At 42.9% G+C, this 57,777-nt stretch overlaps 3 protein-coding genes across 5 annotated transcripts; 2 read left to right on the forward strand and 1 right to left on the reverse strand.

The window, feature by feature from the left end:
• Positions 1 to 909: 909 nt before the first annotated feature.
• tmem164 (transmembrane protein 164) lies at positions 910 to 14,166 on the forward strand. The gene is made up of 6 exons (XM_079284004.1): positions 910 to 1,630; positions 6,873 to 6,922; positions 10,080 to 10,146; positions 11,055 to 11,133; positions 11,853 to 11,953; positions 12,934 to 14,166. The coding sequence occupies exons 1-6, from the start codon at positions 1,193 to 1,195 to the stop codon at positions 13,138 to 13,140; spliced, it is 942 nt and encodes a 313-aa protein (XP_079140130.1). The 5' UTR covers positions 910 to 1,192; the 3' UTR covers positions 13,141 to 14,166.
• A 2,166-nt stretch (positions 14,167 to 16,332) lies between these two features.
• ammecr1 (AMMECR nuclear protein 1) lies at positions 16,333 to 30,672 on the reverse strand. 3 transcript variants are annotated; one of them, XM_079283433.1, is made up of 6 exons: positions 29,156 to 30,672; positions 23,938 to 24,048; positions 22,594 to 22,708; positions 22,225 to 22,315; positions 22,004 to 22,076; positions 16,333 to 21,333 (listed from the first exon to the last, which is right to left on the reverse strand). In XM_079283433.1, the coding sequence occupies exons 1-6, from the start codon at positions 29,650 to 29,652 to the stop codon at positions 21,219 to 21,221; spliced, it is 1,002 nt and encodes a 333-aa protein (XP_079139559.1). In that variant the 5' UTR covers positions 29,653 to 30,672; the 3' UTR covers positions 16,333 to 21,218. The 3 variants fall into 3 exon arrangements, with proteins under 3 accessions (XP_079139559.1, XP_079139561.1, XP_079139560.1); XM_079283435.1 differs by having other exon boundaries at positions 22,004 to 22,100; positions 29,156 to 29,628; XM_079283434.1 differs by lacking the exon at positions 23,938 to 24,048 and having other exon boundaries at positions 22,004 to 22,100.
• A 7,196-nt stretch (positions 30,673 to 37,868) lies between these two features.
• On the forward strand, positions 37,869 to 48,964 carry kif4 (kinesin family member 4). The gene is made up of 31 exons (XM_079283780.1): positions 37,869 to 38,038; positions 38,990 to 39,128; positions 39,302 to 39,416; positions 39,667 to 39,857; positions 39,982 to 40,071; positions 40,259 to 40,425; positions 40,520 to 40,614; positions 40,758 to 40,877; positions 41,016 to 41,191; positions 41,394 to 41,455; positions 41,969 to 42,101; positions 42,302 to 42,360; positions 42,519 to 42,624; positions 42,719 to 42,817; positions 43,005 to 43,163; positions 43,536 to 43,639; positions 43,778 to 43,922; positions 44,050 to 44,160; positions 44,287 to 44,370; positions 44,601 to 44,702; positions 44,820 to 44,975; positions 45,098 to 45,195; positions 45,389 to 45,518; positions 45,641 to 45,811; positions 45,922 to 46,041; positions 46,152 to 46,229; positions 46,477 to 46,578; positions 46,874 to 47,041; positions 47,336 to 47,461; positions 47,800 to 47,916; positions 48,041 to 48,964. The coding sequence occupies exons 2-31, from the start codon at positions 39,006 to 39,008 to the stop codon at positions 48,248 to 48,250; spliced, it is 3,717 nt and encodes a 1,238-aa protein (XP_079139906.1). The 5' UTR covers positions 37,869 to 38,038; positions 38,990 to 39,005; the 3' UTR covers positions 48,251 to 48,964.
• The last annotated feature ends 8,813 nt before the right edge of the window (positions 48,965 to 57,777 follow it).

A 57,777-nucleotide genomic window follows, 5' to 3' on the forward strand; every position in this document is an offset into this window, starting at 1 on the left:
TGGTCATTAAATACTGCTCTGAAATAAGTGTAATTGGCTCACGTTAGTTAACTTTATATATGCAGGTAGGAGTGATGATAGGTTTTTGATGCATAACATAGAATGAATTGCTGTGCTTATCATAGATGTTTCCCCGTGGAGAAGGAATCCCATTAACACAATAATGAATATTATACAGTTTCTCATTACCCAAACGTGGTTGAAAGTAATACTCAGTCGGCTGAGGAGCCGTTATGCTGATGACGCAATGGAGGTTTAGAATATAAACGTTACCACACATCTGCATTTAACGGCAATTTACTTCTCAAGAATTTTTAGAAGTTTCCGGATATTTCATGAACACACCATCTCAAGTATCACGTGTGTTGGGAGTCCACCGTGGGTTGAGGATGTTGCGTGCCCTCAGATTTGGCTCTCAGGCAGAGTACCCTGTCTGTTGGTTGGGATGATCCCTGAAGTTAAAAAAAATAGTTTACTATCATAAATGTGCAATTCAATATACAATAAAAGTCGTAAATACCAGCTGCGAATATCACTGGTGTTAATAAACTCAACTTTACGAATGTTTTATTCAATTAAATTGCTTAATTGTACAGTTAACATCAATGTCTCAATTGTAATGTGTGCAAGTGATTGTAACAGTATGCATTCAGCGAATAACTAGCGATGGCAATCAGCGAGCAAGAAAACTGGCCTCCTATTTTGGTCTCTGGATGAAGCACGGTGAAGCACGGTGCAATCAGATTTGAGCTAAGCCTGAGAGGCTAAACTCGGGGTATTAAAAACTCCAGCAACGTAGGATTGGTATCTAAGCTAGCGCCTAGCCGGTGTCCGCGCTGTTGTTAACCACACGCTAACTCAACCTCCAGCAAGCCGCTATCCCGCTTGGTATGACTAAGAGCACATAGCCGGCATGACTGCTTGTTCCGCATGATGCCGGTGCCAATCTGACTGTCAACGTTAAGCTAGCAACTGTGTGAGGGGCGCGAAAGAAGACAGTGCCGGTACCAGCAGCAGCTACCCGGTAGTGTTGACTACAGCCCTGCCTCCAGCTGTTAGCCGAAGTTCCTCATCTGCCCGTCGATACGGTAGTTTTGGCGAATTAGCGAGCTTAAAAACACGCCGAGGCGGTGTGGATACATGTCTGCCTCTCAACCGCGAGACGAGCTACGAAAGGGAAATCTTGCAGTTCATGTTTCGCCAAGAAGTTGGTGCGACGTCTTTTATTCCATCTCGTTCGTCTCTTTTCCAACACGAGAAGAGGAATATGTCCAGATATAACGTATACAGCCTGCTGGACTGGATCTACGGCGGGGTGGACCCGAAGTTCGAGGGCAACGGGGGGCCCGCGTGCGCCGCCTTCCTCGCGCCCCAACAGCGCGTCAGCGAGAGTCTGGTCATCGTCCTCGTCTCCCTGGTGGAGGTATGCGTGGCGCTCAAGAAGATCAACCTCTCCAAAGAGCTCAAAGTGGTGGGGAAGGACTGCGCGCGGTTGAAGGAGGACAGTCTGGGCAAGAACCTGTTGCTGGTGGCCCTTTGCATGACTTTCGGAGTGGAAGTTGGCTTCAAATTTGCGACCAAGACTGTGATATATCTGCTGAACCCCTGCCATCTCATGACAATGGTTCAGGTAAGGATGAGGTGTGCGCGAGCGCGCGCGCGCACTCCCAGGATGGGTTGCACACGTGAAAGCGAAACTAATGAAATGTGTCTGAAGACTTTACTTTACTTATCTCCTTGTGTTCCAAACAGAGAGAGAGATTTATATTGCAATGTGTGATTTGACTTTGGCACTAATCAGCTGCTTGTTTTGGCTGACCCCGCTCATCTCAGTGTGGCACAACACTGATTGGTATTTTACAATCCGTGTTACCTCAGTACTGTTTTACTTCCTCGAGATGCTTAACATGCTTTTTTTTTTTTAGTTGAACCTTACAGATCTTGAAAACAAAACAGTGAAGTAGCAGACATACTGTTTTTTTTTACATTATCTGGCAAAACTTTGCTCAGTGTTTACACTGGGTTTGAATGAGTAATAATCAACAATAAACAGCGTGATGAGTGACACTGATGAGTAACTCGCTGTGATGAGGAATTGACAGATGATAGCCAAATGGCCTTTGCATATGAGGACCAAGGTTAAGATAATCCACTGTGGGTATTCCTCATGCTTGTTGACAGGTGAGTGTATCCGAGGAGGAAATAACATAGAGGACGCGGTGCACTGAAAGGAAGGTGGAAGTTGCCATTTTGTTGTCAGAGGACAAGTCGGGGAGTTTATTTGTGAGGGAATAAGGCCGGGGGGGCGAGCTGGAGATTGACTTTTTAGTATCAGGAAAACAGGTGGAACATGAAGTGTGTTCTGCTTTATTGAAGGTGATGTGTGTTGATGGTGCTCTGTTTGTGCAGATGAGTTCTCAATGAGAGGGCTGGACAGGCGTTTTCACATTTGTTGACTATTTGAGATCTTAGTCGAGGTGATTGTTTGTTCCCAGGATGCTACTTTTGTTACGTGTGCTTTTATTGACTCATTTTATAATCTGACTCCACCCACTCGGTCTTCATCACAGTCTGGGATCAGCAGTACATGGGTTTGGTACATTTATAATCCCTAAAATCAAAATGTCTCACGAGGAGTGAAAACATCCTCAGTCGACCATTTGTCCATGTCTCCTTTTTAGCGTGTTAATCCAGCAAAAGTGCATAAATGCCACGTGTAGACATGAGAGAGAGAAGTCCAGAGTTGTGTGTACACACTTTACAGGCTGAAAACTTTAGGCTCTTGTAAAGTTCTCATGTTGCCCGGGGAGAAGCGCTGAGTGGAGTGCTGCTGTAATCTGAAGTTGCCTCAGCTCTTGACTAATCAAGGCGTCTACTCCACCCGAGTGTTGACGATACAACCACTTGTCTGTGTCGCTGTGCTGCAGCAGGTTACACAGCAGCCATGTCTGCCTGAACGCCTCATCAGCATTGGCTAAATTCTACATATTCAGTCGTGTCAATATTATTACTAAATACTTAACACAGTATACTGCTACTAAGAATATAAATACTGAAGGGGAAGGAGTCTCACACTTTTTAAATCAACACTGCTGCCCAAATAATGCTTTGTCATGCATAGAGAGGCTGTCAGTTGCCATTTGAGATCATCATATATATATATATATATATATATATATATATATATATATATATATATATAGCAAGCGTCTCTCAGATGTGAGAGAGAGCGCCGCCACTTCGGGTTGAAGAGTTCAGTGTCTGATGCCTGATGCGTCGATGCCTCACATCTGACAACACCGATGTCTGTTATGTTTTCCTCCGCACCGGGAGCAGTCATGCTGCCACGCCGACAGACGTCGGACTGGATGTGACGGGGCCTCCGTGAACAAACAAATCAAAGCATCCTACAAGGAATCCTCCCTTGTAGATCTTGCCAGGGCTCCGGTGTGACGGATCATTTGAACCCATGATAGATTCGAGGCAGGCTGATGATGAATACTGCTTCAGGCTCCAGCTCCTGGCATTCCAGCAGCAACTCAGACTTGAGTTAGGGACGAGTTTAAACTGCTGCTAGTTAGCACACGGCAGCAATGAGCATAAAGACTCTGTGCTTTGTCTTTGAAGCAGCATACTGCTAACACACACTCTGTATCAACATAACGTATACACAGTTACAGTATCAGCATTATCTTTCAATGCAGACACATTTATCAGCTGTAGAGATAACACCTCGCAGAGCACATTGTTGACTCAGTCATTCAGACCATGCTGAACGCACACTATACTGTATTACTTATTGACTAGACTTGTAAAGAGGAAGTGTGGCTTATCAGTAATGACTTCTGTCAATCTGTAAGTAAGACATTGATCTTTGTTTTTTCAGTGTTTTTCTTTAAATGGTTTTTATATCTGAAGTTCTGTGAGATTTCTTGCGTTGGAGTCTGCCAACGTCTGGCTTTATGCCTCAGCCTGCTGAACCTCCGGATGCATTTATAATTCAGTTGTGAAATGAATTGAGAGAATCGACCATCGTCTTCAATGCTGCGACAACACCATCAAGCCTGGTTTGATAATCGATGCAGATATAGAATCTGGGCCGGAATGTTTATTGGAGCTGCAGAAGCTCGCTGCAAAAATACTGAAGAATTTGTCTCACCGTTGAAACGGTGACTCCTCTTGAGTCGTTTACTTATTGCAATATATATATATATATATATATATATATACACTTTACTGATGAGGAGAGCTGATGGCAAGACCACAAACCTAATTACCACATAACTGTCTCATTGCATTTGACAATGGTGACACTAGAAGCACACAACAGGAAGTGGCTGCACTTTGTGCCAACGCATCTTGTAAAGTTGTGATGAAATAACATTGGTAGTTAAACTGTAAACTGCTGGTGCTTCTCACCTATAAATAAGATCATGATTGTTGGGACAGATTAACCCGACTTCTAGACTGAGGTGGTCTTTTGACTCGCACTAAGTTAGTCAGGGACAGCAGTATGTCAACAGTGTTGCATTGTCAGGACAGTTTAACTCTGTGGGCTAATGAGCACCACCAGCCGGACCAGTCTTTATTGACAGAAACTCAGTAGAACTTGCTCACTAATTTGCATGCCAACCATTTTCTTGTGAGCAGGGAAGCTGCAGTAGAGGTGATGTCACTGCTGTCATATACAGAGAAGTGTTGTACCCACAACTAAGAGCTGTGTTCTCATGCAACTGTTTCCATCGGCAGCAGGTGTTTCACATGTTGCCTAACTTCCCCTTTAACACCTTATCGTTGGCTTTGTTGACGCTAGCTAACGGGTGCTAAAATTGATAGCAGTTGTTGAGCTCGTTGGCTTGAAAGCAGTGTGGGGGGAGGGGGCGATTGGTTGACAGGAGGGGTCGTTGACATTAACCCATTACATAAAAAGTGACGACATGAAATAAAAAAGCAACAGTATGTAATATCAGATTTTGGGATGAGGGTGTTTCTGTACTGCAGTAAAACGTTCCTGTTCAGCAGTGTTCTTATCATTCGCCTCACTGTCTGGTTGTCAGGTCGATCATTGGGGCCTTTTTGGTAACTCCTGGTCCCGGAGCTCCCAGCTTCTAAACCTCAGGCTCTGTTACTCCCTCCCTCCCTTCCTCGCTCCCTCGCTCTCTCGCTCTCTCGCTCTCTCGCTCTCTCGCTCTCCCTTTAGTCACTGGTTACGTGACGCATTAGTTCCTCTTCTCTTCCCTTTTGTGTATTGTACTTTGAAACTGACACACAAACAACCACACCGCTCTCTCCCCCGACACCACTGACACGAACATCTAACATGCTGTTAGATGTTCTGCTATGTACATCATTTGAAACTGTGCGTCTCCCACTTTGTCATATTTTTAAAATCTATTTCATGTTAAACACTTTGGGGCTCTATGTAAGGGAGCGGTTTGAAATTGGTTTGATGGCTCTGACATGAGACGAAGGATCAGTCTGTTACCGCTTTACCACAGGCAGCATAAACACACACACACACACACACACACACGGTAAACAATATGATGGCCCGACAATAACCGTCCTCTTCAGGAATTTGCAAGGACCCAGCGTGCACACCTGTCAGCTTAAAAAAAAAAGCTTTATCTCTGGAAAATGTCTCCATGTATTTTTAAGTGGCGGGTTGTTCATCTAATGAATCCTGCGGTGTTTGTTACAGATGTTGTGTTCACAGTGCAGGTTAATATGAGTTGATGCGCGGGCTGCAGATCAATCACTGAGACATATGTTCCCCTGGCCGGTGGGTGGTTGTACAACAGATCTCAACTAAATTGCTTTCTTGTAATTCTGTTTCCAGCCTTTGCCTTCCAGGCAGACCAACTTTTATTTCTCTCGTGTCAGATGGTGTTTCGAACCAATCCATGTGTGCGGTATCCTCCAGACCCCCCCAACGGCACAGCCACAGAGCATGGATGAGATGTTAACTATGATGACAATGCACACTGTAGCCCGTGTTCTCATTGGATCAGGAAGCCGACATGTTGATGTGAATGCTTTTCGAAGGAATTAGAAACCGATTTTAAACAATATAACATGTTAAATGAAGTATCGGCAGCCTTCACGTGGAGCTGTGAATATGTTGTTGTTCTGGTAAACTGTTTGTGGTTCCGCTGTAGATTTAACCTGGACTCAAAAGGTTTGAATCTGTCAGTCGTTATCATAATAAAACTTGACCAAAGTGCATCAGTCCTTTCCTGATATCGCAGAGAATTGTCAACATGAACTCGGTGGAGTGGGCTAATTCAAAGCAGCAACAGTCCAGGATTTATACACGTCCATGGTCATGCCATTCTCGTAACAGAAATTGATTAATTTCCTCCTCCCGGTTCCACGGGCAGTGAGTTGTAGAATGTTTCAATCGACAGCATTAATAAAATACATTAACGGGATTGTTTGCGTTGTTGGTATGAGGTGCTTATCGGTAGTCGGTGTATTAGATGCCACAGACTCGACAAAAACAGGAGTTTCTGGTCTACAGCTGCCTCCATGGGTCAGTTAGTCAGTGTAATTGTGTGACTGGTGTTTTTAAAGGGTTTAGTTGGGATTCGTCAACACCTGCCAGTTATTTGAATACATTCAAATCCGCTGTTTGACCAACTTCCTGGGTCCCGTCTGGACTTTTTTTCTCATTCGCAGCAAGAAGCCCTGTGCGGCTCTGTTCAAGGCTCCCTCCTCTTACTATATCAATAAAGACTTGTTCAAGCAATCTGTCCATTTTCTTTACTCACAGCAACGAACGCTAGACGCTCTTGGAGCATCCAAGCTGTTCCACAATGAGTGAGTTTAATGTGACGGTGTGGTTTCTCACCTCTCTGTGCTCTCCTCTACAGATCTTCCTGCTGGCCTGCCCGCCATGTAAAACAGCAATGGTTGTATTTAGGTGAGTACATTTCCCCCCGGCTCTTTGATGTTTTTTTGGCCGTGTAGATTTGTTCAGTGCTCATTATAAAAAAAGGGGCCACGACTCTCAATCATCCACCCTCCATGTCAGCCGATCAGGTCCCCGTGTGTACTGAATGTAAAATAAATGTCGGGCAGACGGACTCAAATTACACCCGGGTTTTACGGTCGATGATTGTAATTACTCGTGGCGTTTTATTGTAATGGATTTGTCGGGGTTTATCGTCTTTCTCTTCTCCACAACAGCTCCGGTCTGGACAAGTTAATTATTCAGGGGTAATGAGAACACAACACAACGTTGGATTTACTCCGAAATAAAGACAAGCCGGGTCACTTTGTGTTGCATGTCGCTCATGGGAGCCACATAGCGAGCAGCTGCAGTGAGCCGCGTTTCAGCTGAAAGGACCACAGAGCAGTGACTCATAATGAAACTGGGGGTTTGAGCAGCTTTATGGGAACAATTTCCAACGAGACAACAAAAATATCAGGTCAAGATGTTCTCTATTTCTATCCTGGTTCAGGAGATAACGTTTTATCTGCACCTGGATAAGAAAAGTGCAAAGTCTTTGAAGCATAAACCTAAAAAAAACATCAACGCCTGTGGTTACCTCAGCAACAGCAAGGGTGGTTTAATACAAGGGCAAACAGTCGTTGAGCAGAAGTACAACAGAAGAGTGTCTGTCGACAAACACACAAACTCTGGTGGTACTAGAGAAGTCGGTGAATAAACTGCCTTTCTATCGTGGCGGTAACAATGAAAACTACTTGACAGAGAGGCACATACATAAAGGAAATACATTCAACGGCAATGGGAGAATAAATACAGATTTTCAGGATAAAGCAGTTTGACTTTAAGAACAAATGTTTCCATCAAAAGCAGAGGCATCACATCACCGGGATTGTGCGTGGGAGACGTTTCCTGCTGCCTTTTTATTTTTTTCTGGTGATCAAAGCTCAGTGAAAACGTCTGACTGTGAGAGAGGATGAAACAACATTTAAATTTGTTGCTATCTGTGCCTCCTCTTCTTGCATACGTGCAGCTCCCGTTTTTGTGTGAGCGTGAGCGTGTCGAAGTGGCCTTCCCTTCTGCTTGGTTCCAGCTCCTTGTGTTCACCACTGCAGGACAAAGCAAAACGTATATAATTACCGTGTGACAGCAGAATAACAATGCATGTCGTGTCATAGTGTAATTATTAATATGTAGTGATCAAGATAAACGCCTATTTTCCACATGACAGTATAGCGACAGACTTGACTTCCACATAACTGACGCGTCTTTATAGATAAGTCATGAAATACAACAGACACCGGGCAAAGGTGGCTCCTGATCAATAATTGTCTTTCCTAAAAGGTCCGGTTGCAGATTCAGCTTGAGCAAAACATTTGACTATTGTGTTCAAATCAGGCCCATAAGAGTTCCATTCTATTAGCATGTAAAGAAGTTACAGTGTATTAGAATGTAAAGAAGCTACAGTGTATAGAATGATTCTATTGAAGTTATTCCTTTTTTAAATGTTTTAGACGAGTCACTAATCACTTTAAGAGTGATTATAGCTGATTTAACTTACAGACATGAGATTGATCTTCTCATGTCACTCTCTTTATACAATGATATCAATTCATCCCCGTTTTATTGATATCTAACGAAAAGTTACTCCTCATTTTTCGTGCGTTTTTCCTGCAAAAGTCCAGCAACATGAGTCTGTTTTGGCTTGTTACATGCATACTGTCTTTTCAAAATAAACTTCCATCTTCACAGGAAACAACTCAGGTTTAGGCGATGAAACTACTTAGTTAGGTTTAGGAAAAGATCGTGGTTTACGTTAAGATATCTACGGAAGTGGCGTTGCTTAAGTACGGAAGTGACGTCACAAATAAATCAACGTTGGCTTCTCGTTTCACACACGGCACAAACTGCGGCCTCCTGGAGGAAACACCAGTGTTTGTTTGACCCATCCACCTCTTCCCACCCGTCCTGTGTGGAGTTCTACTCATAGTCGCCCGCTAGCTTATAGCATGTAGCATCCTGGGCATCACTGGGAATCAAAACGCCGCGGCTTTGAGAGCACTTGTTTGCGCATTAACGCGATTAACCAATGATTTAACTTGCTGCTAGGACCACTGATTCACCAAACCTGCTTGCGTGCAGTCTGTGTTCCACCACAGTCCCCGACGCTGCTCTCATCATTCATTTTGTTTCTAAAGATAGATTTGATTTTGTAGCGAGTAACGAAGGTTTCAGGGGAAATGTATCGGAGTCAAAGTATCAGTTTTCTTTGCAAAATGTAGTGAAGTAAAAGTCAACATAAATATAAATAGTCAAGTGAAGTACAGATATAAAAAACAACAACTTAAGTACAGTAATGAAGTATTTCTACTTCGTTACTATACACCACTGCTAATTTCCCAATGACCTCCCGCGGGCCGGACGGCAACAGCTCGCGGGCCGGATGTGGCCCGCGGGCCGTACAATGCCCAGGTCTGCTCTAGAGTGACAGCCGGGCTCACTTGAACCGACGTTCCGGCAGCACTGCTGTTTTCCCAGTGACCTTGGCTGTCACAACAGTTACTCTGGCTCATCTGACGAAAAACGAGCAGTCACGGGCTTCTGCGAGCGGTGGCTCCTGGAATAACTGTTGGTTAAAAGGAAATGTGCAGAGGTTAACAAAACGTGCGTGCGTGCGTGCTAACTTAAAGACTAGATAGTATCTGAATGTCTGCTAATGGTGAATGAGTAGCTAGAGGGGCTGGTTTGTCAGAATCGTCACAGCTTTGTGTGATTTCTCCATGGATCATGTGACATGTGGAGTCTCTGCAACATACTGTCCACATAGGATTGCCTGCACCGTCAGTGACCCGGCTTCTCACCATCGATACTCCCCACTAGGCCCCGCCAAAGACAGCTGCTGCTAACGGCATCAGGGAGCACTCCGATTGGCTTTCAGCAACGCCCGAACCGAATCCACGCCGTCCTCCAGCTGTCCGTCCGCGCTCCCATCGGCTCCAATTCAAACTAATATGTCGATAATGCACCGATGCGTGCGGTGTGGAAATTATTGTGAAAATGTTCCTCCGGCAGATGTGATGGAGGACGTGAGGTTTATCGGAGCTCTTGGTTATTCTGTGTGTGTTTTCAGGCTGCAGGTCCATATGCTGAACGGTGCGTTACTGGCTTTAATGTTCCCAGTAGTCAACACTAGACTGGTAAGTCCTCCGCTCGCATCTTCTGTCTCTGGAGTCAGGACGCATACGTGTCTTGTTCATAATTCATATATTTAAAAAAAGAAAAAAACTTTTCATGACAGCCCCAACAGGAGAGCAAGTTGTAGCTCGATATGTTCTGTGAAATCGTCTCTCTTCCTTCTCAAAAATGTGACGTTTATATGAATGTAGTTCCTCTACTGGAGCCTGAATCTGAACAATACAGTCCAGCATGGAGAAGACAAAATGTTGAGCACAAAGTATGAACTTTATTGATGATGGAACAGAGCTTTCATTTTCATTTTTTGTGAAGGAAATCTGAGGCAATCGGTTAAAATCAGCACTGCCTCCTTGAAAAGCTCTCGCTAACGGCTGCAGACGAGGACCAGATGCAGCAGATGACGCTCCGACTTTAAAGTCTACGCATTTGCTGAGATTAAATCAAAGTTCTGACAGTTTGAACTTCGTCCACTTCTAACGAGACCGCTGTGAAGTTCAACAGCTCCCACTACAGAACAGCTTTCACTGCACATCGACCAACCGAAAGTGTGAGGAATGACCAGGAATCCATTTTAACACCAATAGACTCAAAAGGAGTCCATCGCCTTCCTGTTCATATTGTTCACGTTCTAATCATTTTCTGATGCTGAGGTGCTGATCCCAGGTCTACTGTAAGCTCGCTGCTGTCACGTTGTCACACCCCCTAATGACTCCATTTCACGAGCAGTAGAATAATCATCCCCGAGCTTCGCTTCCTCCATCTTTCTTCTGTCGGAGTATCGCTTTCAAGCAGCGCTAGCGTTCGACCGCAGCCGGCTCCGGTTATTAACGCTGGCCTGGGGTCAGTCCGTCGGGTGCACTGCTATCAGCAGATGTTCAGATGCTTTTTCTCTATCGCCTTCTCTCCTCAGCTTCCGTTTGAGAAGGAGATCTACTACATCCAGCACTCCATGCTGTACCTGGTGCCTCTCTACCTTTTCAGGAAAGGAGGTAGGTGTCGACACCCAGGGGTGAAACGTCTCTCACCTGCCGACTGACACCATGACGTGACTGATATCCTCAGATGTTGGCGATCTTTGAAGTAGTAGAAACCCCGCTTTGTGTTTGTCCGCTCAACCGTGTGGGACATCGCTGCCGACGTCGGCCACACGGTTGGCTGTTGACCAGCAGGAACTGCCCTTAGAGTCCCTCGGTGGACAGAAGTTGTGCTGTGCAGCTGCCGGAGTAAAGTTAGCTGGAAACAAGACGAACTACAAACAAACTTAAGGGCAGGCAGGTCAGATTTCAAAAACTGGCCCACAGGGTTTGGAGCTTTAATCGATAAAAGATTCACCGAGGGTGTTGCACCGTGATCAAACCTCTGCATGTGCTGCCTCCTATTCTTCATTGTTCTAGTTGAGCTGACATGATCGGTGCACATTAAGTGTCTTAACTCTTTTAGTGCTCTTAGCAAATGCCAGCAGGAACACAGGACACAAGAAAAGCCAGTTTGTCTGCACATCCTGTTACTGGCTGCGCTACAGGCTGCAGGTTGTTCCACCTGCTGACTCTACTGACTTGTTGCTAATGCACCAGCACAGGGGAGTGAGGGGTTTCAGGTGGCTGGCGTTTGCACGAGAAGATGCAATTCTATGCGCTCGCTGTGTGTTGAACCCGGAAACCGGATCACGTGTTTTTAATGCTCTCTCTCTCTCTCTCTCTCTCTCTAGGGGTGTACAAGCCTGAGCCTCTGGGGGACATGTGGTGGGCGCTGCTCTCCACCGGCATCCTGTTCCTCTACCACTTCCTCTTCCTGCAGGTCCTCGGCTTGGTGAGACGGAGCCCTCTGCTGGCCGCTACGTGATACTTCACTGTGCAAAGCACACGAGAGCAGCCATAAATATAATGAATATATTGAAATATAATGCAATACAGTTGTGCTTCGGTAAATGATATAAGCTTCTTATTAAAAAAGGTGATATTATTACACACCCATCTGACAATATCAAATAAGAAACTTCATGAACGAGCACCACAGTCTAGACAATAAGTAAATATTGTATATGCATACTCATGCTTACAGACATCAATACATGCATGTGCACACAAACACACAGATGCTTGTTCATGTAAGACTTTATTTAAACAGATGGTGTCATTTAGACCTCTGTATACAAGAATAAACAGTTTAAAAGGAAGACTTCAACCACAAAATGACCATTTGTATATAAGTAATGGCTCAAAACACTTTGTTTTTCCTCTCATACCTCCACTGACAACAGAGAAACACTTTTATTTTATTTTTTTAGAACTCCTTCCTGCAGCTGGTTACGTCAAAATGAATAAGCTGTTCTGTGACACTTGCAATTATTGTGTCCACTCGCTGTACGCTGAAATTCGAGGGAGCAGCACGAGTGACTCGTATTGAGTTGAATACCAATTAGAAGTATAAATCCACTGAAGTTCAAAAGTGATTTTCTAAGCTTAACTTTCTAAATCAGGAAAGCGTCACCACTTCAGTATTTACTGCAGTGTTCCCCCCCGCTGCAGATATCACACTATAATTAAAATCTATAAACGTCCAGATCAATTTGAGATCAGCAGTCAAAGCAAACTATGCAGTCAGATAATGAGCTGTGGCGGCTTCACAGGCCGTGAACTCATCCTTCAGTAAATGTAATGATTGGAGCACAAATCAACGATAAAGTCCATGATGCCATTTGCCAAAAACCTCATTATCCGACTGAGTAGTTCTTATTGTTCCAACTTCTATCAGCGTCACATTAATGCTCAAGCTTTCTCCCCCTCCAGGCGATTGAGGTCAACCTGAACAACATGCTGTGCCCGGCCGTGTCCGACCCCTTCTACGGGCCTTGGTACCGGGTGTGGGCGACGGGCCACCAGACCCTGCTGACCCTGGTCCACGGGAAGGTCCTCACGCTCCTCTCGCAGCACACGGGCTCGGCCTGCCGCTGCCTGCTGGACACGCTCCGACTGCGCAGCAAGAAAGTCGACTGAATGTCCGCGAGGACGCGCACAGAACTAGCCTTTCATTCTAAATGCCTGCTCTCATGGAGAATTGCTCTTCATGCACAAACACGAGGTGGCGTTTTAAGGCTGGTAGTTAGCGTTGTGCAGTTGGGTGGATTTAGCCTCTTTTCTTTCTTTTTCTTTCTTTTTTATGGGAATACAATTTCCAGAAACAACGTAAGTGAATTCGGGGGAAACTTCTCAAGCTGCCTTTTTGTAAATGTGAAGTTTTACAGACAAGGGAAATGTGAGTCACCCGAAATGTCGATACTGACCTGCAGTTGTGACACTTTTTTTAGTTCTGTACGTAGTTGTTATGCCCGGTCACATGTTAGTGGGTAAAGCTGCCATTTCTTGTCTCAAGTGCGTTTTGAAACTGATTTTGAATGTGCGAGCCGTTGTCAAACGTCGCCTGTTTAAAATCGTCGAAGGATTTTTATTTGTCATGACTGAAAATACAAAGTTATTTATGTTCCTCCGGTCCCCTTCTACTCCACACATGTACAGGGTATGAAAGCAATTTCTAGTGGCCTCCTGTGCGGTTCCGTCTCCAGCCTGTTCAGATCATTCCAGTCGAGATAATCAGGGGACACGTGGATGGTGCACGTGCTGAGAGTAAGTGATGAATGCGGGTTCATGGATCTACACTGGGGAGTATTTTTTATGTTCTTGTGTTATTTTATAAAACATATTGGACCATATTCAGTTGGGTATAAAGTTCAGTTGTTGGGATGAATGTGACGTTTGCCAAGGGGGATCTTGACAAACTATGTATCTGAGCTGGAGTCGTGCATCATGACACTTGACTTGAATTTGTCGCTTCATCTTACAAGGCATCCTGAATTCTCCCCACCGCTACAACTGTGTGACAGCGAGTCACGGGCTCAGTTTAGTAAGAAAAATTAAATAAAATACAAAAAAAAGAATGCATCGGATGATCTGCATGAGGTCACTCTGGGTCACTAGTTGACGACCCAGTCGAAAGAAAGTATGAACCAGCATTGGAATATTGAAGTCATGGTATATATCATTTCAAGTGTGGGGGGGGGGGGAGGTTACTGTAGCATATACTGTATTTCACTGTAAAAAACAAATGGACAACTTTTGTATTTCTATTGGTTCCAGTGTATGTGCTGTATTGACAATAAAAGTGGTTTAATTTAACCAAAGTTCTCATTGTGTATGTTTTAGATTTTTTTTATTCTAACCATGTCCAGGATGTATTTTTTTAACACTTATCTGTCCTCTGAGCACATCACATAGCTATACTGAAGCGTAGTTGCTGCCAGACTCAAACTCCAGCTGTTGTAACGGGTGTTTGGGCACACCGTCCTCTGTGAGGCCACACGGGTTACAAAGCAGCGCGTTGACTGACGGGAGTTTCCACTGGCCTGTAGCCTCACGTCAATACACTTAAGGGAGGAGAGGTCGATCTAAAACCACCCGTGGCTGCAAAGAGGTCTCAAGTTGAGAGAGGATGAAGGATTGAACATGTGTTCATGTATGCTGCTCCTCTCCTAAAGCGGTCGTGACGGATGCAGACACGCACACAGCACAGGGACATCTGAGGGATGAAATGAGCTTGATTCACACGGTTCCACTGTTATTTGAGAGCAGATGGAAGGAAGCGGAGAAGCATCGTCACTTACTCGGTCAACACAACCACTGCTTCAGGTAATGGAATTGATAAAGTTGACTCATGTCTCAACACAAATGGAAAGGCCTGGTGAAATGAAAGTGGACTTTAAAACAGCAGTTCGAAGTCCACTCGGTATTGTTTATTCAGACAGATGGACGTCCATCTGACTCAGCAGAGCAAGTAAAGCGCTGGTTGGAGTTGATCTCAGGCCAGCACCGGTTGTGCTTTCCATACAGGCAGCAGCAGACTGAACCAGTCGACTATCTCCGAGCGCTTGGGCCTGAATATCATGTAACCTGCAGCAATGTATTTTCAGACTTCTCCTGACTTGGTGCCGAGTACTTTGGGTGGAGGAACTGGCAGAGAGTCGGGCCGAGCATGTGCTGTAACCAGCACCAGAGTATGGAACGTTAAAAATGGCAATGGTCGGAGAAACAGTGTTCAAAATCTAAAAGCGAGAATGACGAAGAGAGATGATGCACTCACAAAATGGACTCGACACATTGTAATTCATAACAAGATTGCACAAACACCCAACTACTGGCCTGTACCCATTTTTGTTGCTGGTTATTTTCTATAATTTGCCAACAGTTGTCTATTCAGTAGTGCAGGAATAAATCTAAATTGACATGAAGGCAGTGTCATTTCCACATATATTTTAAAACAAAGAATGAGTCTACATCCCGGTGAGCTGGTCTTTGAGCTAAATGCTAATGTCATACCATATTAGTTTAGCGAGTTAGCAATTTGCTAATTAGCACTAAACACAATAAGCAGCTGGGGCTGATGGGATTGGGATTTTCTGTTTCCACCGAACCACACAATCTCACCTCAAGCTCCATTTAGTAGCAGAGCTTTCGATCAGATCACATGATCTTCATCAGCAGATGTTTGCCCAGATAATGTTCTGTATCTGCCGACACATGAAGAACTTTTTCAGTGACTGAGAGCGTCCTTGTTCCGTTTAAACCACGGGTTTGTAAAAGAAATGTTGCACAGCTTGTTGTGGTGCCCTCAATGGCAACTTTATGTTACTGGAACAAGAAAATCCTCATTTAGCCGACAGCACGCTCTATTGGTATCTGCCCCCAAACCCACGACTGTAGTGCGAATGAAATATACAGCAAGCATTATCCACAGACTTCACTGTGGACCAGTTTTCATTGGAACTATTTCCTACGAAAGAAACTTGAAAACTGGTGACAGCAAGTTTAGCATTCGAAAAAGGCGACCAGTACACGAGGTCAGACTTTATGACGGCTCCTATCGAGCATCGTCCTGTTGCTTCATTTGAGGCCATTCGGCATCAACTGCACACTGACCAGCATGGATCAAGCTGAATACGAGCATGAATGAAGTGTGAACTGTAAATGACCAAATGGCATAATCCAATAATCACTCATCAACTAAACACATTGATTTGGTGTTGAAAGTTGTCTGGATCTAACTCACATTTTCTAATTTTGAAATACCAAAACCCTGTAGTTATCTGTAGGCGTGTGTGCTGAAAGAAAACAGAATGACACGTCTTCTCTTTTCAGTTGATTTTGTATTTTTTTATTGAATAAATGATTTTAAAAGGTAATAACAATGTTTAAAACTACATTATCTCCACAGCCATTGCTTACTCAGATAACCCATCTATATATATATTCTTTCAACCCTCCAAACACTTTTGTTTTGCTTTCATCTTTTTATTTATTTTTTTGCTTTTTTTGTTTGTGTTTATTTTTCTTTTGGAGCGATATCATCTTAATAAATGCCCATTTCAAATATTGTCACACCAACAGCAATTCAATAGGAAAGGAGAAAGGGTCTAGCTCTACAGGGGATGGATTTGAAGTTCCCAGTTCATATTATTCCATCAACATTTTCCCAAGTTACTAAAGAAAAAAAAAGATCCAAATATCAAAAGGAAAAGAAATTAAAATTGGTACGAGGAGTTACACCAGGCAACCCTCCCAGCCCATCAGGCCAGCAACATGTCTTAGAAGTCAGTCTCAAAATTTCAGAACATAGAAAACCACTAAAATCATTTTCAAACTAGATCCAAAATATTCTTTTGAAAAGAATTTATTTTTGATGTACAAAAACAGTCATTGTCTTTTTTTTGCTTTTTAGTTTGTTTTTTTTAAATAAAAGCTTCAAACACAAGTTTATTGTAGTTCTTATTTCATTTGTTATTATTAATTCATTTATTCTTTTTTTTATTCATCTATCAGTGCGATTGTATCCCAGTGCAGCTACTGGGTCCAGAGTAACGAAAACAGGCTTTTTCATCTTTAATGGCATAAAAAATAAGGAATCCATCTTTTATACAAATTATAACTGCTGGTCTTTAGGGAAAAAACATTTATGAACCCATAAAGCTAGGAGGCACACCATGGGATTTTCATTTTTGTAAATTATAGTAATAATAATACTAATAATTCTACTACTACTAATAATAATAATAAACAAAACAAGTACTGTAACCACAATTTGCAACCATTTTATTTAACCATCATTGATGCCATGTACGGCTTCAGAGATGGACTCAATGAAAATTCATTGAAAAATTGGGTCGCTCAATAAGTCAAGACAGTTGAGAAAGAAAGGACAAAAAAAACAAAAACATTGTCAATTGCAGGAGTTTCTTTTGGAAGGACAGGAAGCCAGGCCTGAAGAGCAGCATTTGGGCATGGCCGCTGGCATCTTTGGTTCAGTCAATCATCCGAAGGTAACATGAGCTTGAGCATTCAACGAAATATGAGAATGACCACACAAGGAATGCTGAGGCTGAACTCTATAACCCTGGTATGGAACCAAATCTCAATCTGCTACAACAAACTACACATGTCGCTCCACAGTATCCCATGAGGTATCAATGCTTTAAACAGTTAAAATCAGTACAGAAAGCAGGACTATTTTCTGCGTTCTACGTAAAACATTAGCTCTGCGTCCCGTTACAGGAGACGCTCACCTTCGACATATAGTTCGAGGGGGGGTCTGCGACTGCCTCGGCAACGGGGCCTCGTCGACGAACCAAAACCGTGCCTTTACAGAGGTCATAAGGATGGAGCAGCTAAAAGGAAAGCGGAGGATGCGCTCTGAAAAAAAAAAAGCAGCATCCCATCTTCCCGGAGGAGGCTGACGGTCACTACTGCTGCCGCTTGTCTACCGGACGACACACCTTGACAAACCCGGCCGTGAGGTTGGGCCACAGTGTAGGGTGTAATCGAGGGGAGGGGGAGGCTACGTGTGACTTCGTGTCCTTTCAAACCTGCAGGGGTGTTGACTTGCACTGGTAGGAATTTTAAAAATAAAAATAAAACACCTGTTGAACAGATCTGCATATATCAAGGATAGTAAAAGGTAACACATGTAGGACTTTCTCTAAATATGTCGCTGTGAAATCGCAATGGCGGCCATTAATTAACGGTTCATTGCGCAGCCCCTATGAGGTGTTTGCTGCCGGGACCTTTTCCTTCTTCATTACCATGTGTTAGAATAGCAGTCTTGTTTTTCCCATAGGGAATTGATCCCAAAGTTGTTGCCCGCATTGGTGAATGAAAGCCCAGAGGCTTTGGGGCTACCGTTTGCATCGGTCACATCCTTCAGTTTTAAGAATGTGCCGTCACAAACTGGATTCACAGCGACACACTCGGGAGAAAATCTTACATGCAGCATCTTTAAGTATGATATGATCAATGAGTCCGCATGACCAGTCACGAGCTGTGACCACCCCAATATGAGGTCCGATAGCACCATATTTGTCTTTTAAATCTCTTAATGGTTAAATAAGAGCGTCTAAGCATATCATGGATAAAACCATAGGTCTCATACTCATACATGCAACTAAATACATTGCATGTGTATACAACGACGTATATGTAAAAGAGCATGGTCAATTTGGTTTTGCAGCAGAAGAAATTCAGGTTGTGCTGTGTTGAATGGACCGGGAAACGTTCAACGGCCGACTGCTCCTCTTTCCCAGCTTTTGATGTAGCGTGTGCATCGTGTGAAAGCGTACATTTGTCGAGGCGTGAAGCCGTCCTCCCGTGGGTTTCAAACATTGAAGGGGTAACGACACCACAGTGCCCGACATTGTTTTTAAGAGAATGTGTTTATGTGGGGCTTTCAAAAAACGAAAGAATTGAGGACCAGCAGCTGGGTAAGACGTGAGCAGACAGGAGACTGCCGGCAGACAGGAGACTGCAGGCATACAGGAGCCCCCCTATGCACGAGAAGCTATTAGCATTCAAGTGAGGAGCACAACATCTGAGGCCCTTTCCTACACTGTGGTGTGAATATGGGGAGGCGGGAGTGAGCGAAACCCCAGGGACAGAGGAGCAGTCGGAGCGTCATCCGTCAGTCCATCATTTACTAGATCATTCGTTTAAGGCAACACAACTTAAATCGGGGTCATTTCGGGTTACTGTGGATGGAGTTCCAAAAGCCCTTGACATTTTTATTTTTTTTTTGCATAAAGAAAAATAACCTGTCAGTTAGTAAAGGATGTTACCAAGAAAGACGTCGCGCAACGAGAACCTCTCAAAATCATTCCAGTCAGCAGAACTAAAGCCGAACCCAAAGCAGGCGGATCGCGGTGATCCTCGACAGTTCAAACACTCTGGAACGTGAACTAGCCTAGTGTGTGTTTGTGTGCGTGTGAGTGCGTGGATGTGAACAAGTAATCGTTGGATGAGAAATGGCTTCTTGAGTCCCAACAAAGCCCTGGCTTTTTATTTGTGGACTTTAACTGCAAGCCGCCGGGCCCCACGCAGAGATTCCGCTCCAACTAATTCAACTGTGTTTGCTCCAACAGCTGACTAAACAGACCACAACTCCTGCGCCGTGGACACACAGATCAGACGGGTATCTCCCTGAACTGCAGAGGGGGGGGGACCGGCACAACTAAATCAACTTGCTGCACCTGCCTCAGGATCTGACAAGCACGACGACAATGCGTTCCTAAATGACAAACGTGTTAGTTACATCGCTCCCTTTGTGACGAGTGAGTGACAAGTAGTTAGCTATAATCTGAAGCGGCAAGACAAAGTTTTCACAACAATACGGGCGATGTGGTCGGCATCCGACTGAAACCGGTGGGTTTGACTGGTGTCAGTTTGAATTCAGAGATTGAAGACCATCTCTAATAATAATATATATATATATATATATATATATATATATATATATACACACACACACACACACACACACACACACACACACACACATACACTTCAATCCAAACTAGTTACTATTACAAAGTGTGGAATAAAAAGAGAATATGGCTTTAGCTACAGCATGTCAAGTGACTCCCTGCCAGTAAACTCAGAAACCAACAGACAGTCAATTCAAATGAACGCACTGCTCATGCTAATTCTGTCTTTGTTTTTCCCGTTAGGGACCTTTAGTGGCGCCTGCTCACCCTCTCCAATGCGAGGCAATCAAGATCCACTTCGACATTAAGAAATCCCCCGCCCTGACGTGATTATCCTCAGACAACATGGCTTCCTCCGCAGAGTACCGTACATTTAAAAAAGTTTAACAGAAAAGAGGGAGCGCGGCTGAAACTCAGTCCGATGTGTACAGGTTTCCACCACTAAACACTACAAATACCGAGGAGAGGATTTTCAGAAACAAAACCATCTCTGTGGGGAATCTTTAGGTAAAAATCAAATTTCTAATTCACTCTACTGGTTTTCATCTTGTGGCAGACCAATATCTATACCCACACACACGACTGTGAGCGCAAACAATACACACGACCAGCAAAAGGGCATCACAATCCCACTATCTAGACTTTGGAGTATACAGATCCCGATATATATAGTTCCAACTACAACACTACGAGAGTTAACAAGGCTCAACAGTCAAATCGCTTTTTTGTGGGGTTTTTTGTGTTTTTTGAGAGGAGTCAGAATAGAGACGACACAGCCTTTGAGAACTGCAGTTGTCTTGCTACATGGCATACATGTCTGGATAGTAAGTTAAAGAAAAGGAAAAAATAAGATGTTTTTATTTTTAGATTATGTAAAATTGTAGCAAAGCCTAAACAATATCAGCGCGAGACTAATCCACCGAAAAAGACTTCCTTCCATCCACAGAATCAAACACCGGATTAGGTTTGCTGAAAACAATCTAATAGTCGTTTAATTTTCAAAAATATTAATAGATAGGGGCGTTGTAGATATGGGTATACATATGCTGCAAAAACTTAACCACGGGCAAAGAAACAGAAATGTGGATTTCTTGCCAGAATCAAATGATGCTTCGTTGCCACCCGTTGCCATGTCAACGTCTGAGAGACGGCCAGCACGGCAACGGAAACTATCATCATAAAATGGTACAGTAGTAGAAATAGCTAGACCAGGAGGGGGTGGGCTCTCCTGGGAAAAGGTCCGCGGAGAGGTCCAATGATTGGTCATGCGGCTCGCTGTCAGGAATAATGGTTGTAGGGTGGTAGAGGGTGCCCGATGCCATTCTGGTAGTGATGGTGCTGGCGGTGGGCGATGTACTCTGCATAACCCATTGTCATCTTCTCGCTACGGTACCTGAGGATGAGACGAGATGGGTCTGTGAAGGCTGGCTGACGTTAACGCTAGGAAAGCTAGGATCAGCCACGGTCCGCACCGAAACAAAGGACCAAGACATCTCGGACTAAACAACTAAGATTTCTTATGAGCGCTGCACATATTCAGCATCGTTGGTCTCACATTGGACAGTTTTATTTTTATTTTTAATGTATCAAATTGATGCAGCACAAGCAGAGATATTGTCTTTTTAATGCCATCCATTGTTCTTCCTACATTACCCATCTTGCAACTCAACCCTACACAGTTAATTTGGACATTTGGGTGAGTTATTGTAACAGGCTACACCACGGTAGTCAGATTTCACACAGCTGCCTCTGGAGCCATAAAAAGCCATATATTGCTCAATATTTCACAAATGCAGCAAATATATGGAGTTCCCCTTTAAGGGGCGGAGGCTGTAATGTATGCTTAAATCTTTATCTTCAGTTTAATAAATTACTCTGGGCTGGCAAAACTCTTCCATACATATTCATATGCATTTATCAGTGACTTTGGTCCCCTCAGGTGAAGTTTTAGGACTTCCCCGTCTTATTTTCGGGGACATGGTTCGAAATGAATGTATGTGGAAAACAGAGTGCACATCAGTGACACACGGTGTCTGTGGGTAATACAGTTAGGGCAATCTTACCTGGTTAACTTAATGGTCTTCCTGAAGTCGTTTGTGATGGGAGCTTTGTAACCTCCCTTTCGTAGTAAGGAATCTATGGTTTGAATGTGGTCCCAACCTTTGGGAAATAAGAGTTTAAATCGCTTTACACATTGCTGAAAAATACACATTGGGCACAACACACACTGTCTTCTCTATAAAGCAGATTAGGCTGAGATGTCAGGGGCACGAATGGCTCTTACCTTGCTCCTTTGCAACCTCTGGTAGATAGGTGGCGGTGCGCTTTGATCCTTTTTCATTGAAAAACTCTATCCTAATACCGTGAACACCCACCTAGAAATCAAGAAGGAAACAAAGTATGTTTAACTCCATACATCGTTCTGTCGATCAAAGTCAACGTTGTAAAGTGAACTCGCTTTAATCCAATATAGACGACTGTTCTTTTGCTACCAAACACAATGTATTCGCAACTGTTCAAATAAGTCACAGTATGATTAGAATTTACCTTTGAAAAAAAAAAAAATGAACCTCAATACAATGTGGAGGAGCTGCTGTGTATTAATTTGCAGAAGGACCTTCTTTTTTTTTTTTTTTTACAAACCATGTCTTACCTCCCAGTCAAGGTAATCACCGACGTCTTCAAAGTTGGTGAGAAGAGACACTGAGCAGAAGAGGCGAGCCAGCTCATCCCTTGTCATAGGGGGGAAGCGGCTGTCTTTAAGGGCACTGCGGGCACAGAAGCACAAAGAAAACACTGTTACAAGGCATCCAATGGTTTGAAAATGCAATGCACTCATCACTTCATATTTTTTTAAGACTAAAGGGCAAATTTCCAACATGTTATGATGGATCAACGATGCCTAGTCTCAGCTATAGATTGACCTATGGCCGTACAGAGACCAGCGTGTTCGCAGCATGGACTCTGACCGTTGCTGCTGACCTGACGTTTGTAATGTGTATATTTGTACACAGCACCGGTAGGAGACTGTGTGTGCGTTTACATACATGTGACACGTCAGCCGTGTCTGCCCTCAGCTCAAAAAATGCTGGTGAAGAAATTCCACAGCAGGTACTTGCGGACGGCCATGTGTGCACTGAAGACACTCTCGTTCGTTAGACGTTAATATCAGTAAGTAGATTACTAATTAAAACACTCGACCACCAAAGCAAAGTAGCGCCCAACCCGCGTTCAACCCACCAGCCGGATGAACCACCAACGTGGGTTTAACCCGTGTCACTGCGTTTGTCTGGACTTCCCAAATACAACTACACAAGGACTCTTTTATTATCACAGCTTTACATTTTTTTTTTTTTGGATTAAAAACATATTTACATACATTACAGTTATAGTTGAGTTGTCAATACATTTCATTTGTGTCACTGCCTGTCCTTTTAAAATCTCAGGACTGCCATGTCAGACACTAAAGTATTTTTGGCATCTTCTACATCACATCGGTGTTGATAACAAACTGTGTTGCCAGCATACTGTAACTGCAGTTTGTCTGACTATTAAAGAAAGTGCTTACACAAAGACAGTAAATTGTATCCACTTGTCTAAAATAAGTATATGTCAAAGGAAGATGGTTCATGGAAAAACCTACTTAAAAAGACATGAATAACTTTTGAATATTTTTTTTGAAGCCCCAGGACCTGGGATCAATACGCGCTCCACACAGCGTTACAGCGAGCTACATGAATGAAACAGAACAAAAAAGTAAATACTATAAGAAACAGATATTGTGTTTGTTTTTTTTTGCACTCATGCACAGGCAAACTGTCAGTTCCGGGGGTTATTTACTACGACTGTTGGTACAAAGTCACCCTTGTTGGGATGGGAGTCTAAATTCTAATATCCCTGTTGTTCACTTTAATTTACTACTACTTCACTTTGTACCGTTGCAGCAATCGGTCTGCAGCATGGAAACATAGAAAAGTGACTTTGTATTGTTGCTTACCTGGTAAGGGTGTACTCCCTGAGTCCTGAGTGCAGATTCATGGCAGAAAATGTACCTATACAACCCCTCAACCGCTTGTCTCTGCCTATTTTCCATGTGACAAACAGCGGGCTGAAAAACAACAAGGAACCATGTTTAAGCAGCTGAACTTTGAATAACGTGCACATCCATTGTACATTCCTGTAGGACACAAAAGTTGGTTAGTAGCACACATCGGTCGATTCTGATGTCACAGCTGTTCACTTTTGGTGGAATATGAACAATTGTCTTCGATAAGCTTTAACATCGGACCATGTGCTTATTTTTTAAAAGTAACCTTTCATGAAGAGGGATTTTCCAACTTGTTTATCCTGCAACTGCTTCTACAATAGCATATAAATTAGCATATAAATTAGCCTAGCATATTGATCACATTAATAATTTCTGACATGATCAGATATAAAAATGTATCACTTGTCTTCATTAACTAAATGAGTTCATGACAATGAATAACCCAATAAATAATGCATAACAGAACCCAACAGTTCTCCATCACAGTATACGATGATAACAGGTCAAAGCTATCGCATTTGTGTTTGCATAAGTAGTGTTCACTGTATGCATGTCTGGTGGAGCAAACAGAGTTACCCATTATAACGGGCTACACTGGCTGCATAACTCGCACTTCAATGCAACCAAAAGTGGGTTTTTTTTGTGTTTCAGTGTACTCTGCCACAAAACTACAATGATTGTGTATTTTGTTGTGTGTCGTCAAGATGCTTCAGATCCACTGTGACCCTGACCGCTTCTGCCCGGGATGCTCGACAGTAAATGAAGATTTCATTTTTGATCTCCACTGCGGAAAGTTAATCCCACTGATTTACTGTCGCTTGTCCTCCGATGCCAAGTAATGCCTTGTTCACTCTACGCGACTTCAGCCCGGATTCTCCACTCGCTGACAGTTTTTGTAGCTGCCGGACAAAAGCCTCAGATCAGAGGCAAATCTAGCAAAGACGTCTGCATGCGTTTTCATGAAAAACTTAGTTTGGATTCCAAATGGAGGATCTTGTGATGTGTGAACCTGTCACCGGTCAGTCATGCAGTGTGAAAACCACACACTCCCTAGACTCCCGATTACAGAGCAGCAAATTGTGTGGACGGAACAGCGATCTGACGACTTTGGAGGTCGCGTAGTGTGAACTTGGCGTAACATACCATAGTAGGGCTCCACTCTTTCCTCCCTCCCTTTAAAATGAGCACAAGTCCAATTTAAAGGGCATCAGTTAAATTCAAATTCAGATCGACACCTTCATATTTCAGCAGTTACTTGCATCACTGATTAATTCTTTGGTAACCGATTATTTAACGCAAGACTTTTTTGTGACTTAATTGTTTTTTTTATAAATGGATCAATACGAAGCCTCTGCGTTTCTGTAGGTGGGACTACTTATTCAGCTACTTGGTGACCTTTTTCAATCTCTCTTCCTTTATGAATGAAAATGAAACATTTTAAAGAGAAAAGGTGAAAAGGGGGGATAAGAGCTTGGCGTGTTTCGCTGGTGAAGAAATGTTCAATACCAGAACCAATACTGATACTTCAACACTTGCTTGTCTGTGATGTTTTTGGTTTAATCCGTTAAGTCTTTAGCTATACTGTTAAAAAAAGGCTTTGAAATTCCAATTTTACAAAAAGAAACATACATGAGACATTTTCTCTTTGAACATATCTTAAATTTTATTTTTAGCTTCTTCACATATGAAACAACTGTTTTACAAAACCAAAATTTCGATTTCTGACTCAAAAGTTCCAGTAAAAAAATTAAAATAAAAGCTAATTACAAAGGGAAAAAAATGACAGCTACATACAGGCCATTGGTGCAAATAGTCTCATGAAAAACGATGCGTTTTCTAATTGCCACCGCTGTAGACTTTGCTGTCTTACAGGAGTTTCACCCAGCAGTTCCTCAGAGAACCTGTGCATGGTAACTGTGCTGTGGCTTCATTATACCTTTCCTGGAACATCTCCCCCTTCTCCTCCAGTAAGGAAACACTGGTGTCTTCTGGTGTTGTCGTCAAAAGAGGGGTAACGACAGCGGAAAGGGTCGACGTAGGAAAGACAAGATTTCTAGTGTTCACCAATTGGTTGCACAATGGATGCGATAACATGCATTAACAAGGTAGCATGTTTGCTAGCAAGTTTTTAACTTATGAATTGCAATCTTTAACTATGTTTAGCTTAATAAAGCTACAAAATGTAAGTAGCATACAATATACGCATCTATGTTAGCAAGCATTAGATTGTAGAAATATCAATTAACATTACCCAACAAGAGACTACATTTGCCTTATTAAGTTATACAACCAGTCATCCAAAGTAAGCTAGCTAAATTAGCTGTCGAGATAAGCTAACGTACCTGCAGCAGCGCTAGCTGGCTGGCTAGCGTGGTCCGTTGGTCTTCTTGAGGTAAAAAGTTAAGAAATGTCTGCTGTGTTGGTGCTTCTTGAAGCAGCTACCTTTGCGTATATATTGAGTCACAGCTCTCAGTGTATGCTTTTTTTTTAAATTGCTGAATACCAACAACAGCCGGTCTAAACAGCAACAACACACTACTCAAGGGGATCCACAATTGCGATGCGTTTACCATTACGACTTAAGATAAAGAGCACATTTACAAGAAGCAAGAGCTCCTCTTTCTGAATTTTAGTACCACTGTCTCCCAAAAAAGATCACGAAATGTTCCTGATTTGAGGCCCTGACTTGTTTACCGGCTAACTTTGCAGAGCACTGTGTCTATGTCAAATGTTGGAGTTGTTCTGAGCATTTCAATAATTCATTCTGACAAGAACCCCAAGTGAAGGGCGTGTCGAGGACACCACAGACCAGAATTTGTGAGTTTCTAGAGCATCCAATGGCTTTCTGAGCCCTTTATGAACACTTTCCATGTGTCCCCGCTTGAGGAGATTACACACACACTTTACAGTGTTCCAACGATGACAGAAAAAATACAAAAGGGAAATTCACAAGTCTACATTGTTCAACATCATTATGTTAATGATCTGTTACGATCAAAAGGAGCTTTTACAGCTCAACAGTAAGCTGTTATTGTACTACTTAGAAAGTCAGCAGCATTAATATTTATGAAGGCTTAATGATTAGCATGGATATTGGGACTGGGCCATGAAGTAAGGGTCCTCAAAAGCAAGTTTTAAATGGTGCATTCATTAATAGAGGCAGCCATTTATTAAATCCAGAATGTATGAAATGAAGTTTTGGCTATGCATTTCTCCATTATCTGACACATTTTTAGTTATTACAGCAGACACCAAGAACGCGGTACAGCGAGCTGCATCCACTCTGTCTGGGACATGTGAAGTCATTGTTCGGCGTTTGCCACATCACTGTTAGGATTGAATGGTTCTCAAATTTGAATGTGTAAAGCCTTTTGTTTGGAATTTGATGAGGTGATTTTAAGTTGACACTCGATAAGAGATGTTAGTATGGTAGTTTTTTTAAGGATACACTTGTAATTAAAGTCTCCAATGTGTTGCATTTTCCTCAAAGGGTTAACATGCAAGAAGGTCATCATGCTGTGTTTCCTTATCTTTGGTATTGAAAAATAACTGACGTGTGTGTGCTTGTGACAGTTAAGGTTCAGACAGGGGCTGTACTGTTAAGCATGCCACATAGCATGATTGTTTTTCATATAGTGTGTATGAGGGTTCGTTGCCCATAATAGATAATGATTACCTGCAAACACCCTGAGAGTGTTGAAACTGTTTACATAGATACACACCAATTCACAACCCATCATAAGCATCTGAAATGTATGAAACATCTTTAGTGTCAGCATGGTGACGTGAAAGAGTGCCTGTCACTTAAATGTGTTACATGACAATAGAAAGACACATTTATAAAAAAAAAAAAAAGAAAGAAAAAAAAAAAGCATTTCCGGTGACTGTTTTGACCGTGCTGATGCATTTAAACATGGTCCCTGTCATTCCAAAGTGTCTTTTCTCTCTTCAGGTCAATACACAGGAATATTAAACTGTAATTGCGATCCCTTCAGTTTCTCGAAATGTAAGTAAAACGCCCGCAAAGTCATTTGCTATCACATTACAACGCTCGACTAAGGTTGGGTCAAAATGTTTCAGTGGAGGGTGCAGGAGTGCAGTTATCGGCAGGAAACTATTAATCTTACTGTTAATTTGCTCATAATATTTAAAAAAAATAGTTTTCAGTGAATGCTTTAAATTATTAAACACTATATGTGTTTGTTATATTTAACAGTGAATGTTTTTTATTTAGTTAAAATGTGGGCATATGGAACGCTTGAGACTGCTTAGTTAGTACTTAGCAAGAACCACATTTTCTTTGTTGGTTTGTGCTAAAGTCTGTTAACGTTAGTGTCCATTAATTCGACATAACACTTGACGTTACCAAACAAAACCTGCTGTAAACCGCGCGAGTAGTATGGCCAGTTATCTGCTCGTGATAACAGAGCGACTTTGAAGACATACACTGTTAAATTAATTAATTAACGTTACCGCAAGCCCATTGGTGTTTCGTTGCTAAGCTAATGTAGCTCGTAGCTAACACAGCTAAGCCTGTATGTGGCAATCCAGAGTTCATTGAGGGCAACATAAACGATTAAGACTTCTAATTGAACTTTATATGTTTAGCATTTTCGTGGTTCAAGGGTTATATCTTAACTAGCAAAATCGCTTCAGTTGAACCAAACAATATGATGTTATCTTTCTCGTTCTAACCTTTATTTTAAGTGTTAGTGGCTAAGATAGTTAGCTAACGTTCGTGGCAAACAGGCTTAACGTTAGCTAACGCTACCCAGTGTTTTTTGAGTTACACAACCAGTATCGCCAACATTTCTTTCACCAAGTAATCTCAGCGACGGAACATCTTAAAGGAAATCAGAGTTCTTCATTCAGGGATAGGTGACATCGCATGGTAATATCATATATCATTCATTTTAACGTTAGCATAGCGCCGCTGCGGGCCAGTGCCGACAGTCTGTTCGACAGGCCGCAAATTCCAACTTTACCAAATTAAACTCCGATTGCGAGCTTTTCACATCAAATTCACTGTAAGTAAAATGTTTTTTCGATGTGACAGTTTGTGCCATTAACACCGAAGCGGCATCCAGAGGCAATCCCGTCAAAATAAATTTGTTTAGAGATTACATAAACGAGCTTTGACATGCAACAAAAGACAAAAAATACTCACTAGGGATCATTTGTAAACCTGGGTGTTCTCGGAGGTTGGTATCCGTACAGATGACAATAAAGCACGTCAAAACAGAAGCAGCACATCTCCGCGGAGACGACCATTTTCCTGCCTCCACTTCCCGAACCAGGTCCCGAGCTGATATTCGGGGAGAGGCCGGATGAAGAGTAACCGGCCGGCGCTGTGGACAGAGCGTTCGTGCCGCTGATACCGCCACCGCCACTACCGCCACTACTACTGCTGCTGCTGCTGCTAACGTTACCCCCGGGTCCCCCCAGGCCGTTGGATCTGATCATGTTCGCCGCTGCTGCAACGGTGGCTGAGGAGCCAATCCCCAACTCCGAGCCACAATGTCCGGTTCCTGCCACCCCGCTTCCCGCCCCCACCCCGCCGGGACCCCCCGACCCGGGCGATCCCGACAGTTTCTGCTTCTTCACCCCGCAGCACCCGGCCGCCATCTTGGAACAATCTGCACCGACACACCGCTTCCGACCCATAACCGTCACCGCGGGAAGGGTGAGGGGGACGCCGAGCAGACGTAGAAATCCCACTGCGCTGATACGTGCGACGGACAATACTCCACTTCCACTCTTTTTTTTTTCGGACGACGAAATAGCCGATGTGGTGAGAAGACTGCAATGTCACCCTAGCGTTGCCTTTAAAAATGCGTGACTTTGCTACGCAAAATCCATAGCTGGACGAGTAGTAAGCCAGTCCAGCTTTGGACCACGGTGTTCCAGTGGATCACCGATAATACCAAGTCCAAGCCAAATATTCGCCCCTTTTCCTTAACACGACACCAGCCGATCCCCTTAAAACATACAAGTTCAGGGAGTGCACAGTCGGAACAGGCCGCAGATGACAGTAGTCGGGCGGTCCAGATGTGAAGCCGACAGCCAGTGCGCTGTAGCCCAGCCGCACACCTCTTCAAGTGGAAGCCGGGAGCTTGAGTACGCAGGACCCATAAGCTTCAGCACGAATTGCGCACAATGCCTTGGACAGCGTAGCTTCTCATTGCACCAGCGTGTTTTGCCACTGCCTCACGAACTTCTAATTGCACAACAGGCCCAGTATGTTGGAATATTCCGGACGCTGGGATAACGCAGAGTAAAATAGCATCTGACAATGCGGGGTTATATGGCACAATGAAACGCGTCAGCGCCGAGCAAATCATTTCAGTAACGTTAGCCCACAGTTTGCACCTGCATGACGCCTGTTCTTGGACCTGGTTTAAAAAAAAGGAGGAAAAAAAATCTCAATGGCAGCTCCGTGTCAAATGTAGAACTGAAAGTTTTCAGTGTAGGTTTGTTCGGAGGCTGTCATCCGTTCATGGGGATACATATAGAAGCGCATTCTAGTCCGCGAGCCGTGAGAAATCCTCCGGGTTTGGCAACCCTCGCTCCGCACCCGCCGCTCAGCTGCTACCATTCAGCGCTGTTCGGGTGAAAAGCCTGTGATCAGCTTGTGTGTGTGCACAAGCATCGGTGTCGTCTGCACGCCGGAAGCGGATTCAGAAAGTGCGTTGCGTCCAGTTGCTACACATCCTGCGTAGATACTTCTGGGGGTATCAAATGTGCAATTTTGAAGACGTGTACGGGGCCGTGGAAGCATGCGCGCTCCCGATGGTCATACGCGTGCATGGTGAAGTATCGGTATCCCGAGTTAAAGGCACGGAGGCCAGTGCTGGCCTATTCTTTAGATTTTCCTTTTTAGTCCTGTAAAGGGAATTATCTTTGCATTTCAGTAAGATGATTTATCCCTTCCTTTATTTGAGTCTCTATTGGTTCAAACAACTGTTGCATGAAATCTTGTATATATGAAATTGGCCTGTTTTCAGGGCCTGCTGGAAGAAATTGCTGCTGGAAGAAAACAATAAATATATATGACAACTGTAATCATTCTCCAACGCCCCCCCCCCCCCCCCCCCACACACACACACACACACATTCTGTGGCCCTATCCTCGTCACAAATAAATGTGTCAATGAAGAGAACAGTTGTCTAAATGTCTGATTATTACACGTATCAGCTGATGATGACCGTGCTCTGACTCATGGGTAAAATTCCCTTGAGGGTGTGTTTTCTTGCCCTCCCATGCATTACAAAATACTTATGTAAACAGTTATACCTGCACTTAAGTTTAATTAGGTTTCAAGCACCACTGCCACAGACACCGTTTCCTCCTGTTATACAGATTCAAGGCACAAATGAATATGTTTTACCATACTTGTTTTTCAATTAATGGGGCATTTGTCAGGTGAAGTATATTTGATCATAACTCATCCGAGGTTTATGGGCCAACTTGATTTTAAAACTTGGGCAAAGCTGCATAGGCCAAGACAGTGTTTAGTGTCGAAACGATCATCATTATTCAAACCTCTCAGAATAAATTATCTGAGAGGAAGGTGCTCCCTGTGGCTCAGCCTTTAAAGTTTAAAGCCTCACTGACAGAGGATGATCTGGTGGTATGTTAATGTTTACAGTAATATCCTCAGTGCTTTGTCTTTATTCCCACTTAATGTCGAGTCCAGACATATTTGAGTTCATCATCTAGGCCAGAGCAGTAAAGAGCAGCCCACAGACCCCCTCCCATGAGCCTCATGGCTGACTCAGCGTGAGGCTTCAGGCCTGTTTTAAAATGTATAGCTAATTATTGTTGGCTCTTGTGGATATTGACTGAGCATCTGCCTGCTAACAGGCCTCTTTGAGCAGACCAAAGTACATATTAGGCTTTATTTACTTTCAGCAAACATCATTATTCTGCATGAATCTGTTTAACTTTTTGTCGAAAATGATTTAAGAAAACGTGTATATCTTACAGAAACTGATGTGATCCTCGAATGCCTGATTTGGATTTACTGGTTTTGCTAAAAATTTGTCTTGCAAATGAGGCACTTGCTGTACCGAAGAAATGACAGCGAAGCCCATTTATATTCAAACATGATATGATGCAATACAATATGATCGTTTTATTGTCACATTCAGTATAATGACTTTTTATGAATGTTGTGACTTTTTTAGACATACTATCCAATGAATTGTATTACACTTGGTTTTGACATGCTATATTTCAACTTTTCTCGACATTCTAAGACTTTTGTCAGCATAGCATACTTTATTATGACTTTTTCTGACTTTTTTTGACTTACTAGAATATGACTTTGCTATGACTTTTTTCTAAACACTATACGAGGACTTGAAATATTTTTTAACATACCTTTTTGAAATACTACACTGACTTTTTTGACGTCCTATGCTATGACTTTTTTTGACATACTGTACAAGTGCTTTATGGCTTTGTCCACATACTATACTATGACTTTTATCAACATACTATACTATGAGTTTTACATGACACACAATACTAAGACCTTTTTCTTGACATACTGCACTCTGACCTTTTAGTACATTTTTCATGACTTACTATACTTTTTTTAAACTTTTGATTACATACAATACTGTTCCTTTTTTGTTCCTTTTTTCAACATGCTAAAGCAATTTACAGTTCAGCACATGAGTAATGAATTCAGATGAGTTATGAAAAATGTACACAACAACAAAAACCTTCCCTTCAAGTAGGCTACCTTCTTGACATGAATAATTATCAATAAGGCCGATGTTAGTCTTTTTTTCATGGTCAACAAATCCGATGCAAGGTCCAAAAATCAACAAAGAATTCGTCCGTTCTCTCAATGTGTTACCATTTCGCTAAGACTACCTACTGAAGACGTACAGTATATCTTTTCAAACGCATCAAAAAAGGAATTCAATTTTCCTAAAAAGGCGAAGTAGTTTCTCACAATACTTGGGCACAGCAGTTTTAAGCAAATGTTACCCAAAAATGCGTAAGCGGTGCTGTTGTTATGGAGTACTTTTAGCCATGGATTTTTACACATTTGGTGTTCTAATGAGTTTACATCAAGGCAGTGTAAGTGGCAGTGAGTCAAAATAAACTACAGAGCCCATGTTTATCAGAATAACGGAACATATTTACGGGAACTGGTGTGTTTTGAATCGTTGAAAACAATGGAGCTCTATGTAGAGGCATAAGCTACAAAGCCAATATTTGTTGCAGTCAAACACTGTACAGATGCTTTTACTTCTAAAACAATACCGTGAACACTCAGGCTGTGCTTGGACCTCTACACACACGCTCGTGGATCTCATTTGTGCTTGCGGATTTTGACATTGATTTGCCTTCATACCCTCAGCAACTATGAACGTATATCTGCAACACCGCTCCTGACAGATGGCCTCCAGTGTCGATAGAGAGTATCTGTATTTCCTGTGTGAAATTCATCGAGAGAGGTGTTGTGTTCATCGTGCAAGTCATACCTCGTCATCATCGACAGAGATACAGCAGCAGAATGTCCTCTTGGCCCAGGCGCTTGAAGCAGTTCTTCTTCTTCTTTGTCTTCTTCTTGGACTCCATGTCATCTGAAAATCAAAAGGAAATTTCAGTAGAATCCACAACAATGTGAAATAACTTCCCAATTCAGACACTCGTGGAGGCAAGCATTTCCAACCAGATGTGGTCCACTGGACTTTGTTCCGCCGGTGCAGGTCGCCCCACGATACCACCCGGATATAATGTGTCTGGGGTCGATCCGTACTGGAGCTATGGAATTATGACACAAGCAGTTCAACAGAAATCATGTTTTAAAAAATCCAATATGGCCGACATGAGGAGAGGAAATAGTCTCACCAAGTTACATCCACCGACGATGAGCTGCTGTCAGTTTGTGGAGGTTGAGGTGAGAGAACAGCTGGCGGTAATGCTGAAGCTGTTCCAGAGGTTTCATTTGTGCTGTTGAATGAAGACAGGCGCAGTTACTCAGAGGCACAAAGCTACTACAAGTTGATGATCACCAAAGCTACAATTCAAAATAAATGCATCACATGCTCATGATCATAAATTCTCCACATTTCATCATGTGTTCAGATCTTATTCATAAGGAGTCAGAACAGTAATAAAAGACATCTCTAATTATATTTAGACTGGTGAAAATAGAAAGATTTGAATCAATCCAGTTCAGCAACGGTAAGATGCAGCAGATGTCAAAAAAGTGTACATGGGGCAGAAGTAAAAGCGATACTTGTTGTGTAAACTGTTTTTTCACCCTTCTAAATCCAAAAACACAGAAGATAAAAGTGTAAGAAATTAATGTAAACAGTGTGGACTGTATATCTGCTCTAATGCAAACGGGTAACACTATCATGCCTGGCTAACTAGCTATCTAACTATCTACTTAACTTTAATTGTTTTTATTCAACCTTTATTTAATCAGGCGAGTCATTATGACCAAATACCTTTTTACCATCGGGCCCGAATGTTTTCACTACTCATAAATTAACTGTATACAAAGTAGTAAAATATTTCAGCCCACTTGCGAACACAGACACTTACCCAGCGCTATGCTGGCGGGGTTCTCTTGTGATGGATGGATCGGCGAGGACCTGACTGGGGGTGATTCTCTTTTTGGCATCCATTTCAGCTGGTCAATGCACTCCATCTTTTCATCAGCTTCCACTTCAGTCAGGCAGTTCAGGGGAAACTAATGCGGGGAACAAAATTGCAAATCCAGCAGCGGTTTTTATTTTCTGATTCAGAATCAATTAAAATCTCATCTATAGCAGCGACAGAACAATCTATCTAAATACCGACCGTTTCCAAATCGTCCAGGGAGAGGGAGTTTCTGTTGTAGCTGAACAAAGGGATTGTCTGGTGCTCCCAAGGTTTTAAGAAGGTTTTTCAGACAGCTGTTAATCACGTTAACTGATTCAAATAAATCTTTTGATATTACCGTATACCTTCAGTCTCCAGTGAGGCCTTTTTACTAAATGCCTTGTGTGGTGTACCTCCCAGCATATAGGAGATAGTCTGGAGGTACACCCAGGAGTTCAACCGCATCTGCAGACAAAACACAGCATCACACCAAGATAAGAACAGGACGCCATTCATCTCCCACAGTCAAAATAATATCTTTCAATTTGAATGATATATTGCATCTTTCACATTGGAGATTACATGACATCTGCCCCAGAGATGCCGCCAAATCAGACAGCAGGCCAAATGTTGCATCATGCAATCGGATTACCTAAAAGTTCTTGATTGGCTAGATCTAATGCTGTATCCCTGAATCCATCTACCACGACTTCATTAAGAAGAAGTTGCTAAAATGTTAAAAATGGCAAATAAAATGTGGAGGCTGCACTGAGAATTTAATTGTGCAAATTAATTAAATTCACTCTAATTACCTGATACTCAGCAGACTTCATTATTTCAGCTACTGTACATATAGATTGCAGTTTTTCTGTCATAAATGACATTTTGAAAACCCCATCATAGAACGTTTAGCTCGGCAGAGCCGAGGTACTGGTATGTACACATGGCTTAGTGCAGCTGAGCAGAATATCCTCTTTAAAAAACCCATTCATGCTCCCATTGGATGTTAGGCATGGATGAGTGCCTCGTGTAGAGTGTCTTTTGAAACTACATCAGGAAAGAGGGAAGCATGTCTGCTCTTCCTCCCATTCCAGTGAGAGAATCAGTGCGGGCAAGGTGAAGGTTCAAGGTGAAGGTTCACAAGCCAAATAGACGGAGCTGAGAGCATTATTATTGTTATTACAATCTTCCTATTTAGGAAAAGTGCCCACATGCACAATCATCACTGAGTGTATGGAGACAGTAGACCGGTTTGTTCCATTCATTCGCTGTGCGTTCTATTACTGGGAGCAGAGATAATCGGGCATGTTGCTGTTGGTTCTTGTGGTAGAATTTCCTCGAGCAGCAGGACTCACTCACCTCTGAGTCTGCGTACAGTAAGACTGAAGACAGAGAGTGAGACATACTCACCATGATTCAAATAAACAGGATGTTCAGTAAAACTTCAGAGGTGCAGGAATATGACAGTTTTACTTCCCTGTGGCATATACTGGCTATAGTATCGATATCAATTACCCAATGATTACTTCTCCAGTCTCCTGCTGGGGTATCAAAATAATAATTTACTGTTGGCCAATCTCATGACAACAGACAACATGTCTCCACTCACTCGAGTTTCAAGGCCTTATGGATTCCCTCCACCTATTATTATTATTATTATTATTATTATTATTATTATTATTACCTCTATGGTTTCAACTGCTCAGCAATGGCTGATAAATAATCTGATGGATATTCAAGCCAGCAACCAGCGTCAAAACACATTTTGACAAGAATTTGCAACGTGATGTGAGACATGTCAAAATGTCCCTCCCATAATCTGCTCATATAGCCTACTGTGAAAATGTGACTTCATTGTTCTGTGTGTGTGGGTCCGGCAGCCTTTGTCACAGGAGGGGTGCAGGCTGAGTCAGACATCCGTGTTGGAGAGGATAAGCTCTATCAGCATGGTGACAAGGTTGATAAAAGTCATGGAGTGCATATGGCCCAGCTACAACAGTGCTGTGGTGCGGTGCTCTGTTACCTCGATAAATCCTCTGACGTGTGGGTAGAACTAAACGTGGACGGAGAATCATTTTTTGTGACGCAGCATTGTGGAAATCATCTTTTGGTGGATTTTCTGGAAACAACTAACGCAGCTTATCAGAAGCACACAACAGTAACACGACTCCATGCTCTTGTCTTCTGGCGGTTTATTGCCTGCTTATCTCTCTCTTCCCCGCAGAAACCCTCATCACTTCATCACTCAGATGCTTTCCCCTCTGGCTCTCGGTGTAATGACCTCTCTCTTTTCATCCAGAACAGAGAGTCACTCCCCATTTTCCATCACAGGGCTGAAAACTCATCTCATCAAGAGGGATGTCATGTCACTAATCAGCTTCTCTTCTGCCGTATTGTCCTCCTCTAAAAGCAATTATTCAAAGCAAAAAATGAATCTCTCCTGAGCTTTTTTATTTCTTAACATAGCATGTATTGTACACAATTACTGATTCACATGCTGTCATGCTGCAGCGTTGTTTTGATGCGTGTTCTCTCGATTCTCTGTATCACAACCTTATTTTGAATTGTGATAACGACCATTTGAATTGAGGGTATAGAAAATGCAGTCACTGTCAGGTGATTCACCTCATTTCTTCTCTGTCTCACGTCATAAAATTGTGGATTTTTGGTGTATTCAGCTTTCAAGTCAACAGAGAGGCTTCAGTGCGGTAGGTTTAACCTTGCAAGCTTGCAAAACAAAAATCCATCATTTTGTCCACTTGAATAATAGAATGCATTCAAATTATATAAATGGCCTTCGGTTCACGAAATAATCATGAATCTAATATGTGCTCAGCTCATTTGGACAAACATTTGAATGCTGAATCATTTAGGACAAGATGATTTGTTTCAACAGTCCTCAAAACCGTGATACATTTTTTACCCCCCTCCTTTATATCCAGTTGAGTGAATGCACCAAAAGATCAGGAATCTGTGTGCAGAAAAAACAGGTTCAATAACGGTGAAGAGTGAAGGAAAATAGGTGATGAATAAATAAATTACAAGCTGAATGTATGTGTCATGTGTGACGTAGAGTAAAATGATCAAGGTGAACGGTTAAGGCAGCAATGTGTTGTTGTTGTTTGTTGCGGTATTGTACAAATACTGTGTTTCTTCTTTTATCCTGTGGAGGGCAGTGTCGCTGCCGAGTCGCGTCGACTCTGCAACAAAACTACACGCAGAAGAAGGAGGATGAGGAGGAGCTGAGTGTTTGAAAGTGGCGGGCAGCAACAACACTCGTCTCAAAGACAATACTTAATCAAGTTAGCCGAAACCAGTAACATTCAAAATTGGACTTTTTATGAAGAGTGTTTCATATTAACGCTGACCGTCTTCAGCGAGAACTACTGAATGCAGTCTTTGTGACATCTAAACTTTGGCCCTGGAGGAAACGTGAAGGTAACGTGAAGTTAAAGTTGAAGTCATCGTCTTCATGGCCAACGCTAGCTTGCTTTGCTAGGTTGACGTTAACGGTAAACTGACTCCAACTTAAACGTTGTTACAATATGTCAGCTGGGTTGAAGACTTCATTTTGCCCACCGGTAATGTTTTCAATACAATAATAATGCACTTTAACCACCGCTAACTAGTTAGCTGGTAGCTTGTTTTGCCTCAACGGTAACGTTGGTAAGTGCACGCTATAGTTCAGAATCAGAAACCGTTTATTGCCATTGTTTGTTGAACATACAAGGAATTTGACATGATGAGTCGCGTCGACTCTGCAACAAAACTACAAGCAGAAGAAGATTTAGCAGTTAACCGCTAAGTGGCTTTCGTATCCTTAAAATAGGTCAATTGAGTAAAAGCACACAGTTCAGTAATCCAGGTAATGTCAGGGCCATAAGTATTTGGACTGTGACACAATTTTTCTAATTTTGCGTCTTTACACGACGACAGATTTAAAACGAATCAGTCAGTATGTGGTTGAAGTGGAGACTTTCAGCTTTAATTCAATATATAAAACAAAAATATCTCATTAACCGTTTAGGAATTACAGACATTTTTACACAGTCCCCCACATTTTCAGAGGCTCGGAAGTAAATCGGACAAACTAACATAATTGTGAATATAATCATTATTTTTAATACTTGGAGGAAAATCCTTTGCGGTCAATAAATGTCTGATGAAGTTAATCTTGGTTTCATCTTACCAAATAATATTTTTCCAAAACTGGTCAGGCTTTTTTTGTTGTTTTCTGGCAAAGTGTAATCGGGCCTTCCTGTTGTTCAGTGTTAACAGTGGTTTGCACCTTGTTGTAAACCCTCAGTATTTAGATTCATGAAGGCGTCTCTTGATTGTAGACTTTAACAATGGCACGCCTACCTCCTTTTTGTTTCTTTCATTCCTAAGTATCTAGTTTTTCATCATGACCCATGAGGATGATAAGGTGATCCCAGTGAGGGTCGCCTTGCGATGCCGCCCTTTGGTCCCTAAAGAAACCAACGAGGGCTGTCAGTGCTGTCTGACGTTCGTGCCTGGAGAACCGCAGGTCTGTGCTCAACAGTTTAGGGAAATATCCTTTTTTCAGTGTATTATTTTGTACCATGACTAATATATCCATGTGTATATCATGTGTGTTTGTGTTTTTGTCTTTCTTTAAAGGCCATGGAGCTACACTATGTAGTAAGTGTAACAACAGCTCAATTCTTGTTCTGTTTTCAGGTGATCGTTGGCACAGAGAAGGCGTTCACCTATGATTATGTATTCGATTCCACCACCGAACAAGAAGAGGTCTTCAACACCACCGTGTACCCCTTGTTGTGTGGGCTTTTCAAAGGTAGCTGTACCTTTTCTAACACGATTCATTGCATTCAGGAAGAAAACTCTCTTCTTGTTTTAACCCCAGAAACAGATTGTGCAACATAAAATTCATGGTTTTGCTAAAACACTTGACTGTCCTGACCATTGGCGGCACATAAATGAAAAGCATAATTAGATGAAAGATTTTAGGTAGTTCTAGAGATATTTATTTTTCTCTATTGTCTTTTGAATCATTTTACATTCTCACTAACGTGTCCTGTTTGTAGGCTACCATGCCACCGTTCTTGCATACGGACAGACGGGATCAGGGAAGACCTTCTCCATGGGAGGCACGTACACATCGGCTCAGGAAAGTGATCCTTCAGTCGGAGTTATTCCGCGAGTTATCAGAAGGATCTTTGAGGAACGGGAGAAGAGGCCCGCCTGTGAATTCAGTCTGGCGGTATCTTACCTGGAGGTCGGTGGAAATGTTGTTTACACTTTTGTTTTCATGCCAGCTAGAAAGGTATTGTGGTCTATCGGCTTTCAGCAGGTGCTGTTTTATTGTGCAATCAAAGTGATTTCCTTTTTTGCGATTGTAGATCTATAATGAAGACATATTGGACTTGCTGTGTGCATCGAAAGATAAATCAGGCCTCAGCATCAGGGAAGACCCGAAAGAAGGCATTAAGGTGAGTGACCGACATGTTTTACAAAGATGAACGCACATAGTCATCACTTTGAAGCTCAGAGTAGATCGAAAGATAAACCTCGGCCTATTCCTTGGTGACGTATTTCAAGTGAGTGCAGTGCAGCAGTGTGCAAACATAATGGAGTGTGTCCGCGTTTAGTTTTAATTGAAAATGTCCTGTTCCCCAGATCGTGGGTTTAACTGAGAGGAAGGTGGTCACCGCCCAGGAGATGGTGGGTTGTCTGGAGATCGGAAATTCCGTTCGCACCGTGGGCTCCACAGCGATGAACGCTGCCTCCTCGCGCTCGCACGCTATCTTCACCATCACGCTGGACCAGCGCAGGGGGACAGACAAGTCAGTGTGGCGGCGTCTTCTCACACAATCACTTTGTAATGTGTTCGGTTAAACAGTGGGATCGGTTGAATATTTGTGGAATCTTTTGTTGCAGAGCCGACTCTGTTGTTTCAAAATTGCACCTCGTGGATCTGGCTGGTTCAGAAAGGCAAAAGAAAACCAAAGCAGAGGGAGATCGGTTAAAGGAAGGTAAACTGAATATGTTTGTTTTTTTTCTCTCGATTCATGATCCTCTCCACGCTATATGGTGTAGTGTGCTGTCTCTTTTGTATTGTGAAAGTGCCCTCAATGACAGTCTTTCTGTTTCCGATGCTGCTCATTTTCATCTTCAGGCATCAGCATCAATCGGGGCCTTTTGTCTTTGGGTAACGTGATCAGCGCCTTGGGGGACGAAAGCAAGAAAAGCAGCTTTGTACCTTACAGAGACTCCAAGCTCACCCGCCTGCTACAAAGTAAGCTTTGAGTTACATGTTGAGAAGTTACTCCGTGGTCATTAGTCTCAGACGCCATCCTCACGTTCAGGATCCTTCAAACACGAGCAAATCGAGGCTGCGTCGCTTGACTTTTATTGTCGAATGGAATGTTTTCAGACTCTTTGGGAGGCAACAGCCACACCTTGATGATCGCGTGCATCAGTCCTGCAGACTCAAACATGGAGGAGACCATCAACACGCTGCGATACGCTGACCGAGCTCGCAAGATTAAAAACAAGCCTGTCGTCAACGTTGACCCGAGAGCCGCAGAGATGAACCGCCTGAAACAACAGGTAGAGACATTTGTGGGGCTTGTGTGATGATGCTGCAAGTTAAATGCAGTTCAGTTGCTTGTTTACAAGTTCAACATCTTCGTTGAAGATCGATAGGACAGAAAGTGGTGCGGATAATAAATAAATAAATGATACATGCCTTACTACTTCCATTTCAAACGTAATAAATGTCCCAATCGTCTTGATTCACACACTCGTTTAGGTTCAGGAGCTGCAGGTGATGCTGCTTCATGCCCGTGGAGGAGTTGCTCCGGTGCTCTCTGGGTAAGACATCGCATTCTTCCAATAAATGAATGTCCCATCAGGATGTGGGATGAATGCACCCACAACAAAGCCCAGTCTGGGGCGGGCTGACGAAAGGCCTGTCTAAGGAGCTGGAGAGGGAACAAAAACAATGCTGCAGGATCATTGGCATTCTGTCTCCTTCTCTTCTTCACTGAGTGAAGTAGTCACATGGAAATTGTAGTGCCCACAGGCAGCATCAAAAGACATCTACTTTCTTTTATTTAATTGTTTTATAAATGACTTATTTTGCGCCTTTTTATTCCTCATGCTCTTACGCTGTCTTAATTGTCTTGAATTGTTTTAAATGGTCTAAAATGACCACATATTTAGGGTGTAAAATGCTGATTTCCGTGTATGTTTGACACATTCCAGGATTCACCGTTTAACAACTCTCTTTTTTTTTCACGCTGCTGTGTAGCCTGGCGAGTCAAGCATTTAATAAATGAAAGTAATGACAAAAGGCCATAACGGACACTCTGCGTTCTGTCACAGGCCAGAGTCTACGGCGAAGGTGACGAAGCTGTTGGAAAGGAATCGCGTTCTGCAGGGTGAGAACAATAAGCTGAGCAGGGAGCTGAGTGAGGCAGCGGGACAGACTGCCCTCATGTTCGAGAAGATAATTATGGTGAGCAAGACCGCGACAGTGCAGTCGTTGGAAAGTCTGGAAAGCCAAGACAATTGAAATTGACAATTAAAAACAAATTACCGGTAACTTGTTAAAAAGGGGGGGGGGGGAATTATGTTGTCGACACATTTTTGATGTTTCTCTGACATTTCACTGTTTTGTGTTGTCCTCCATCACGTTGTGTTTGCTTAATTTTACAGACTGAGCATGCAAATGAGAAACTACAAAGCAGAATGGAGCAGCTGAGCGACCATGCAGCGTGAGTTTGTGAAGCCGGGAGAGCTTCAGGACGAGTCTAACGGCTTATTCCCGTTAAATGTCGTGTTTTGTTTTTAATGGAATTCGGGTTGTTTTTTTTTGTTGACCAATCCCACGATGATCGTATTGAGCCAGACTCTTTATGAACCGTTATTTCAGATGTACAGTGGATCTGGAGAAAGTGTTGGAGACGCTGGAGGACCAGGAGTTGAAGGAGAACATCGAGGTGATGAAGAACCTGCAAGACATCGTGTTGGAGCTCAAGGTACTGAAGTCGTCTCCCGTTATACATCCAGCAGCGTTGATTGAATGTTCATAATGCGGAATATTGTGGTTTACTGTTTGTTGTTTTTCCTAAGAATGAGAGTGAAGGCATCGCCGCCTCCATCGACGCCATGGCTGCAGGAGAGGACGGACACGAGGGGTCCGGGAACAGCAGTAAATATGATGAATCCTCAGTACGTCGACACTTTTGTTCGTCGATGTTCACGTTAGATGTTGATTAGTATCAAATATACTTTACAAAATTAAGAATTCAGAAAAAAAGTTTGACCGAAGAATAAAGTCTTTCTCCTCCGCTTTTATTTAGTTTCTGAGACTTGATGTCAATTTAAGATGTTCCCCACCTCTAACACATTTAAACAGGATGCCCCCGAGGGCTTCACGACCCATCATGCACTGCGACAGGCTCAGCTCTCCAAGGAGCTGATCGAGCTGAACAAAGTGCTGAGCTTGAAGGAGGCTTTCGTGAAGAAAATGTGCCAGAATGACACCCAGCTGGAGCCGATGGAATCGGAGCACCAGGTAAGCACTCTGGCAATAATCTCAAAATCATTCAGAGTTCAGTTGTTTCATTATGTTCCCATCAAACGGAAGCTAGAGCATCCTTTGCTTCGGTGACGTGATATTTTTCTGAATGAAACTGAACACGAGTGCAGGGTTTGGGTCGGAGAGGATTGAAATCTAAACCTACGTGAACATAAGATTTAAATGTTGCAAAATACATTTTTGATCATCATTCATCTGTTAGTAAGAATAATGTGGTGCGACAGCTATGGGGCGAGGTTCCCATGAGCGTTTTAATGCGTGTCATGATTTTAAAGCACAGTCTTTCTGTTTTGATTATACTAATAATGAACCATATGTTTTTAATCTTCTTGACATTCTGTCCCACAGAAGAATGTACACACTCTCCAGTCCGCAGTGGATTCTCTGCAGAAGGAGAAGGAAGATCTCGTTTTCGCGCTTCAGTCTGCAAAGAAGGACACGAACCAGGCGAAGTATGAAAACTTGTGCCTGGAGCTTCATAATTTGACAAAAAGTATTACCGATTTGTTTTTGACACACAAATGAAGTAACCGCCGAAGCCTTCACTGTTTACTTCCTGCTTCGTCTTGACGCACACCACCTTGTTTCAGGCTCAGTGAGCAGCGCAGGAAGAGACTGCAGGAGCTCGAGGGCCAGCTGGGGGACATGAAGAAGAAGCTTCTCGAGCAGTCCAAAATGCTGAAGCTCAAAGAGTCCTCTGTTAAGAAAGTTGGCAACCTGATGCATGAGATACAGGTGAGCAGGGTTTTTCTTTACATGTAGTCCCTTTAAAGGCGAAGGCTGCATTGTGTGTGTTAAGTGTAAACGTGCACTACTACCATTTAGGATGCATGTTTTTCTAATATCTCTCTGGATCTCACAGTCCATGAAGACCCAGCGTACACAGCTGATGAGGCAGATGAGGGAGGACTCGGAGAAATTCCGAAACTGGAAGAGCCTGAAGGACAGGGAGGTGTTGCAGCTGAAGGAGAAGGTAATGGGGAGTTCCTCACTGCAGGACATCAACATCTTATTCATAGAATTATTAAATCTTGCTGCTAAATCGTTCATCACTTGGTTCCGTAAGCATCTCTCTGTTAATTGTTTATCTGTTTGACAGGATCGTAAACGGCAGTATGAGTTGCTTAAACTTGGGAGGGATTTCGAGAAACAAGCCAATGTTTTGCGACGTAAAACTGAGGAGGTGAGGCCTCTCGGTCCGTTTCATTTCATTCGCACCATCTACAAATAAAACATGCTGGATTTAATGTTTCAACATCTGTAAAGTAGCAACTATTACCACGACCAGTAAAATGGTTGCAAACCTCTGAGTCACTTCAGTCTGACTATTAAGCTCATCTCAGACTCTTAGAATTAAATGGAACTGGTAATAGTTCAAAGCAGCTTATTGCACGTTTGTTTCCCCCCCCACAGGCTGCAGCTGCAAACAAGCGGTTAAAAGATGCGCTGCAGAAGAGACGTGAGGCAGCAGATAAACGCAACAGAGGAACAGAGGGAGCTGCTGCAAGGCTTAAGGTAGTAAAACTTGTCCTTAAGATGGAGATAGATATATATATATATCTCTCAAAGGGATCCAGATTAGACAATGAGAATGTTGCCGCCCTAACTCTGTGCTTGCCTTCATGTGATCAGACATGGCTTATCAATGAGTTGGAGGTGATGGTCAGCACAGAGGAGGCCCGGCGCCACCTCAACGATCTGCTGGATGACCGGAAGGTCTTGGCTCAGGAGATCAACCACCTCAAACAGCAGATGGAGGCAGGGGACCGACCAGCTGCCAAAATCAGGGTGAGTTGTAAAGTCTATACTGTTGATTTAAAGAAGAAAAAAGAATAAGTGAGACATCCAGTGCATCAGCGAAGTAGAAACAAAGAATCAATCCTTTTCTTCGTGGTGTCCTTCCCGTGCAGCGTCGGACGCTGATCATCTCTGAGCTGGAGACCCAGGGAGCGCTGGAAAAGCCTCTGACCAAACAGGTGGAGAACCTGGAGACGGAGATGGCCCTCAGGTGAGTCCGGCGGAGCAACGCGGCCACCGCTTTTTTAAAACAATCTGTTGCGCATTCATCGTACTCTGCTTCCCAATAGGTTGAGCTCACAACATTTTTAACCGTTTTTTGCAAAGAAGTCTCTTCAGAAAAGTGATTTTGAACCTTGTTGCAGGAATTGTTAAGATGTGAAGAGTGCTTTGTGTCTTCACAGGAATGCCCAGATCGCTGACCTTCAGCAGAAGGTCCTCGTCGCTGACGGCGAGGGCCGTTTGAAACAGCGCCTCGATAGCATCACCAGCATAGTCGACGCCAAGTACGCCCTTAAGGTCCTCATGTCTGAGGTAAGCAGATGCTCGTACATTTTAATCTCACACCTGTGTGTTAAATTAGTGTACGTACATTCGTTTGTTGCCTTTCGTGTTTCCCAAAAAAAACCTCGTACATTTTTCTTTTTTTTATTTAGCTGGTGTCTGCAAAAACAGCAGGTGGTAAGCTGGAGAGCGAGCTCAAACAGGAGATGGGGAATTCACAAGATTTAAGGAAGATGATGGCTGATGAGAGACACGTGATGTCCACCATGGACATGGAGCACCAGCAGCAGTTGGTGGAACTAGAGCAGAGGCATCAGGAGAAGGTGCTCATAGCTTTTACTCACATACCAGTTTGCATCTGGTTTTATAGAGACGTGTATACTGAAATGTTCTGTTCTCTATACCGTACATTTTTTGTTTTTGCTGTTTCCAGGTCCATTACTTCCTTAATCGGCTCCAGAGCAAGCCCATATGTGAAGAGCCAGCTGAAACGAAGCAGACGGATGAGGAGCGTGCAAAGGAGAAGGAACTTCTCCAGCGGCTCAAAGTTCAGGTTTGTCTCCACCGGCTGAAAAGTGTTTAATCAACAATTCGACTCTGCATCGTTCGTTGTGTAGGAGAAACAAAAAGGTAATCGTGCGGTTATTTGTAACATCGTTTTAGGAAGAAGAGCTTGAAAAGCTTCGAGCATTAAGTGAGCAGAACCAGACGCTGGTGGAGCAGAATGAGACGTACAAGGAGGTAAGCTTTATCATTCAACTATTGGTTTAATGTAAAGTTAACTTATACAGGATGAACACCATACACTCTCATACCACACTGATGGGAGGAGGGGCTTAAGGTCAATGATCAGACGACACATCATTTGTGACTGAATGATTTAACATGGCTGCAGGCAAGAAACGCTTCCCGTGTGTGTGTGTGTGAGAGTGAGAGAGAGTGTGTGAGAGAGATTGGCTCAAACCCAACCATGTTTTTTCTTCCACAGAAACTCTCATCGCTCCGCCTGGCAAGTGGAAAGAAGGTCCTTGCGCCCGCGACCAACAATGAAAAGAACCTGGAGGACTCGTTTGAGTACATTCCTCCGAAGGTAATCCCAGATATTCTACCTTCCTGTTCGTCGTTGTTGTTTTCATACACGGGTACTTCACTTCTTAACAGTGAGTTGGCTAATGTAGGTTGTTCCCCATAGTCATCGAACATGATTTAGTCAGGACCAACGTTTAACTGAAAGAGAGCTTTGCACCAATCGTGAATTATTCTGCGAACAATATCTTTTATTTTTGAGAAGTAAATGTGAAATTCTCTGATTGAGAACTTGAGGGATATTCATTTTGAAGTCCACGTGTGTTGATTTTTCTTTCTTTGTGTTTTCCACAAACCAGCCTAAAGGGAAGCGCTTCACCACCGCTAAAGCGCCGCAGAACACGACCATCAGCGTCGAGGAGTTGATGTCTCCCAGCGAGGACGAGAGTGGGGGGGAACCGGACGAGTGGCGCCCCGAGAGACCGGAGAAGGGTCGCAGAACCTCAAAGAAACCAAAAGCAACCGGGGTGAGACTGAGATGAGGATCGGAGGTTATCTTCAAACGGGCTGTTTGTGTATGAAACCTGTGAGCTCGTCTGTCCACGGCGCTCACTGAAGGCTCATGAAGGGCGACAACAAAGGATGTGCAGGATATTAAATCAGCCTGCTAATTAATGAAACGCGTCACCTGACTCAAAGTGCGCTAGATAAGAGAAACGCACACGTTTCCTCCGGTGCCGAGCTGTAAACGTCTTTTCTTAGGATCAGGATAGTTTGGTTACTCATGATGCAAAGAAACGTCACGACTTCTCTCCCTTTAGTGTGCGTGTAAAGGTCGCTGTGGCAACAAGCAGTGCAGGTGCCGCAAAGGAAAGCTGACGTGCGGAGAGAACTGCCAGTGTGATCACGAGAAATGTCGAAATATGGACAACCAGGTGCTTGCCGGGGTAAGTCGTCTCATGATTTCCACTCGGCTCATCTACCGATAACTTTCTCTGCGTTTGTGTGATGCAGGAATATTTTACCGTCAGTACCGTAATTGCAAAAAAATGAAATGGTCTGTTGTCGTGTTTGTATATCAGCGTGTGAACTTCTTCAGGGCAGACATCTTGACATGTCGTGGTAGGAAAAACACACGTGAAGATTGTCAGGATGTGTTTTAGTCGGATGTAACTTCCATTGACAAAGAATACCCTGATTTGCTTTGTTGAAGATACTCGAGGCTTTTATGAAATTATAATAAAGACCCATAAGCAACATTCAAATGTCTTTTCACTCATTTCAGGATGCAAGTCAGACAGAAATCGTCTCCAAAGACTCGATGGCTCTTCAAGATCCCATATCCGACAGCCCGGAGAACACCACGTTCTTTCAGCCGCCGTCTTGTACGCCCAGTAAGAAGGTGAGCGGGCTCCTCCTGAAGGATCTGACCAGTTAGTGATTCTTTCTCTGTAGTTCTCCATCTTTCACCACCTTGGGATGTGAAGCAGAGCAGACTAACGGTTTGCTAACCTGCACTGTCTCAGGTGCTGAAAGATATCGGAGACATGGGGCATGCCACCGCTGACCTGAAGTTGGTCAGGAAACCGTCCTTGCCAGAGGAAGAGGAGGAGGAAGAGGATGACCACGGGAAGGACCGGACTACCGTCAGCTTCCTCAAGAAGAAGAAACGGCTCCTGACGAGTTGTCAGAACAGTTTTTTCTCCGGATGCACTCCAATCAGAGAGGAGTCTTAATCGGGACAGCGCGGGGGTCCCGTGCTCTTCCGTAGATGTCCGTGTTTGAATGTTTTGTGTATATGTGACTAAACTGTCTTGTACTGTAACATGAGAGTAGCTGTGGATTCTAAGACACTTTGTTTTCGGTAACTAACGGACTGTAAACCGCATCGAATCTTTTGCTGGAATTCACAATGAGATGATCAAGGAGCCTGTACATATGTTAGTTTAACGCGTTCGATGATATTTCTTATATAGTAAGACTAAATTTACTTGTTTGTCGTCCACCAATATATCAGAACTATTCAACACTGCGTGCTTTTTATGTTTCTTCCCTGTGATTTTACTATCGGAGCTGAATAAAGTCTTACAGTCAAATCTTGCTTTTAAAGAACAAACTGTTTTTCTTTTTGACTGAATGTGTACTGATGTTTAATATCTGTGTCGTAAGTTGATGGAAAATAATTTATTTAATTCTTTAGTCTGTAATGATGTTTTACGTTGCTGTCTCTTTAGTGGAAAATATTCAATTAAAGAAAATTTAATCTTAAACTAAAGCGCTGCATTATTATTACACTAATCTCAAATTGTACTGAGGAGTTTTGAAACTTAATGTACACATTTCTTTCCCACAAATGCTAAAACGAACAAAATAAACTGAAAAATAGCCGAATCACTGTATATTTTTTTTTGGTATGAGGCCGTTTTGCTGCTTATTTACTCCATTTACTTTTTCTTATCCATTTCTACAAGGGCTGAAGAGCCTGAGGGGTTTGATCTTGAATAAATTCAATGCACTAATTTGCGTTTCTGTTTCATTTTATACGTCTAACAAACGCTTCAGTTTACTTCAAATGCTTTCTGGGAGATTTCCTTCAGGCAACAAATACACAAGTATTTCCTGACGCATGATCGGTAGTCCAACATTTTTTGGAGCGCCCCTTTAAGGGTTTCACGTTTTTAGAATTGGATAAATAAAATGGTGCAATTAATATTTTAAAAACTGTTGAGTTGTGTCTGTTGATAATTCTGTTTCTAAAGAACAACTTGAATTGGGAAACCAATTGTCTTTTTATCGCGCAAAACTTCCAAACATTTACTGGTAATGGTTCCAGCTTTGGGATTTTGGACATTTTCTGTGTGAATTTCACACCAGAGCCTCAATTACCATTAAAAGGTATTTAATAGTTTATTAAAGAATTATGACCACGATTTACTGATAAACTTACCGTGTCTGACACAAACTGCCTCCACTGCTGGTGGAGCTTCTCATCCGTCACAAACAACCTCAAGAACAACACCTTGGTGTGATCAAATCACAGTCGCATACTGTGAAAGCAGCAGCTGGTAATAAGAGACTGATCTGATGGCTTCTGCTGGGAGAGTGTGCTGTACAAAACAAGTGGACGTTGCAACGACAACAGAAAAAGAAGCTCTACATGAGCACACTGCTGAATACTGGGAGCAGCTGTGACTTGACATGTCTGGCTTTCAGCTCTCCCCAGCCTCTACATGATGTAGGGACAGAAGCTCTCCCCATGACGGCTCCTTCAAATCGCTCCAAACATTTCCACCTGATCAACAGCAGAGCTCTGAACAAAGGGACGGGGGTTTTTTTGGCTGCAATGGCTGCTTCCCAAGGCCAAACTGGAGAACAAGACAATGCAGCATTGTTTGACTGGAAAATCGGTTTATTTGTGGTTAAAAAGCAAAGTACACTCAGACTTTGTGTCCAAAAAGCAGTGAACATGTTGCACCGGACAGGGACAGGGAGGCAGAGGAGTACACACGTAACATTGTACAAGAAAATGAATCCACAGGATCAGCATGAAAGAAAACAGGCACGCTGAGAGGAGAGAGACTCCACCGGGGCCTCTGGGAAAAGGTGATGAAGGCTCCCTTCATGAATACAGAAAATATTCATCTCATCTCTGACAGTGGGACGGAGGAGAAATGAGAGGTCGCTTCCATTTGATGACGATCACTCATTCAGCCAGGAGAGCTGAGGGGGCGAGGGCTTTGTTTGAGGATTTTAGAAAGAGGAAGAAAGCATGAGTCCATCACATGCACAGTGGAGCTCAACATTCACAACATTTGGAGTGGGGAGTGGAAAATCCATCAAATATCAGACTCGTCCTTTGCCATTGATGTATTTGTATTAAACTGCAAATAACACCTGTAATATTTGGGGAAAGAGTCTTCATGTGAATGCATTTTGGGCTTTTAGAGCATTCATTTTAAAGGAATCTACCCATTCAATAGAAGCTTTTTGGAGACTAATGTTTTCTCGCTCCAAATATGATATTGGTGATTCCCATAGAGAATTGATGTTTGGTATTTATGCCTTCCTGCTGCACGTGAGGTATGAAATGTGTAGATTGGTTGCGTACTTGCAGCCACTCCCTGTGGCTTCTCATTGTGACAAATCCTTTCCCTGCTAAAGATGTAATGACGAAATGTCAACAACATCATTAGTTGTGATGGATCTCTGCTCTCGGCTGTGGAGTTTCTTTCTGTTGTGAAAATGTGGCTGTGACTGCTCGGGGAGCTGCTGCTGTTGTTGCAATGCATTCTGGTCACAGATATGAGGCGACAGAGGTCAAGAATACTCCAATCACAATCCACGATGTGAATATTTCAATACCAAAGTGTATTTCTACCTCTGTGTATGAGCTTGCAGATCATTGGGCTGCTGAGCTGCTCTGTATCAGACAGGTGTTTGCATTTGTTCGGCATTTGTTCGGTATTGGGCTGCTCACATCTGCAGTATCATGGTCTTAAGGTAGGGGGCAGTGCGGGTATTTGTTTGTATTTGCAGACATATGCAATCAAATTAAATTAGCTCCAATGGAAAATCTGGATTATGTGTCAATAGATCATTTATTCATTTTTGTTTGTTTAATACTGCTAAAGCACTTTAGCTTGGCAACGCCACTTGCTTCTATATCTTCATAACATGATCTTCATCTTGATGTCTCTCGTGTTCACTGAGGGCCACGATGGAAAACAACGAGTTTAAAGCGTAAATGAGCTGCTGAAAGAGAGAGAGAACAGTTCAACAGTTCAATAGTTTCAGGGACTCCAGTGAAGGCTGAACACTGACGGACAGATATGGTGTGAATCCGAAATGGGGCGGACACAAACACTGTCTGTCCGTGATGAAGGCCTGATGAAGATATTTTAAAGCCTCTGAAAATCGTTGAACCTCATTTTAAGGTATTATAACACTAATCTATGTCATCAGGAATGTGCGGGTGCGGCTTGATCAAACAAGCCACAAATCAGTTTTGATTCAAATATTGCTAAATCCTGATTGGTGCAAAAGGTCTGTGAGATCACCTTTTTCCGACTGAGCTCCGCCCCCTGCAAAGCAATAAGACAAGAAGTCTTTCATGGATGTATTACTAAAGAGAGCTGTTGTCACGTTGGAGACTGTGTCCCATTCATTCCAATGAGAGTTTCTCAGGGTCGCATGAAGCAATAAACAGTTAGACATTTGTGTGAACAATTCAGATAAGATTACCTGGAGATTCCGGCAATCCTCCATGTCAGTGGCTTGAGGAAAAGAGGAGATGTCACGTGTCAGAAACGCAAGTCACAAGAGAGGGTGGAGCTAACCAAACACTGATTAAGACGTTGCAACCAAAATGTTACGATGAACTTTTATCAACTGAAAAAGCACGATGAACAGGTAAAAGTTGAAGGATGAAAACATGGAAAACAGCTCCCAGACCGGACGACGGCGTGGAAGAGATCTGTAAATAACCGTAGTTTACTCAATGAACATCGTGCGATATTGAAGAGGACTTGAAACTACAGCAACTGAGACCATAAACTCATGTCTACAGTGTTTACTGAGAAGTAGAGTTATTTTCTCATGGACTCTTCATTTTCTCATAGACTTCTATACAATCGCAACCAGAGGAGTCGCCCCCTCGTGGCAAGTAGAAAGAATGCAGGTTTCAAGGCACTTCTACATTTTGGTGCACTTTTGGCTGAAAGGCCATTTGCAGGAACACTCCAGCATCGCAGCTCCAGTTACACTGCACCATCTGCCACACCCCGAAGCTCAAGACCTTGTCTTCATTTAGATACGATACGATTACATTTAATCTTCACTGGCCCCTTAGCGAAATTTGTCTTTGACTCACTTGCCGCACAGATGATATGACACATAACATATTGTCTTACCATCATAGGTGCCTCCATAGAAGTGAATAAAAACGAAACAGAGTGACAAAGTAAGGTTTACTAAAGCACATTATAACCACACGTTACATTGCACAATATTCATACAATAGCATTGATCCATGGGACCAAGCACACTAGAATTCCCTTTAAATATGTTTTAATATGTTTTCATGGCCTTCAAAAACAGTCTTCTGGATTATTTAAATGTAATGTCACACATACTGAATTTCTCTGAACTTAATGTTAAACGATTCAAATGGAAATTGTTTGCTCTTGATGTGAGAGACTTCAGTTTATCTGAGGCCTGGCTGTGTGAAGTGGAAATGTGTTTGAAGTACAGCGTGCTAGAAGAGTGGAATTAATTGTATTGTCACATGTTTGACTCGGTCATATCTTTGAACACGCTCTTCTTTTGATCGCAGCTTCTTTGGGAAGTTTAGCACCAAAGTCCAGTAAAACTGAGAGGAAAATATACAAAGAGCAAAAAAGTAAAGTAAGAAATGTGTAACTATGCCGTGTGTGAGTGAGCATCTTGTCAAAACCTGGCACATGTTAAACATAGTTCACAATGGAAGAAACAGACTCCAGCTAGAGATCATTTGAAAAGTAAAATTAGCAAATTGAACTCAGAAAACGGAACATGACGCCTATTAAGAGAAGAACATAATGGAGTCAATCATTTCTGAAAGGAGAACTTCGTGCGATGACATTCGAGCGACGCACTTTGACCTCGTGCACGAGATCATTTTCATGCTCAGCAGATTGACGTCGTTATCTGATCTAAAAGTGATGATGACCTTACAGGCACCGCAGATTCAAAGGAGCAACAAAAGGACTTTATCCGTATGACAGATTAATGCTGTGCACATATTCTCTCTCTTGGAGACACTGGACTCTGCACTCGGGCATACCAACCACTTGAACTTCTGAGATAAGATAGCCCGAGTATATGGATAAAGGAGGAGGCAGAACGTGTCGGAAATGCTGTAAAATCTCAATATCTCACTGTGTATTAAATATCTTTCACGACATTTAAGGAGTTTGTGATGCAGTCGCATAGTGAAGACCTTAAAACTGTGACTCTCATGAGGAAATGCCTCGCCTACCTACATGAGGACAGCAGCCTGCCTGCTGATGTACATTCTGTTTCATTGTGACTCTGTTCATGTACCTCTTGTCCCTGTGAGGTCAGATAACATCTCCTTTATCCTTCAGGCACTCCTCTGACAGATCAGATAGGACGTGTGATAAAATAATATTAATGTTAGAGAGGAGTCAGATAAAGAAATTCAGGTTACACAACGATATAAAATAAAATACAACACTCTGACGGGAAGAGATCCTTCAACCAGTTTATCACAGTAGTTTGTGTCACATGTCATGAGTCACTTTTACAGTGCCCTAAAGTTAAAGAATTACACATCTGCTGGAGTTTATCATTCAGGCTTTATCATACCATGACTTGAAATGTTAAATGATATAAGAGCGGTTTATTTTGTTTTGCTCTCTGTATACTTAATATGATTATTTGTGATGTTTTTGATACTTTGTATGCATCACAAAGTACTCTCTGCTCCCTCCTCCTCCTCCTCCTCTCCCAATCTTCAGCAGCCCTGAGTTTCACATCTGCTCGTTCCGGTAACTGTGCGTACGTGTGTGTGTGTGTGTGTGTGTGTGTGCGTGTGCGTGTGTGTGTGTGGGTGTGTGAGTAATGCATCGGTAAGTGTCAACTGGGCTCACGTGCTGATACTACAGTACGCCATTTTGTAGCTTGCGTTCGTGCTGCATTTCAAAGAAGCGAAGCACAAAAAGCAGAGGGATTACAGTCCAACTCATTTCGCCTCGACCTTTACGGTTGATAAGGGAAGGCCGTTCCTTTCGCATTATAAATATCAATGAATGTGGAAAGAAATCCTGTGAGTTATGACGTGGTATAGTCCACGCTGATGTTGCAGTGCACTGCTTTTTTTTCCTGCAGGCCTTGAATACACATTTTGTGCAGGGGGACAAAAGAGATGTGCTTGCTGCTGGCCCTACCCTCTGTGTCAGTCAGTGTGGAATCAGGATGTTGGACTGAGGGGCAGGGCGCTGGGCCTGTTAAATATTGACTGCAGGTGTAATAATTAACCGTCCACCAACTCCTGATCCCTTAAACTGGCTGCTCGGCCTCGCTGCCATTGCCATCGAAACGCTCCCGGCAGCTGTTTCACTGTCAGCATCTCCCTCTGTGTCTCCACCTGTCTTGGTCTTGTCGGCTCTGTTTCTTCTTCTCTGCATTTCTCCCTCTTGCTGCTCTGGCACCCCTGTGTCTTGACGCCATGCGGCTCTTGAAACCTTTGGCCTCGTTCCGCAGCGAAAGCCTCCGGACGGGCCATGCATCTGGAGGTGAGTGCAGCTCTTACCCCAAAACTGAATCGTGTGTGAAATGTTCAGGATTAAAACAAAGTACGACGACAAATCCAATTATTTTCTATCATAAGAACACCTGACAAACGTAAGTGTTGAACGAGAAGTATTACATCGACATGGCTCTATGTTTCAGGATACATTATGTATTTTGAGACAAAGTCTGTCTACTTCAATTTGCTGCAGATCTTGACTTGGTGATTCTTTTTTTTAATGAGAAAAATTGAATGAAACAAACGAGGTGTGATAGTAGTATTTTTTAAATGAATGTCAATGTTTCTGTCTTTGGAGGGCCGATGGCTGCCGTGTGATTGGTCGATTCAACAGACTAAAAAGTAAAAGCAGAGATGGTCGAACAGAGCTGCTAATCATTTAATTGCTTTATTGTTCTGTTGTTTTTGTTTCCTGTGCAGAGTTTTATTGCAAGGCAAAGTCTACAGAGATATCGCTCTGTAGCTGAGCAAGGCAGGTTGAACGAGAACAAAATGCCTCACAGGATTTGAAAAAGAACTCGATTAGGTTCAAACTGATTGCACATTGGAAAACCATGAAGCCAATCTTTTAGTAATCATGAGGACGAACGTCAGTGGAAGCAGGAAATGCAGGGCCGGCAGGTACATAGGTCAGACACACCCAGATATTCACATATTGAAAAGAGCCCTCATGTTGACAGCAACCATAAAATCTGTGTTATCTATACAGGCCGTGGCCCTTTGGCCGTGCTGTTGGAAGAGTGTGAGCAATGATGCCGTCTACTTGAGGCAATAAAACTGGGCGGAGGAAATTGCCGGGTCAAAGTCACTCGCAAGGGGAGACTCCTCTCGTACTAAAGCAACTGCCTCCAAGTCCAAATCCTAAGTCAACCTTGGTGCTCTCTCCTGCTCCTGTTCTCCTCTCTCTCTCTCTCTCTCTCTCTCTCTCTCTCTCCTGCTCCTGTTCTCCTCTCTCTCTCTCTCTCTCTCTCTCTCATCTCAGGTATTTTCCAGGCCGGCGGCCAACACTGGAAGTGTCATTGTAGGTTTGTCCATCTGCAGACGTGACCGACTTGGAGAACACCTGATGCGGATGCGGTTTGATGTCAATTTGATGTTTGTTGGAGTCTTCTGGTGCTCGCTGGATGTAACAGCAACTCCATGTGGAAGCTGTGTCTGTTCCAGTGGAAGTGCTGTTACCTGCAGAGAGCCGCCGAACGCAACGCCGAGCCTGAGCTCTTCCTGACAGGTTTTTAGTTTCAAGCGTAGCTGAAGAGCGATGGGACGCAAGGCGATGACCTATGAATTGACAGCCAGTGGTTGTAACATCTGCCTGTCAGTTCTGTAGGCCACTGCTGTGTTTGTCCCTCTGAATGCCTACAGAATGTATAAACAACATGTTTTGGGTTTCATTGATAACTCAAGAAGCCAACTGTGTCTCTTGTGACTTTTACGTGAATAACAATTGTTTTTTAAGCACGTTTTACAATGAATAAAATCTGAATGGGTTACTTTATGAATGGGTGAGTCTGTCATGTGTCCTCTGTTGCTCTGTTGAAGATTATTATTTGTTGCCAAGTCACTTTTATTTAGGCAACTCAAAATGATTTGATCGGGATTGAGATGCGTTAAGCAAACATAATTACGATGTACTATAATAATAATAATATAATGATAATAGTCAGAAACAAGTTGATGCAGTCTACTTGACATTTTGCGGCATCCAATCTCAAAATATATTTTTTTATTTACACATTAACTGTTCATGTTCCAAACAATTTTAAAAATTACAAATTACAATTTGTCAACATGGAAATTGACTACATACTTGATTTAGAGTGCCTTTAGTTGAAATCCAAAACTAGTGTGTTTACAAAATCATCTTGAAGGTGCTCAATACAAAATTCAGTCTGTTGTTGCCTCCACACGGCTCTAAACATGGCGACGGCTGAGCTGACCGCTAGCTGCTAACGGTGCTAACAGCGCAAGCAACGGCAACAGTGCTGACAGAGCAACCTGCGTTTACCCGATGGAGAACCAGAGGTGGTTGCTATATACTTCTGCAACAACAATCAGACAGGTCGTTATCAGCTGTAACCACCAATCCCCCCCCCCCCCAAAAAAAATATTTTGCATTCAAATATGAATTCACCATTTTGATAATGGCACATGTTCATGTTGCTGGGGATTCAAGTTACAAGAAAATATTGTAAAATCTCAGCAGCTAGTCAGTGGGTCAACTCCATATGCATCAACATTTCTCGCCATGCTTTCACCAATCAGCACAAGAATCAGCCATTAATATTGGCTGGGTTTTTCCTTATAATAAAATAAAATCATATTTTTATGTATATATTTACCTTAGGGCTAACTAGTCCAGTATGCTGACTTGAGTTACCAGTCCAGTCCTCCACTCTGAATATCCCCTTCAATGAATTATGAGTTGGAAGACAATCAGCTACAGTTATTTCATATAGTCTGTGTGCACAGACCCCATGGTCATTAGCAATATGATTTAGTTGAATACATTACCACAAAATGACAACAAATATACAAATCATTGAGCTCACGTTCTAATGGGACCACACAATTACTACAAAAACATTACCGAAGGAAGGGCGTTTTGGTCCATAAAACCAACCAGCAGCCATGTGCTGGAATATGACTTGGCCACAGGTGCACTCTGGGTCACCTTGTTTGCTGTGTTATTGGAATATGCACCAGGAGTGTACACACAATATGAAACAGCTGCCTTTGCTGCCACCTGGCAGCCTGATGGACACATTGCTGTGTTGAATCAGAGTTGGGTGTGTTCAGCAAAGACTCCAGACTTAATATTTCCAACTCATTATGGTCACTGACGTCAGTGTGGAGTTCCTCTTTAAGACTACATTTTGACACAGGACCTCTACCGGGACTGTATTACTGCCGCGAGGCTTTGCTCGTAATGCTCGTAATGCTCGAATTCATTTTAAA

This window comes from Melanostigma gelatinosum (genome assembly GCF_949748355.1).
Source record: "Melanostigma gelatinosum genome assembly, chromosome: 14".
NCBI lineage: Eukaryota > Metazoa > Chordata > Actinopteri > Perciformes > Zoarcidae > Melanostigma > Melanostigma gelatinosum.

What these genes read in the sequence shown, in the direction of transcription:
- ammecr1 (XM_079283433.1), bottom strand. Translation starts at nt 29,652, where the DNA reads ATGGGTCGGAAGCGGTGTGTCGGTGCAGATTGTTCCAAGATGGCGGCC. An exon ending in GTGATTACCTTGACTGGGAG is followed by an intron (nt 22,316 to 22,593) that starts GTAAGACATGGT and finishes CTTGATTTCTAG; the next exon opens with GTGGGTGTTCACGGTATTAG. An exon ending in AAGACCATTAAGTTAACCAG is followed by an intron (nt 21,334 to 22,003) that starts GTAAGATTGCCC and finishes TCTCATCCTCAG; the next exon opens with GTACCGTAGCGAGAAGATGA.
- tmem164 (XM_079284004.1), top strand. Translation starts at nt 1,193, where the DNA reads ATGTTTCGCCAAGAAGTTGGTGCGACGTCTTTTATTCCATCTCGTTCG. An exon ending in ACAGCAATGGTTGTATTTAG is followed by an intron (nt 6,923 to 10,079) that starts GTGAGTACATTT and finishes GTGTGTTTTCAG; the next exon opens with GCTGCAGGTCCATATGCTGA. An exon ending in TCCTGCAGGTCCTCGGCTTG is followed by an intron (nt 11,954 to 12,933) that starts GTGAGACGGAGC and finishes CTCCCCCTCCAG; the next exon opens with GCGATTGAGGTCAACCTGAA.
- kif4 (XM_079283780.1), top strand. Translation starts at nt 39,006, where the DNA reads ATGACCCATGAGGATGATAAGGTGATCCCAGTGAGGGTCGCCTTGCGA. An exon ending in GGGAGATCGGTTAAAGGAAG is followed by an intron (nt 40,615 to 40,757) that starts GTAAACTGAATA and finishes TTTCATCTTCAG; the next exon opens with GCATCAGCATCAATCGGGGC. An exon ending in GCTCACCCGCCTGCTACAAA is followed by an intron (nt 40,878 to 41,015) that starts GTAAGCTTTGAG and finishes GAATGTTTTCAG; the next exon opens with ACTCTTTGGGAGGCAACAGC.